Raw genomic sequence first — 72089 nt, 5'->3', positions numbered from 1 at the left:
CTACTTAGTGAGAGAACTAGAGATTATATTTATTCACCACTGATTTATTTTAAATCTAATGGTATAGAATGTTTAGTATAATACTGCTAATATACTTGATGCATATACAAGGGTAGGAATTTATTAATATAATATACTACATATTTCTACATTATTACAATTATTGTATATGTATTAATATCTTATTGTCATTTGTGTATCAATCAACAATATGCATTCCAAATATTCTGTTATTAATCAATTTTTAATTGATTTATTGTGTTCCACGTTAGTACCTTTTTTAAAAAAATTATCAGTTTTCAAAATTGTCAATCTAAAAACTTATCGATCTATTTTTTTTACTTGTCTGATTCCGAATAAACACTACGCCATAGATTGATTATAGCAACCCCAGAATAGTGTTCCTATAAAACCCAAAAAGTATTGCCATAGGCCAAAAACTGGCGAAGGCAACATCAAACCTATGTTGACTTGTAGCTAGTTAGTATAGGTATCTATAGCAAACTACCCAGCAATCTATTGCAACATAGCATCTGTAGTTACTATAGAACTATACAACAACACATTTTAGGCTATATAGTAACAAATTTATTGTGTTACAAAAACTCGAACAATTTCCAGACATTCAGATAGATGGGACACACATAAATAATTCTTAAAAATTCAAATTAAATAATTTATTTTTGTTTATTATTCCTTTAATTTTTAAAAATATAGTAATAAATAGAAAAACATTTAATTCAAATTACAAATGAAATTATTCATAAAATAATTAAAAAACAAATGTAATTAAATTAATTAATATAAACTCATGAATTATTATAGTGAGATGAATTAGTCTAAACGACATCAAAATGAATACGCCTCTACATATAATATATATGGTCACTTGGAACAACCTTTCATTTTCTATTGACATTTCCTACAAATTCCCAGATATACAAGTCGTAATATAAATCCATGGCCTTTGTCAACCTTTTTCGGCAGACAACTTCAGATTCCATATCCATAAAATTTTCTTCCAAGACAATACAGACACAAGAACTAATTCCGAGCGTCCCTTAGCTTTCACATAATCCTGCAAACATAATCTTGTAATAGCCACAACTTAACTATTTAACAACCAAAATGACATCCTAATGATATGAACACAAAAGCATTTTTTCGTTACAACGTCAAAGGTTTCTTAACCACAGAATGAAATAAAAGTATGGATCGCAACGCACACACTACATAGCACTAACAAACTCTTCATCATTTGGACTTAAAATAATTATGCAACTACAGTCAGACAGAAATATGATATATGCACATCATTAACCTGTTGTTCAGTTTGCAATAAGCAATACATTTAATAAAATCTTGTAATAATATTAGATTCATGTTCTAAATAGCCTCACACTTATATCTAATTAAATTATTTATGAATTTATATTTCAACTTAAAAATTATTATCACAAGATAGAAATTTTAATTCTTAGACAAATGAAAGTGTTATGGATAGAAAACTAAGGTGTATTAATTGCTGTATTTATTACTAGGGTTCGTGAGCTTCGAGGCACGATTTGACTGTCCTTGTGTCTCGTGACTCGATTTTCCTTAACAAGATGACTACGTACCTTGCTGATTGCCAAGGATCAAGTCAAAAAATGTAGTTCTGATTTGGTGGGGGTGAGACCCCTTATATAGGTATGGAACACTTTGAATTAGATTAGATTTAGGAGACTTGGTGGGCAAGTCTCAGAATTAGGATGGACTTTGGAGTCCTATAATATAGGAAGTTGATTCCTTATCCTATTGGATTTCTTGGAGGCCACTCTCCAAGGAATTGTGTCTTTACTTGAACTTTACTTATCAACTGATTTATCCCTAATTAATTAATTACGAAATTAATCTATATTCCGGGCTATTGGGCCTTTTTTGTTCCATCAGACCTGATCAATGTGTTAACATTCCTGAACCTGACCAATGTGTTAACCTTCTTGGTCTGAATGTCAAACATATAGCCTTCTTCTAATGGGCCTTATTCGTAATTCAAATCAAATATAATAAATGCAACATTTATGGCATATCCTAGGTTAATTTTATCCCTATCATTTTGCCCCCAACTTCTGGGAAATTGTTTTTAGATTTCGATGAAGTTAAGCTCACTTAATCCCTTACATGGTATCGTTTTTAACGTAAAGTGTGGAGCGACCTACACATTTACAATGATATTTGCCTTTTTCAAGGCTTCAGGATTTTATTGGGGCTCCCCTATTATTTTCTTACCTTATTCCTGTTGTAACACCCCCAGATCCGGGGTCGGGGATACGGGTCGTCTTGGTCTTTCTTTCCATAAATATCACTTAACTTAATTAAAAATAAATAACCTCATGCTGTGACCCCACAATAACACACACCACAACCCGTTATAGTCTCAGAGATGAAATTGAAATAAGTACAAGTCCTTGAATCCACAATTTAAAAGTTATTACAACCCAAAATGATTACTTAATAAGTTTACAGTTAATTGCCATTATCTGCCACAAGTTATAATTATACATAATTGATTCCCAAAAGTAGAATGCCTGATCTACAAATAGATCTACCTCTGCAGCTATAACAACTATGATATCAACGGGAAGACGCATTGATTAAAAAGAAATGCAGTTACGAGATACTTCATTAAGTCCCGATATATATATACCTATAGACATCGCTCATACATTCCCTGAAAACCTCTGCCATGAAAAGTATAAACAGAGTTATCATATTCAATGAATTTGGAAAGAAGATAATTTTGGCATATACCTGATATCTTGCTGATCAGGAAAAGATACCAATAAGTAACCTTTTCTACTAGTAGATGGATGAATCCCCCACCGGTCATCTCCCTGGCCGCATTAGGACCTTGTGTTGGACCGCCACCCGGCCTCTTATGCGTTGATGGACTGCCACCCAGCCACTTACAGTTTGATAGACCGTACCCCGGCCCGTCGCTTATGCCGACTCAATTAGATGGACTTACTTCCCGAACGTTGGGAAAGTAATCAAGTTCTTTTATCAAAATAGTAACCTCGTTGCGAACATAAAATACACCACAGAGCCGGATCCCTCATATTTATTTTTAAGCGAGTATTTAAACCCCCTTCGAAATGAAGATCTTAAATTTGGAAATGAGTTTTGGGATCCGCTCTAACTTTTAATATCATTTTGAAGACTCAGAAACGTTTTAAAGAATGTTTAAAGTAATGATGATATAATAAAATAAATCAATCCCGATATATTAGGAAATATATGAATATTATTATTTAAATAATATTCCCATAAGGATAATCTTTATAAAAATATTTGAAGTAGAAGTTTTAAAACTCATACTTGAAATGAATAATAAATAACAAAAGATATACTTATACGAAAGTATAATCTTTATTTGAATAATCGAAAATAAGATTGATTATTATTCAAAACTATCAAATATACCTTATCCGATTAGTAGTTATAGAAAACTATATATATATATATTATACTCGGGAACATCGACTCCCGGTTTAGAAAAATATTCACCTTTGGGTCCCCTATACTAAGGGTATACGCAACTACTGCTTATCTCTAGCATATATATTATGCAGTTTATAAGCATTTGAATTGATAATAGAATATCAAGATTACGAAACAAGCATGCATATATATCATATCAACATGCTCCAATATATCACAAGATTTGCTAATAACAGTCATGCACTTATCTCAAGATAATGCATCAATATATTTACATCACAACAACAGTATAACGGGTAGAAAACATGCCTGAGCGACTGGGGGTGATAAAAGGCCTGGGGCGAGTCTGGTAACCTATAAAAAACATATAATTTGGAATTAAACCACGGTCGCTTAAGAAACTAGTCTTTAACCAATTAGACGATAACGTTCACTTTTGCGCTTAACGATTCACATAAGTCGCTCGAGTACCCTCGGGTCCACCATTTTTAATAAATTAACCGTTGGGAATTTTAAGGCGACTCTTTTTTGAATACTCTACCAACTGACCTATTAACCTTACATAATTGTTTCTTACTCCAAATAGTCATTTAAGGACCTTAACCAAGGTTTCAAAGTAAGACGAGGGAAATGGTTCGTTCGCGAAACACTGTTACTTAAAACGGTCGTTTCTCCTAAACCGTAAATCGGATTCAAGTGAACCACATATCAAAACAAAGCTTACGAAATAATCTAGCTAAAAATGTAAAAGTCACAGATTCAATAGTTAGATCTCTGTATCGAACACTAAGAACAAGCAGTTGTATGAAATTGGTCATTACGACGGCTATGTTTACTTTTAAACCACTCCAAACAACCACAATTCCACTCACAACCAACAATACAACCAACCCTCATCCAAAACTTACTACATCAGTCCCCAAACCTCAAGATTTTCCAATTCATTCAACTTCAAACATGAACTACTAACAATACTTAAGTTTTATTAACTATAAACAAGGTTCCATCATCCAAATCACAACAAATCCAATCCAAACTCTAAACACACAAGCATCATGCTTCTCATTCACTATAACAATCAAAACCATTCCTAATACTTAAAGTAAATTTAGGGTTTGGAGGTGTTATACCTTCCTTGGAGTGATTAGAGTAGCTAGGAAGCCTTAGGAAGCCTTGAGATAGCCTAGGAATGCTTGGATCTTAAAGGAAAAAAAGAAAAGAAAACAAAGTTAGTAACTTAAAAACACTATTCATCATCTTCTTTGATGAATTGTTTAAGCTATCTAGGAATGGAGATTGATGCTTAAACTCATATCTAGTCTTAATCTTGATATATGGAAGATTTAAAAACAAACCTTGATGGAAATGGTGGAGTGTAGCCTAGGTTTTTCTTTTTTCTTCTTCCTTATTCAAGCTTGGATCGAGAGCAACATGCTTGGGAGGGGTATAGTGTTTTTCTCTTGATAATTGTGTATGTAGTGGAAAATGGGAGTTGGGTGAGATATTTGGGTAGTTAATTAGTTGATTAAAGTGAGTGGAGTGTGACTAAGTATGACATCACCTTGGTGACTTCATCATTTGCCGCTTGTCATCACTTGGTGGTGGAAGCATCTTTTATGTTAATCCTTGCTTAATTGCATAATTATCATCCTTAATCCTTGCATTAATCTCTCTTGCATTGCTTGTCGTTTAATTGTTGTACGACTCGTTTATCGTTCGTTCTTGCTAATCGTTTGAGGGATCATATCCGGGATCTTATTACTTGGGTTCCCTTAAACCTTTCTCAATATTTTATATTCCTTTTATGATCCTCTCTTATAATCCTCGAATTTAAATCCTTTTAATCATGTTACCTTCTACCCAATTCTTTCGGTATCTGGTGGATTTTCGGGAAAAATCAAAGTGTTTGAATTTGGATTCCGACGATTTTTACATACACTTATATACCATATTGAGTACTAATAAGATCTCAGAATATCAATAAAAGAACTCTTACATAGTGTGGCATGAAAAGTTTTCTTAATCAGCATAATCAGCAAAATCACTATTCATAAGGGTTACAAAAAGTCCAAAATTTTTGGGTTTATTACAGTCTCCCCTCCTTAAAAGGATTCCGTCCCAGAATCAGATAGAAAACAAATGGGGGTACTTTTTTAGCATTGCGCTCTCTAGTTCCCAAGTTGACTCCCCCACATTATGATTCTGCCATAGCACTCTGACTAGCTTGATCACTTTGTTCCGAAGCACCTGCTCTTTTTTATCCATAATCTTCACTGGTTTCTCAACGTAAGTCAGGTCTTGTTGCATGTCCCCCTGTTCGTATTCCACTATGTGCCTAGCATCCCGATGATACTTCCTTAGCATTGACACATGGAACACATTATGAACTTGTTGTAGGTTCGGGGGTAGGGCTAGCTCGTAAGCTAACTTCCCAATTCGTCTTAGTATCTCAAAAGGTCCAATGTATCTTGGGCTTAGTTTCCCTTTCTTTCCTAACCTCATTAATCCCTTCCAAGGAGATACCTTTAGCAGTACTAAGTCCCCTACTTCATATTCTTTGTCCTTTCAGGCTAAGTCTACATACTTCTTCTTTCGGTCTTGGGCTGCTACAAGCCGTCCTCTGATGAGATCCACTATGTCTTCGGTCCTTTGGACCACTTCGGGTCCGAGCTCTTTCGCTTTCCCACTTCATCCCAGTATAAGGGAGATCAACACCTTCTTCCGTACAGGGCCTCGTAAGGCGGCATTCCAATGCTGGCATGAAAGCTATTATTATAAGAAAACTCGATCAACGGCAAGTGATCATCCCAACTTCCTTTAAAGTCTATTGCACAGACTCTCAACATATCCTCTAGTGTCTGGATGGTCCTTTCACTTTGCCCATCTGTTTGGGGATGGTAAGCGGTACTCATGTTTAATTTGGTTCCCGCACATTCTTAAAAGCTCCTCCAAAATCTGGAGTTGAATCTGGGGTATCGGTCTGAGATAATGGACGCTGGGACTCCATGTCGCATCACGATTTCCTTAAGGTAAATGTCCACCAATCTATCGACTGTGTATCACTCATTGATTGGAATGAAGTGTGCTGACTTTGTCAGTCGATCTATAATTACCCATATGGCATCGTGATTGGCTTTCGTCCTTGGTAAGCCTACAACAAAATCCATAGCTATATGTTCCCATTTCCATTCGGGAATCTCCAGGGGTCGTAAAAGTCCACTGGGTCTCCGGTGCTCCGCCTTTACTCTTTGGCAATTCAAACACTTGCTAACCCATTCTACTACGTCCCTCTTTATGTTGGGCCACCATTAATATTCCTTTAAATCCCTATACATCTTGGTGCTCCTCAGGTGAATGGAATACCTTAAACTATGGCTTTCATCCAAAATCTCGTCTTTAAGCTCTTGAACATTCGGAACCCAAATCTTGTAGGAATACCTCATTATCCTCTTATCAAATCTCTCAGTATGGATCTCTTCTCCAGTCATTGACTCTCTGCCTTCATTCATTACTTTTTCTTGGCACAATCTAATCTTTTCCAATAACTTTGGCTGCATCGAGATCTCAAACAGCTTTTCAGTTCCGGCTCCGGTTATCTTTACTTCTATTTCCATTTTCTCGAAATCCCTTATCAGTTCCTCTGAAGTCATTATCATTTTGAGTCTTTCCTTCTTACTAAGGGCGTCAGCCACCACATTGGCTTTCCCTGGATGATAGAGAATCTCACAATCATAGTCCTTGATTAGCTCTAACCATCTCCTCTAGCGCATATTGAGCTCCTTCTGCGTGAATATGTATTTGAGGCTCTTATGGTCTATGAAAATCTCGCACTTCTCTCCATACAAGTAGTGCCTCCAAATCTTTAAGGCAAAAACTATTGCCGCGAGCTCAAGGTCATGAGTAGGATATCTAATTTCGTATTCCTTCAGTTGTCTCGACGCATACGCAATCACTTTACCGTGTTGCATAAGCATGCACCCTAATCCTTCGTGCGACGCGTCACTATATATCACAAAATCTCCTTTTCCCTGTGGCATTGCCAACACAGGGCCCATCACCAATCTTCTCTTCAATTCTTGAAAACTGTTCTCGCATTTCTCTGTCCATTCAAACTTCTCTGTCTTATGAGTAAGTCGTGTCAAAGGGGCTGCGATTTTTGCAAAATCATGTACAAATCTACGATAGTAGCCGACCAATCCTATAAAACTCCTTACTTCTGTGGGTTTGGTTGGCCTTTCCCAGTTTGAGACCGCCTCTATCTTAGAGGGGTTGACCAATACTCCTTTCTTATTGATCACATGTCCTAAAAACTGTACTTAATTCCGCCAGAATTCACACTTCGAGAATTTGGCAAACAACTGTTCTTCTCTGAGTATTCCTAGAGCTATCCTCAAATGCTCTGCATGTTCTGCCTCGGTCCTTGAGTAGATTAAAATATCATCGATAAAAACTATCACACACTTGTCCAAGTACTTCTTGAATACTCTGTTCATTAAATCCATGAAAGCCGCTGGAGCATTAGTTAATTCAAAGGACATTACCAAGAACTCATAGTTCCCATACCTAGTTCGGAACGCAATCTTTGGAATATCTTCGGGTTTAATCTTTAGTTGGTGATATCCAGTTCTCAGGTCAATCTTGGAAAAGTAGACATCATCCTTTAGCTGGTCGAACAGATCGTCTATTCTAGGTAACGGGTACCTGTTCTTTATGGTTAGCTTGTTCAACTCTCGGTAGTCGATGCACAGCCTCATGCTCCCATCTTTCTTCTTAACAAATAATACTGGTGCTCCCCATGGAGACACACTGGGTCTTATCATACCCTTATCCAAAAGTTCTTGTAATTGGGTAGCCAGTTCCTTCATTTCTAATGGGGCTAACCGGTATGGTGCCTTTGAAACTGGCGCCGTCCCTGGGGCCAACTCAATAGCAAATTCAATCACTCTATCAGGTGGTAGTCCCGGAAGGTCTTGTGGGAATACATCTTCAAATTCGTTGACTACCTGAATGTCTTGCAAGTTGGGAACCTCCTTCTGTGTGTCCACCACATAGGTTAGGAAAGCCTCATTTCCTTTTCATAGCATCTTATTGGCCTGGGCCATGGTCAAAAATTTATGCGTCTGCCTCTTCCCTCTAAATATGACTCCTTTCTTCCCTGGGATATTCAACTTAACTTTCTTCCCCTTATAGTCTATCTGAGCACCATTGCTAGATAGCCAGTACATTCCCAAAATTACATCGAATTCCCCTAATTTAAAAGGAATTAGATCAACACTAAAAGATTGCTCCCCTATGCCTAACTCACAGGCAGGGTGAATCTGGTTAACAGGGATAATTTCATAGTTGGCTATTTCCACTTGTAAGGTTATAATAAGGGTTCAACCTTAAGTCTTAATTTAAGCGCAAAGTCCTTCGATATAAAAGATTTAGTTGCTCCCGAATCAAATAAAACATTTGCACTGACTGAATTTAGAGAAAGGGTACCAGCTATCACATCTGAGTCTTTCATAGCATCTTGAATTGTCATGTTGAAAGTCCTCGCAATAGGTGGCTTATTGGAGGCAGCCCTGCTTGCTCCTGAAGCCGCTGGTTTGTTCATTGGGCATTCCCGCTTCCAATGACCCGGGCGTGCACACTGATGACAAGTGGGGGTTGGGCGGGTAATGGGGGTTGGCGAAGTGCACTTGTCCGAATAGTTACCTTCTCGACCACACTTGAAGCATATTACCGGTTGTCCTTTACACTCCCCAGAATGCATCCTTCCACAAGTGTTACAGGCTGGTAATGGGGGTCGAGACTGGTTAGAATAAGACATTCCTGACTTCTGGCCGCTATGGCTCACATTCACACTCACAGGCCGCTTAAACCCAGTACTCCTTCCCGGTAGGGACACTGCTCCTCGATTAAATCTAGTTGGGAAGCTCCCTCCTGCGGAACCTCCGCCCATGCTCATACTTTTCCTCTCACACCTAACAATACAACCAACCCTCATCCAAACCTTACTACATCAGTCCCCAAACCTCAAGATTTTCCAATTCATTCAACTCCAAACATGAACTACTAACTATACTTAAGTTTTATTAACTATAAACAAGGTTCCATCATCCAAATCACAACAAATCCAATCCAAACTCTAAACACACAAGCATCATGCTTCTCATTTACTATAACAATCAAAACCATTCCTAATACTCAAACTAAAGTTAGGGTTTGGAGGTGTTATACCTTCCTTGGAGTGATTAGAGTAGCTAGGAAGCCTTAAAAAGCCTTGAGATAGCCTAGGAATGCTTGGATCTTAAAGGAAAAACAAAGAAAACAATGTTAGTAACTTGAAAACACTATTCATCATCTTCTTTGATGAAATGTTTAAGCTATCTAGGAATGGAGATTGATGCTTAAACTCATAGCTAGTCTTAATCTTGATATATGGAAGATTTAGAAACAAACCTTGATGGAAATGGTGGAGTGTAGCCTAGGTTTTTCTTTTTTCTTCTTCCTTGTTCAAGCTTGGGCCGAGAGCAACATGCTTGGGAGGGGGAGAGTGTTTTTCTCTTGCTAATTGTGTTTGTGGTGGAAAATGGGAGTTGGGTGAGATATTTGGGTAGTTAATTAGTTGATTAAAGTGAGTGGAGTGTGACTAAACATGACATCACTTCATCATTTGCCACTTGTCATCAGTTGGTGGTGGAAGCATCTTTTATGATAATCCTTACTTAATTGCTTTATTATCATCCTTAATCCTTGAACTACTCTCTCTTGCATTACTTGTCATGTAATTGTTGTACGACTCGTTTATCGTTCGTTCTTGCTAATCGTTTGTGAGATCATATCTGGGATCTTATTGCTTGGGTTCCCCTAAACCTTTCTCAATATTTTATATTTCTTTTATGATCCTCTCTTATAATCCTTGAATTTAAATCCTTTGAATCATGTTACTTTCTACTCAATTCTTTCGGTATCTGGTGGATTTTCGGGAAAAATCAAAGTGTTTGAATTTGGATTCTGACGATCTTTACATACACTTATATACCATATCGAGTACTAATAAGATCTCAGAATATCAATAAAAAAACTCCTACATAGTGTGGCATGAAAAGTTTTCTTAATCAGCATAATCAGCAAAATCACTATTCATAAGGGTTACAAAAAGTCCAAATTTTTTGGGGTTATTACACCTGTTTCTAGGAATTTTTAGTACTTTTACTTAATTTAGAGGAATTTTTCCTTAATTTCTGGTTTTTATCCTTAATTTATAGGAATTCTCCCTTAATTTCTGGGATTTATCCTTAATTTACAGGAATTTTCCCTTAAAATTTCTGTGATTTATCCTTAATTTCTGGGATTTATCCTTAATTTACAGGACTTTCCCTATATTTCTAGAAAATATTCATAATTTCCAGGAATTTTAAGGAATTTCCTTAATTTTCACAAATTATTTATAATTTTTCTGATATTTTCTTGAATTTTTAAGGAAATTATCAAAAAATCTTTATTTTTCTGAATATCCTGAATTTTTCTCTCTTTTTTTCTTCTTTTTTTTTTATATATATTTTCGACCAGGAATCCGTTCGATCAGGATCCTGGTCGAATAACGCTCCCTTTGGCTCTGGTCGAAGCTCATTTCGAGCAATAGCAGGAGACCAGAATCCTGACCGAAATTCGGTTAGGATTATTTCTGTTTTGATCGAATAACGCTCCCATTTATTCCTGGTCGTGCGTGATTTCGACCAGAGTTGTTCGACCAGAATCCTGACCGAAATTCGGTCACGATTTATTTGCTAAATTAGTTTTTGACCGAATTATGACCCAAAATTTTCTGCTCGTGGAATTTTCGTTCAGAAACCTTCGATCAGAATTCTTGATCGAATTTTCGGTCAAAACATGATGTTTGTCCCTTTTTCTGACCGAATTAAGGGCCATTATTTTCTGATCGAATGTATTTTCGAGCAGATGCTGTCGACCAGGAATTATATCAAAATCTTGACCAAATTTAGGTCAGGTTGTAGTTCTTGACTTTTAATTGGTCCAAACTTCAATTCTTGGGCCTTTTATTGGGGTTTTTTTTATCATGGGCCTTTTCCAATATTTACAGGCTTCTTTTCTGGGCCCAATTTTTATGGGCTTTCTTGTTGGGACTTTGATTTTTGGGGCACAATTCTGTGAGCTTGGCTTAACTGCCTTGGGCCTTCTTTCATGGGCTTCTACACCCAAAATCCTGAATGTTCTGGAGTCTTGTAGTAACTATTTATATAAATCAAATTTTTTTTATTTTCCCAAAAATTCTCTAGATCCTTCTAGAATTGTGTAGATTTGGGCCAAATGGGCTTTTTACCGGCTATAACCGGTTAAAATTCCTGTTTCACCGGCCCATTTACCGGATAATAGTAGCTATAAGGGGGAGTGAAGTGAGAATTCACATTTCTCATTTCTCACTTCTAAAACTTTCCTCCTCCCTCTCAACCTCAAGATTTTTATGGCAGAGAAAATCCTTTCCGGTCACCTTTCTCCTCCTTCCAAAGCTTCTCTTTTTCATCTACCCGCACTAATGGCGGATAAGAGTTCTGAGAGGGCATCTAAGATCGCTTCCGCTTCCAAATGAGGTAATGATATCGAAATCCGCTCTTCTTATATGTCATTAATAGACATGATTAACACTAGGGGGATGAGTACCCATCTAATGCTCATTTAGATTCATTTGATTATTGTAACAAATGGTATAATGTAGATGATATCAATAAGATTAACACACTCTATAACGTTCGTCCCCCTCTTAAGATAGTTCCTGCTGAAGGCAGCGATCATATATGCCACTGAAAGCCCGATACTTTGTTCATTTATGCAGATCCCCTCACTGCGGGGCTAAGGTTTCCTTTTCATGAGTTTATCCCTACTTTGTTAGTAGACTTACAAATTAACCCTTGTCAGCTTCCCCCTAATGCCTGGAGAAATATTTTATGTTTCATGGTTTTGTGTCTTAGAAGCGGTTTCCCTCTATCAGTATTGTGTTTAGGAAAAAAATTTAGTGTTACAATAGTTCTCAAAACTCCTGTGGCTGGGTTTATATTAGACAAAGGCCCAAATGTAAACAAATTTTAACAGTGCTTCGATTCCTGATAATAACCAACAATGGAGGGATAACTTTATTAGGCTTAAGTGGGAGAATGGAGACTGGGGCACCCTCTTTAGATCCTCCTTCGACAAGGTTAGTGATGGTAGCCTCAAATCCATTCACCTAACTCCTGAAGAGACTATCATATATAATGAGCTCATAAAGTATAACGGCGTAACTCCCAGCTGGACTTTGCTAGAGGAGTTTTCCCAGATCCATGTGGGGATTTCCTCAGTTTTTATACATGGTATTTTTCTTTTCTTCTTATTTTTACTTCCTTTCATGCATTATTGATGCCACTTATTTTTGTTTTCCTTTGTTTTTGCAGCCGCTAAGGAAATCAACGAGGATAACTTGCCTATCGTTGAGTAAACAGCGAGAATAAAAAAGGCTAGGCTTGCTGGGTTGGATCCACGGGGCAAGGCACTGGAGCCCAATTTTCTGAGAAAGCACAAGGAGCCTATGGTGGAGGCTTCTTTAGGGGGACTGAAATCCCAAGTGCTCCTACTGCTCCTGCTTCTGTTGCTACCGGCACTTTTCAACCTCATTGGGGCTTTCGCCGAGGGGATACCGTGGTTGGATCCACGAAGCATGCACGAGATTGGTCCTACCACTCTGTGACCCGTACAGACTTCACTGATATCATGGCAGGTCCATATTTGGAGAGGATAAAGCTTATAGGTGCTCAGTCTTTGGCCTCGGTATGGTCTTTCCTCTTAAAACTCCTTTTTTCGTTATATATACTCATAGCATTCTCTTGCCTTACGCTCCTTGTTTATCGTCTTGTTTCAGTCTAATGCTCATTTCCAAGCGGCCGTGAGGCAAGCCAATTCGTGGAAGAAGGCCTCATATAATGCTGATAATGCCCTCAGGAGGCAACATAAGAAGTATGTTGTGCTGGAGAAGAGGATGAAGCGTAAGGAGGAGGAACTAGGAGAGGCAAACGCCGAGCTGGTCACTCTGAGGGCTGAGAAGGATAGAGCGATGATGCTTATCTGGACATGAAGGAGTTTACTCAGTCCATGAGGATTAGGGACAACATAGTGTTCCCTGGATTTTTTAGGACTGGCTGGGACACGGCCCTTGGGACCGTGAACGAGGCTTGTCCCGATATTAACCCGACAGATTATGTGTGCCCGGATGATGAGACTCTACTACAGAGGTTTTGCACCCGTGTAGTTGTCTCGGATGATATCCATCAAGACCCGCTTCTCCCTTCTCTCGAGTTGTCTTCTAGGCCTATAGTAGCTGATCTCAGCTCTTCTTCCTCTAAGACCGGCACTGCTGAGATAGCTAGTGAGAGCGGAGGGGATGATGACATGGATGCTGAGGGAACTTCTACTCCCTAGAGTTTTTATTAGCCCTGTGTGGCTTTGTTATTTATTTTTCAGAACTTATATCAGCCTCTTTTATTTATTGAAATTTATGATTTTTATTTGAATCCATGCACTTAGTTCTTTTACCATAACTTTGTGTGCTGTAGGAACTTAATATCATATTTTGGAAATTTTATAAATTTCATAAACTGTTGGGATTCATCCATTACACAAGTCTGGGTAAACTAAAACTTGAAAATAATATTTTTATAAAACATAAAATCCTAAGCAAGCAAAGCTTCCAGGTGCTTTTAAACCTATTTGTCATCTTGATAAATGAACATCTTTTATATCGGACTTATACATAATAGACTTTCAGGTTTTGAGTGTGCCAAGTTCTTAGGACTTCAAAGCCATCCATAGTCTCTAGCTTGTAGGATCCTCTTCCTTGAACACTTTTGATCTTGTATGGCCCTTCCCAATTTGGGGCAAGCTTTCCCTTCTGTCCAACACCAGAAGCTTCCACCTTTCTCAGGACCAAGTCACCTTGCTTGAAGAACCTTTCTCGTACTTAATAGTAGAATGAAGCCTTTTTTTAATATTCCACTATCTTGGCATGCGCCTCATCTCGTACTTCATCAATTAGGTCCAAGGGTAGCCTTTGCCCTTCCTCATTTTCTTCAGCATTGTATGCTTGGATTCTGGGAGACGAGTGCAATATTTCCACAGGAACAACCGCCTCTGCTCTATATGCCAACATAAAGGGCGTTGCTCTGGTTGTGACTCTACACGTAGTCCAATAAGCCCAAAGTATTGGGAGTACTTCATCCACCCAATTATTCCTGGATTTCTCGATCCTTTTCTTCAGCCCATCTAGAATTATACGATTTGCCACTTCAGCTTGCCCATTGGCTTGCGGATGAGCTACGAAGGTGAACCGCAACTCGATCTCATTCTCCTCACAATAATTCTGGGACTCTTCATTATTGAACTGTGTTCCATTATCGGTGACCAGTATTCGGGGAATTCCATATCTACACATGATATTTTCCCACAGGAATTGTGTAACCTGTTTGGTTGTGATCTTGGCTAATGGTTTAGCCTTAATCCACTTAGTAAAATAATCTATAGCTACGATCAGGAACTTCCTTTATAAAGTGGCCATGGGAAAAAAGGCCCAAGTATATCCATTCCCCACATAGCAAAAAGGATGGGAGAATTGATGGAAGTCAGCTTCTCAGGAGGTTGTCGAATAATTGGTGCATGTTTCTGACAATGTTCACACTTCTTCACATTGTCATCGGCATCGGCCATCATTTGTGGCTAATAAAATCCTAAACGGGTTATCTTATATGCTAGTGCTCTGCCCCCCAAGTGTTGCCCACAAATACCTTTGTGTACTTATTCAAGAGCAAAACATGCCTCATCAGGTCTGAGACATCTTAAATAAGGAACTACATAAGATCTTTTGTACAGAATCCCATCGATCAAGGAATATCTCAATGCTCGAACAACCAATTTTCGTGCTTCAGTCACATCATTTGGCAGCCAACTAGTTTGAATATGGGCCTTAATGGGATCTATCCATGATGTCCCCAGCCCTATAGGGACTACAAGCTTAACATTAATGCTCCGTGTTTTCAAAAAGCGAAAGTACACACTTCCTGAACTCTTCTCTATCTCTGATGAAGCAACTTAGACAACGCATCTACCATAGCATTTTCCTCCCTTGGAATGTGCTCAACATGGCATTTATCGAACTGAGTCATCACAGCCCTTACTAAGCGGACATACCTAGCCATTGTTTCATCTCTTGCCTCAAACTCTCCCTTGACCTGGGATATGACTAGCTTCGAATCCCCACAGACTTTCAAGTTCTTGACCCTCAATGTTCCTGCTAGGCCGAGGCCAGCTATCAGAGCTTCATACTCAGCTTCATTATTTGTCGTTGGGAAGTCTAACTTCATGGCATATCCAATCAAGAACCCATCTGGGATTTATAAAACAAGCCCTGCTCCACTCAAATTTGTTTTCAATGCTCCATCAAAATAGAGAACCCAGTATTCCTTCTCTTTAACGCCCTCTTCTTTGTCTCCTTTACTACCTTCTGTGTCTTGAGGTATAGTATCTTCCTGGCCCCGACTTCTTGGTTGGGTATGGTACACTCCACCATGAAGTCAGCCAATGCCTGGGCTTTGATTATCGTTCGCGGCTTGTACTTGATGTCAAGTTCTCCCAATTTTATTTCCCATTTAATCAGCCCCCCACTAGCTTTAGGGCTGTGAATGATGTTTCTCAAGGGCTGATTCGTTAGCACTTTAATTTTATGAGCTTGAAAGGACACAACTTCCTTGAAGCCATTACTAGGGCTAAAGCAAATTTTCAATAGTTGAATAATTCAACTCAACTTTGTGCAGGATCTTACTGACATAATATATAGGTTTCTGGACTTTTAGTCCCTCCTTAACCAATACAGCGCTCAAGGAATTTTCTGAAACAGTCAAATATAAGTATATATCCTCATTCAGAGCTGGTTTGGCCAACAATGGGGCTTGAGCCATATACTTCTTTAATCCTTCAAACGCTTCCTGACTTTCCTTAGTCAATATAAAATCTTCCACCTTCTTCAAGGATTTGAAGAATGACAAACACTTGTCTCCAGATTTAGAAATGAATCGTCCTAGAGCCGCAACTCTTCCAATGAGTTTCTGAACATCTTTTATGGAACATGGTGGTTCCATATCCAGGGTAGCTTTTATTTTGTCGGGATTGGCCTCGATTCCTCTCTTGGAAACCATCAATCCCAAAACCTTTTCAGATCCCATTCTGAAAATGCACTTTGAAGGATTTAGCATCATTTTATGATATCTCAACACCTCAAAAGCTTCCCTCAAATGGGTTCTCTGATCAGTCTTCACTAGATTTTTGACTAATATGTCATCGACATACACTTCTATAGTTTTACCAATAAGATCCTTGAAAATCTTATTTACCATCCTTTGATAGGTAATGTTGGGTTTGTGGAGTCTATTAATTAAGCCCATAAAAATACACTATTCAGATTCAGATTAGTTTATGGATTAGTCTACTTTTTCAGATTTGGACTATAATTTTGATTTAGGCCTAGTTTCTTCTCTTATAAATACTCATGTAATTGTAAAATCATAACACAACAAATTGTGAGAAATCAATACAAAATTAGTGCGGCTTGTGGAGGAGGAATTTCTGAACCACGTAAATCTTTGTCTTGTGTGATTGTCGTTTATTTTCTTGTTCTTGTTTATTTGCTTTGGGTTTTGCTTTTGTTGTTGAATACTCAACAACTGGTATCAGAGCCTAGGTTTTCAGGAGAGTGGGAGCGACGGTAGAAGACGGGAAGGTAAAGATCAAAAAAATTGATGGCAAAGATTATGGGTTTTGGAAGATGAAAATAGAGGATTATTTGTATCAGAAAAAACTACATGAACCGCTGGAAGAGAAGAAACCAACTGCAATGAAGGATGAAGACTGGAAGCTTTTGGACATGCAGGCTCTGAAGGTTGTCAGGTTGACTTTGGCGAATAATGCTGCTTACAATATCGTCAAGGAAACGACAACTTATGGTTTGATCAAGGCTTTGTCAAATATGTATGAGAAGCCGTCTACTTCAAATAAGGTGTATTTGATTCGCTTGTTAGTTGCCACTAGATTGAATGAAGGAGATTGTGTTGCTGATCATGTGAACGAATTTAATTCTATCATAGCAAGATTGGCATCAGTGGATATTAAATTCGATGATGAAGTACAAGCCTTGTTGTTGGCATCCTCATTACCAGACAATTGGTCGGGATTTGTCACCGCTATGAGTAATTCAGCTGGGAGTGGTAAGATGACTTTTGATGGAGTTCGAGATTCGATTCTTGGAGAAGATGTTTGTAGGAGAAACTCCAGAGAGTCGTCAGGTTCCTTGTTGAGTGCTGAGAGTAGAGGAAGAAAGTTCGAAAAGGGGCAGAATAAGGGGCATAGCAGATCAAAGTCACAGAAGAGAGGACAATCAAAGATCGCAAAGATATTATTTGTTGGAATTATCAGAAGAAGGGTCACTTCAGGATTCAATGCATGGCTCCCACGACTCCTAAAGGAAAGAGTAAAGAGGATAATTCAGCTAACGTAGTTGAAGAAGTGGTGGATGATGATACTTTGATTTGTTGTGTTGAATGTTCGGTTGAATCATGGGTTATGGATTCTGGTGCATCATTCCATGCTACCCCTTGCACGGATTTAATGTTAAATTTCAGAGTTGGAAATTTTGGTAAAGTTCGTCTTGCTGATGATGAGATTTCGGATATTACGGGCATGGGAGATATTAATCTCAGAACCTCTTTGGGAACTAGCTAGACATTGAAAGATGTAAGGTACATTCCTGGACTGAAGAAGATGTTGTTATCTGTGGGTCAGTTAGATAAGGAAGGTTATCGAGTTACTTTTAGAGACGAACAATGGAAGGTTATAAAGGGGAATCTAGCTATTGCTCGTGGAGAGAAAAAAAGGACTTTATACATTGTTGAACAATCTAGCTATGAAGCAAATGCAGTTGCTGATGAGATTGAGTCTTCAACTTTGTGGCACCAAAGGCTTGGTCATATAAGTGAAAAAGGTATGAAGCTGTTAACTTCAAAGGGGAAGATTCCGGAGTTGAAGAATATGGAAGTTGGATTCTGTGAGCCATGTGTTCTTAGAAAAAAGAAACATGTTACTTTTGCAAAATCAGGGAGGACCCCCAAGGCTAAGAAGTTAGAGTTAGTTCATACAGATATATATGGTCCAACAATAGTTGCGTCGTTGGGTGGATCTCGCTACTATGTCACTTTTGTTGATGATTCCACTAGAAAGGTATGGGTTTATTTTTTGAAGAATAAATCAGATGTGTTTTCTACTTTCAAGAAGTGGAAGACTGAAGTTAAAAATCAGACCGGTTTAAAAGTGAAGAGTTTGATGTCAGATAATGGAGGTGAATACAGTACTGATGAGTTTAAAAGTTATTACGCGAAATTTGGGATTAGGAAGATTAAAACTATTCCAGAGACACCACAGTAGAATGGTGTTGCATAGCGCATGAATAGAACCTTGAATGAGAGGGCCAAGAGTATGAGATTACATGCAGGGTTGCCAAAGATGTTTTGGGCAGATGCAGTCAGCACAACAACGTATCTCATAAATAGAGGACCTTCAAGTCCTTTGGGGTTCAATATTCCCGAAGATGAGTGGCATGAAAAAGAGGTAAATCTTTTACAGTTGTGAGTTTTTGATTGTGTTTCTTATGTGCGTGTTAAAGATTCCGACAGGGACAAGCTTGATTTAAAAGTAAAGAAGTGTATCTTCATTGGTTATGGCTCAGATGATATGGGTTACCATTTCCAGGATGAATTGACTAAGAAGGTCGTTAGAAGTAGAGATGTTAATTTTAATGAGAATACAGTATATAAGGATAAGCTTGTAGTCAATTCTGATTTTACAAAGGAACAACCTGAGAAAGAGGAAGCAGTGCTTGAATATATTATAGAAACAGAACTTGCAGGAAATAGTGGGAGTTCGGAGAATGTTGATGACAGGGTTCCAGTAACTCCACGGAATGAGGTAAGAAAATATAGCAGAAGTGTGAGACCACCACAAAGATATTCTCCTTCAGCATATTATATGTTATTGACCGAGGATGAGGAGCCTCAGTGTTATTCATAGGCAGTACAAGTGGATGATTCAGTTCAGTGGAAATTAGCCATGGATGAGGAGATGAGTTCTCTTGAGAAGAATGAGACTTGCTCTTTAACAAAGTTACCAAGAGGAAAGAAGGCTTTACAAAATAAGTGGGTGTTCAGGATCAAAGAAGAACATGATGGCAGCAAGAGATACAAGGCAAGATTAGTAGTCAAGGGTTATCAACAGTAAAAGGGTATTGACTATACCGATATAATTTCTCCCGATATTAAGATGACTACAGTTAGAATTGTGCTAAGTATTGTGGATGCATAGGAGTTACATCTAGAGCAACTAGATGTTAAAACCGCGTTCTTATATGGTGATATTGAGGAAGACATCTACATGGTTCAGCCAGAGGGATTTTAGGTAGCTGAGAAAGAAAACCTTATTTGCAAGCTTATAAAAAGCTTGTATGGTTTAAAGCAAGCACAGAGACAATGGTACTTGAAGTTTGACAGCTTTATGATGAAGAATGGATACACGAGGAGTGCTATGGATCATTGTTGTTACTTTAAATAATTTGATTCATCTTATATCATATTGTTGTTGTATGTTGATGACATGTTGATAGCAGGATCAAACATGAGGGAAATCAACAGGTTAAAGAGACAGATGTCTGAGGAGTATGAGATGAAGGATATGGGTGCAGCAAAACAAATACATGGTATGAGCATCATAAGGGATAGAGCTGAAGGTATCTAAAATTATCTCAAGAGAAGTATGTTGAGAAATTGTTGCAGAAATTCAGTGTCAGGATATGAAGACCAGAAGTACACCGTTGGGGAGTCACTTTAATCTCACAAAGAAGCAATCACCTAAAACGGATGAAGGCAAAAAATATATGGCTAAAGTTCCTTATGCATCTGTAGTTGGAAACTTAATGTATGCTATGGTGTGTACAAGGCCAGACATTGCTCATGCAGTGGGAGTTGTTAGCAGATTTATGTCTAATCCGGGAAGAGAGCATTGGAAAGCAGTCAAGTGGTTGTTACGCTACTTGAAAGGCACATCCAAGGTTGCACTATATTTCAGTAAGAAAGATGTTATCTTGGAAGGGTTCTCTGATGCAGATTTGGGTGGATGTTTGGATACAAGAAAAAGTACAACGGGGTATATTTTCACTTTGGGTGGCACCGCAGTTAGTTGGATGTCTCGGATTCAAAAGAGTGTTGCTCTTTCAACCACATAAGCAAAATATATGGCTATTTCTGAAGCTAACAAGGAGATGATTTGGTTGAAGAATTTTCTTGAGGAGTTGGGCATGAAACAGGCGGACGGTGGTTTGTATAGAGATAGTCAGAGTGCTATTCATCTTGCGAAGAATCCTGTGTTTCATGCTAGGACGAAGCATATTCAGGTGAGATATCACTTTACAAGAGAGTTGATAAGAAATGGTACTTTATCCTTGAAGAAAATCCTTGGCTCAAAGAATCCTGTAGATATGTTGACTAAGGTGGTTACGAATGAAAAGTTGAAGCTTTCTGTAGCTTCAACTGGCCTGCAGAATTGATTGATGAGATGGCACTGCACTAGTTAGAGTTATTGATTGAAGAATTGATTTTACTATACTTACAAGAGTGAAGTGAAGATTGTCCAGACTTGTTATGGATAAAAAACTAAGGTTATTATTTGCTGTATTTATTACTAAGATTCGGGAGCTCAAGGCCTTTAATGGCTGCTCTCGTGTTTCGTGGCTCGATCTGCCTTTACGAGATGCCTACGTATCTCTGTGAATTAGAGAATCAAGCCAAAAAACATAGTTCTGATTTGTGGGGTGAGGCCCCTTATATAGATGTTGGGAGTCCTTGAATTGGACTTGGTATAGGAGACTTGGTGGGCAAGTCTCATAATTAGAATGGACTTTGGAGTCCTAGATAGTAGGAAACTGATTCCTTATCCTTTTAGGTCCCCTTGAGACTAATCTCTAAGGATTTATATCCTTATCGGGACTCTTCTCAACATCTGATTTTTCCCTTATTAATTAATTATGAAATTAATTAATAATCAGGGCTTTTGGGCATTTTTTATTCCATCAGGCCTGATCTGGTCCATCAGGCTTAACCTTTCTAGTCTGAGTATCATATATCTTTTTATTGGGCCTAGCAGTCCACAGCTTGTACAAATAATGCAGTATTTAATCATACAATCATAATTTATTTATCCCTATCATTTGCCCCCCAACTTTTGGGAAACATTGATTAGGTTTCGCAGAAGTTAAGTCTATTCGTTCCCTTACAGGGTTTCGTTTTTTCGTAAAGTGTAGAGCGACCTACACATTTACAATGAATTTTCCTTTTATTCAGGAATTTATCTTAATTTCCATGAATTTTTTCCCTTATTACCGGGATTTTTCCCTAATTTTCTGGGATTTTTCCTAATTTTCTGGGATTTTCCCTAATTTTCTGGGATTTTCCCTAATTTTCTGGGATTTTTCCCTAATTTTCTGGGATTTTCCCTAATTTTCTGGGATTTTTCAGATTTCCAGCCCTTTTTCGACCAGGATCCTAGTCGAAATTTCGACCTGGATTCTAGTCGAAAATAGGGGTCAGCCTTGTCATCCTGGTCGAAGGATTTCGACTAGGATTCACGACCTGGATTTCGACCAGGATCCTAGTCGAAATTTCGACCTGGATCTAGGTCGTCAATTCCCCACTTTTAGCTTCTGATCTTGAGCCCATCGACTAGGATTTCGACCAGGATCCTAGTCGAAATTTCGACCTGAATCCTAGTCGAAAATTCTTTGGTTTTCTTGATTCCTGGTCGAAGGATTTCGACTAGGATCCACGACCTGGATTTCGACCAGGATCCTAGTCAAAATTCGACCTGGGTTTTTAATCTTTATTCCTGAAAGATGCTTGGCTAATTCGACCTCATTCCTGGTCGAAATTTCGACTTCAATTTAATCCTATTTTTTCCGTTGTTTTCGTGAGCCTAGTCGAAAAATTTCGGGCAGGGATCACGACCTGGATTTCGACCTGAATCCTGGTCTTTTTTGCCCGTTATTTTCGGGTGCCTGCTCGAAAGTTTTCGAGTAGAATTCACGATCTGGATTTCGACCTGAATTCTGGTCTTTATTACCCGTTATTTTCGGGAGTCTGCACGAAAGATTTCGGGCAGGATTCACGACCTGGATCTCGACCTGGATTCTGGTCTTTTTCTAGCCTTCTCCATTGGTCCTTACATCTTTTAGGGCTAAAATTGAATTTTCCAAATCCTAATTGGATTTGGGCCTGGCTTTTTCTATTGGGCTTTTCAAATATTACCGGGCCTCTTTATTGGGCTTTTCAAATATTACTGGGCCTCATTATTGGGCTTTACCAAATATTACTGGGCTTCTTTATTGGGCTTTACCAAATATTACTGGGCTTAATACACCCTGTTTAGAATGCTCTAGAATTCCTAGGAATATTGTGGAATATTCCTTTTTCTGGGCCTTTTCTTATGGGCCTTTGTTCTCAATGGGCTTTTCATCCCTTCAGCTTCCTTTTCCTCTTATATAAAGGAATGAGGAAAGGCTATTACTCCTCACTTTCTCATTTCTTAGTTTTCTTCTTTCTCTTCCTGCTAAGATTCTCAGAGCAATAACAGCAAGTCGGAGCTCAAAGCCTTTTTCAGGAGCGCTTCTTCAGGTAAGATTCCTCTATTTGCTTTTCATGTCTATTTTTCCATTATGTGCCATTTTAAGATAGCCTATTTACATGCCCCTTACTTTTTTCAGATGGCTGACAAAAGAATGACTCGCTTGGCCAAGATGAACGTGGCTAGAAAGTCCAACGATTTTCCTATTCGATCGAGGTATACTTCCTTAATCGACATGATCAACACTCGAGGGGACGAGTACCCATCTGATGCGCATCTGGACGCACACGATCATATCAGCGCCTTACGGGATCCCAAGGAGCTGGAAAAGTTGATCAGCTGCTTCAGAATCAAGGAACCTTTTAAGCTGGTTCTTGCAGGTCCGGCCGACAGGGCCTGTCAGTGGAAGAAGGACGCGCTATGCGTCTATAGGGATACTCTAAGGGCAGGTATTAGACTCCCTTTTCATCCATTCATTCCTTTGCTACTGGCTGATGTGGGCATCAGCCCTTGCCAACTTCCCCCTAATTCCTGGAGGTTGATTCTGTGCTATCTGTCGCAATGCGCCAAGCACAACATCCCCACATCTGTTGCTGTCTTCAGGAAGATTTTTCAGTTCAAAAACAACCCTGATAGAAGTCCGGGTTGGGTTTCTATCAACCAGCGCCCCACTATCCCCCATATCATGAATGGGAAGTCCATCCCTGACAACAACTTGGGGTGGAAGAAAGATTTTTTGTTTGTTATTTGGGAAGGTGGAGATTGGGGCTCCCTGTTTCGATCATCCTTTGGGCTGGCCGTGGACGGGAGCCCAAATGACATAACTTTGTCTGAGAAGGAGGCTAAAGGTTTCAACCTCCTTACGCAAGACAACGGTACTTCCCATTCTTGGGACCTTATCCGGGATACCATCCTGGTAGAACGCGGCCTTTCGCCCGTTCATAAGAAAAGTAAGTTCCCTTTCTTACCTCCTTTATTGCCTGCACTTTTATTTCATTGGTTTTCAACTGACTTTGTTTGTTGCAGTGGCTGAGAAGATTGAGGAGGCTACCAAGCCGAAGGACCTGGAGACAACCAGGATGAAGAGGGCCGGGAAGATCTTTAAAGACCCTCGACTGGGTGACCGCTTCCCCGAGTTCCTTCTTCAGGCAACGGAGCCAGATGAGGAAGGGCCCAGCCAAGTTCTGCGCACCAAGCAGAGGCCAGGGGCCTATTTTCAACCTGCTTGGGGGATCCGGGGCAAGGACTCAATTGTGGGCAGCACGGCGCTGTCCAAGGAATGGTCTAAGCATTCCATCTCCTCGGTGGATTATCAAGATTTTGTCCTTCAACAGGACTTAGAGGGGAATGAGCTATTTGGAGCCCAGGCTCTGGCGATGGTACGTCCTTAACTTATGCCCTTCGTACTTATCTTTCCATGTTTCCTTTCTAAACTTTCGCTGTTTCTCTTGCAGGCTAACGCCCATTTCCAAGGGGCAATTCACCAAGCTAAGGCTTGGAAGGTTGGCCTGGAAGATGCCAATAAGAAGTTGGAGGAGGCCAACCAAAAAATAGAGGCCCTTGAAGCTCAACTGGCCTCTTCCACTTCTGACCTGGAGAAGGCCCGGGCCGAAAATGTCATTCTGAAGGCGCAGAAGGACAAAGCCTTTGATGGCTGGATGGACACCCAATAATTCAAGGACTTGATGGTGGAGCATGATGCCCTTCTTCACCCAGTTAGCTATAAAAAGGGCTGGGATGCTGTTGTGGAGGCCATCCAGGATGAGTTTCCAGAGGTCCTTGAGCAGTCCCCCTTTCCTTGCCCTGTGCGGGTTCCAGAGCTTGGAGGTGTTACTGAGAAGCTTGCTGTTATGATCAAGGACGGAGAGGAGGAAGATTCTTCCGAAGAGGAGTTTGAGCCTGTCGCTAAGAAGGCCAGGGTGGAAGAGCCTCCAAAAGCAGCGCCTCAACAGCCAGCATCTCCTGCAGAGGGAACTTGTACAGGGACTTCGGAGGGGACAACCGAGACGTCCGAAGGAACGACTGAGACTTCCGAAGAGACTTCGGATAGTGGTTCTGAGGAATCTCATCCTTCCAAGGCCTAACTTTTTGTATATCTTCTTTTTGAACTTTATTCATATCTAAACTTGTTACCCTTCGGGGTTATATTTCATAAGTTACTTTTCTTGCCTCTTTCTGTTTTAACTTTACAATCTTAATACGCATTTGAACTTTAAACATCCTTAGATAAAAATAATTTCAAACTCTTTAATATGAAGTCTGGTTTTCCAAAACCTTACACAGCATGGGTTCGACCCTAATCAACAATAACCAGACAATGTAAATTCTACTGGAATATAAAAATCCTACGCAAGCAAAGCTTCAAGGTGCTTTTAAACCTACTTGTCACAATGACAAGTGAGAATCGTACTTCGCCTATCTTACACGTAGTAAACCTTCAGGTTTTGTGCGTGCCAGGTCCTCGGGACTTCAAAACCTTCCATAGTTTCCAGCTTGTAGGTTCCTCTACCCTGAACGCTCTTGACTCTGTACGGCCCTTCCCAATTCGGGGCAAGCTTTCCTTTCTGTCCGACACCAGAAGCCTCTATTTTTCTCAAGACTAGATCTCCTTGTTTGAAAAATCTCTCTTTAACCCTTAGGTTGTAATAGAATGAAGCCTTTTTCTGATATTCTACTATCTTTGCATGTGCCTCATCTCGTACTTCATCAATTAGATCCAGGGCTAACCTCTGCCCTTCCTCATTTTCTACAGCATTGAAAGCCTGAATCCTTGGAGAGGAATGTGATATCTCCACGGGAACTACTGCTTCTGCCCCATATGCCAACATGAAAGGAGTTGCTCCTGTCGTGACTCTATAGGTAGTCCTATAGGCCCATAATATGGGAAGTATCTCATCCACCCAATTATTCCTTGACTTCTCGATCCTCTTCTTTAGTCCATCCAGGATTATCCGATTTGCTACCTCTGCTTGCCCATTGGCTTGTGGGTGAGCCACAGAGGTGAATCGTAACTCAATTTCATTTTCTTCACAATACTTCTTGAATTCCTCATTGTTGAATTGTGTTCCATTGTCAGTGACGAGGATACGGGGAATTCCATATCGGCACATAATGTTTTTCCACAGGAATTGTGCAACCTGCTTAGTTGTGATTTTGGCCAAGGGTTTGGCTTCGATCCACTTGGTGAAATAATCAATGGCTACGATCAGAAATTTCCTTTGTGCTGTGGCCATAGGAAAAGGTCCTAGAATATCCATCCCCCACATAGCAAAGGGAATAGACGAGTTGATAGAGGTCAGCATCTCGGGGGGTTGTCTAACAACTGGTGCATGCTTCTGACAGCGATCACACTTCTTTACATATTCTTTGGCATCAGTCATCATTTCTGGCCAATAGAAGCCTAAACGGGTTATCTTATGAGCCAAGGCCCTGCCCCCCAAGTGTTGCCCACAAATACCTTCATGCACTTCCTCAAGAGCCAAGCGTGCCTCGTCGGGCCTGAGACACCTCAAGTAAGGAACCACGAAAGATCTCTTATACAGAATTCCATCTATCAAGGAGTACCTTAGCGCTCGAATAGTTAACTTCCGTACCTCAGTTGCATCGCTTGACAACCAACCGGTCTGAATGTGAGCCATGATGGGATCAATCCATGACGTCCCCAAGCCTATGGGAGCCACAAGCTTAACATCTATGCTTCGTGTCTTCAAAACACGGAAGTACACACCTCCTGAACTTTCTTCAATCTCAGATGAAGCAAACTTTGATAGCGCATCTGCTTTAGCATTTTCTTCCCTTGGAATGTGTTCAACATGGCATTCATTAAATTGGGTCATCACAGCCCTTACTAGGCGAACATACTTAGCCATCGTATCATCCCTTGCCTCAAATTCTCCCTTTACCTGGGATATGATCAGCTTCGAGTCTCCACGAACCTTTAAGTTTTTGACTCTAAGTGTCCCAGCTAGACAAGGCCAGCAATCAGGGCTTCATACTCTGCCTCATTGTTTGTGGTTGGGAAGTCTAGCTTCATAGCATACTCAATTAAGAATCCATCAGGGCTTTGCAAAACCAACCCTGCTCCACTGGAATTTGTTTTTGATGCTCCATCAAAATAGAGAACCCAATATTCTTTCGCCTTGTCCCCATTGTCGACTCCCTTATCTTGAGGTATGGTATCTTCCTGCCCCCCGACTTCTTGGTTGGGTATGGTACATTCCACCACGAAGTCAGCTAGTGTCTGGGCTTTTATGGCCGTACGTGGCTTATACTTGAGATCGAACTCTCCCAACTCTATTGCCCACTTAATCAGTCTCCCACTTGCCTTGGGACTGTGAATGATATTCCTCAGTGGCTGATTTGTTAGTACTTCAATCTGGTGAGCTTGAAAATAAGGACGCAGCTTTCTTGAAGCCATTACCAAGGCTAAAGCGAATTTCTCAATAGTTGAATAATTCAACTCAGCACCATACAAAATTTTGCTGACATAGTATACGGGTTTCTGGACTTTCAGTTCCTCCTTAACCAACACCGCGCTCAAGGCGCTCTCTGAAACAGCCAAGTACAAGAATAAAATTTCACTCAGAACTGGCTTAACCAATAATGGGGCCTGGGCCATATACTTCTTTAACTCTTCAAATGCCTTCTGGTTTTCCTCACTCCATACAAAGTCTTTGATGCTCTTTAGCAATTTGAAGAATGACAAACACTTGTCCCCCGACTTGGAGATGAATCGTCCTAGCGCAGCAACCCTTCCTGTAAGCTTCTGAACATCCTTAACAGTTTTTGGTGGTTCCATGTCCAGGATCGCCTTTATTTTATCTGGGTTAGCCTCAATTCCCCTCTTTGAGACCATCAGTCCCAAGAATTTTCCAGATCCTACCCCGAAAGCACACTTCGTAGGATTCAACATCATCTTGAGGTACCTCAGGACCTCAAAAGCTTCCCTTAAATGGGCTATATGATCAGTTTTTACTAGACTCTTGATTAACATGTCATCAACATAGACTTCCATAGTCTTACCAATAAGATCCTTAAAAATTCTATTCACCAACCTTTGATAGGTGGCTCCTGCATTCTTGAGACCAAACGCCATAACAAGATAACAATAAACACCAAAGTCAGTGATAAATGATACCTTTAGAATGTCATCCTTATGCATTTTAATCTGGTTGTATCCGCTAAATCCATCCATGAAACTCAGCATCTCATGTCCAGCAGTGGCATCAATCAAAGTATCAATTCTAGGCAGCGGAAAACAGTCTTTGGGGCATGCATCATTCAGATCAGTGAAGTCTATACACATCCTCCACTTTCCATTATCCTTCTTCACCATTACAGGGTTTGCTAACCACTCCGGAAATTGAATCTCCTCAATGAAACCAGCCTCTAAGAGCTTTTCTACTTCCTGTTTTATAGCCTCTTGTCTTTCCGGGGCAAAATTTCTTTTCTTTTATTTCACTATCTTCCGGCTTGGATCCACATTTAGTTTGTGAGTAATTAACTCCGGGTCTATGCCTGGCATATCAGCTGCTGACCATGCAAACATATCACTATTTTCTTGCAAAAATTTCACTAACTTCCCTCTAAGGGGCTCCTCTAATGTGGCTCCAATGAAAGTCATCCTCTCAGGATTCTCGGGGTCTAAAGGAACCGAAACCAATTCTTCTGCTGGCCTTCCTCTATTCTCATCATTTTCTCGAACATCCACATCTTCAATAGGAAGAACCTGCCCCCCGACTCCATCTGCCCTCAAAGAGGCCACATAACAGCTTTTAGCCATTTTTTGATCTCCTCTCTCTTCTCCAATCCTGTTTCGGGTGGGAAACTTCATGACTAAATGGTAGGAAGAGGGGACTGCCTTGAAGGCATGTATCCCTGTTATCCCCATGATAGCATTATAAGTTCAACTAGCCTTTACCACCACGAAATCCAGCATCTGCGTTGCTTGTCTTGGCTCCGTACCTATGGTGGTTGGCAATTTGATTATCCCTTCCACAGGACATTCTACTCCAGCAAATCCATATTTCGGCATGTCGGTTGGTGTCAACTGGGAGTCGTTATACCCCATCCTTAGAAAGGTGTCGTGGAGCAAGATATCCACAGAAGCACCATTATCCACAAGGACCCTCTTAACCGGGCTATTTTCTATTATCGGTGTTATGACGAGCGGGTCGTCATGGGGAAACTTCACGCCCTCTAGGTCGGAATCATCAAAAGCCAATGTTACTTCTGTCCTGGCCCTCTTCGGGGCTTCGCCAACAATATGCATAACCTCCCTGGTGTATGCCTTTCTGGAATTTTTGGACAATCCAGCGGCAGTTGGACCTCCAAAGATCGTGTTTATCACAGGTCCTCAAGGGTGTCGTGGTCCTCCAAAAATTGCATTTATAACCGGCCCTCTAGGTTGGGGATTCCGCCCCTGATCATCTTGGTCCCTCCTACGATCTTCAAAGTTCTTCCTTCCATTATTGTTTCTGTCCACTCCATCTCCTGTATACTTGTTCAACCTTCCTTTTCAAATCAAAAACTCAATTTCATCTTTCAATTGCCTACACTCATCGGTGTCATGGCCAACATCCTTGTGAAACCTGCAATACTTGCTCTTATCTAGCTTGGCGGGATCAGCCTTCAAGGGCTTAGGCCAGCGAATATCTCTATCTTTCTCAATCTCCATCAAAATCTGACTTCTAGGAGCACTCAACTTAGCATATTCAGTGAACTTTTGCCCAGGTCCTCCCTTCTTGGGGGTTGAATCAGGGTTTTGTTCGGTTCTAGGATATTTTTCCTTAGCGATGTACTCCAGATCAGTTTTTCGCTTCTTGCCTCCAGTGGGCTCATTACTTACTACGGTCTTCCTCATGCTTTCTTCAACCTTGATATACTTCCCCGCCCTCTCTTGGAGTTGCAACATGTTTTCAGGGGGACGTTTGGCCAAGGACATCTTGAAAAACTCATCCCTGGTTCCTTGTTACAGTGCTATCATGGCTACCTTATCATCAAGGTCTGGGACTTTTAAAGCCTCCTTTGTAAAACGATTCAGGTAATCTCTCAAGGATTCCTTAGCTCCCTGCACAAGACTCATAAGAGATGCTGAACTTTTCTCATGGACTCTTCCACTGATGAATTGCTTAATAAAAGCCTGACTTAATTCTCTGAACAATCCAATAGAATTTGGGGGCAGGCGACTGTACCATCTTTGAGCCATACCCGACAGGGTTTGAGGGAAGGCCCGACACTTTATAGCATCATTCACGGGTTGCAGCAGCAGTGCATTAGAGAATGTCCTAACATGATTAGCGGGGTCTCCCGTGCCATCATAGGCTTTGATAGTGGGCATCTTGAATTTCCTTGAGATATGGGCATTCATTATCTCTTCTGTGAAGGGTGGAGTTGGATCATCAGGATCTCCAAGGGGAAGGAGATTGCTTGGATCAGTTCTTAGGACAGCAGCCCTTCTTCTTACCGGACCATCCAGGTCTATGACAGGAGGAGGATTTCTCCCCCTAGGAGGTATCTAGGGTCTGGTGGCCTGGTGAGCCTCCAAATCACGCCTCAGCCTTTGGATTTCAGCCTCATGAGCCCTGATCCTTTCCTGCACTTCTTGGGGATTCGCCCCTAGGGTGCTTTGGGGGCGTTGCCTTCCATCGGCCATTGGCTCTTTTCCAGGACGCCTCCTTCTCGGGGCCACTTCATCATCCGAAGATTCGGAGTCTCTCTCAGTGTAAGGACCAGAAAATTCCCGATCCTGAGGGATAGGACCCAAACCTCGTATATAGGGGGCGACTTCCCTCGTGCTTCGCTTCGCCCAACATATCCGCTTCCTCCAACCTCAGGGTGAAGGGGCATCCCATAAGGGGGGTTAGTAGTAACAATAGTTGAATATTCATACCCGACGGGTCGAGAATTCACAGGTATATGTACTTGTTGAACTTGAGGATTCATACCTTGAATAGTCGGGGGAGTTGTCCCTTGTTGCTGAGGTTGAGTTGCCCCTGTCTGGGCTTCCCCCTGAGTAGATGCATAAGTTGAATGGGGAGGAACCTCCATGGTTGATGAAATCACCTGGGTTGTCTCTGATGGTGTTCCTTCCTCTAGGGCTCCAATTGTTCTCCGTGTTCTCGCCATGGTTGTTGTTGCGGTTCCCACAGACGGCGTCAAATGTTATGGATAAAAAACTAAGGTTATTATTTGATGTATTTATTACTAAGATTCGGGAGCTCAAGGCCTTTAATGGTTGCTCTCGTGTTTCGTGGCTCGATCTGCCTTTACGAGATGCCTACGTATCTCTGTGAATTAGAGAATCAAGCCAAAAAATGTAGTTCTGATTTTTGGGGTGAGGCCCCTTATATAGATGTTGGGAGTCCTTGAATTAGACTTGGTATAGGAGACTTGGTGGACAAGTCTCATAATTAGAATGGACTTTGGAGTCCTAGATAGTAGGAAACTGATTCCTTATCCTTTTAGGTCCCCTTGAGACTAATCTCTAAGGATTTATATCCTTATCGGGACTCTTCTCAACATCTGATTTTTCCCTTATTAATTAATTACGAAATTAATTAATAATCAGGGCTTTTGGGCCTTTTTTATTCCATCAGGCCTGATCTGGTCCATCAGGCTTAACCTTTCTGGTCTGAGTATCATATATCTTTTTATTGGGCCTAGCAGTCCACAGCTTGTACAATTAATGCAGTATTTAATCGTACAATCATAATTTATTTATCCCTATCAAGACTCCAAGTGGGAGATTGTTGGGTTTGTGGAGTCTATTAATTAAGCCCATGAAAATAGACTATTTAGATTTATATTACTTTTCAGATTTGGACCATAATTTTGATTTAGGCCTAGTTTCTTCTCTAGAGAGATTATATAATTGTAAAATCATAACACAACAAATTATGAGAGATCAATACAAAATTAGTGCGGCTTGTGGAGTAGGAATTTCTGAACCACGTAAATCTTTATCTTGTGTGATTGCCGTTTGTTATGGATAAAAAACTAAGGTTATTATTTGCTGTATTTAGTACTAAGATTCGGGAGCTCAAGGCCTTTAATGGCTGCTCTCGTGTTTCGTGGCTCGATCTGCCTTTACGAGATGCCTACGTATCTCTGTGAATTAGAGAATCAAGCCAAAAAACGTAGTTCTGATCTGTGGGGTGAGGCCCCTTATATAGATGTTGGGAGTCCTTGAATTGGATTTGGTATAGGAGACTTGATGGGCAAGTCTCATAATTAGAATGGACTTTGGAGTCCTAGATAGTAGGAAACTGATTCCTAATCCTTTTAGGTCCCCTTGAGGCTAATCTATAAGGATTTATATCCTTATCGGGACTCTTCTCAATAGCTGATTTTTCCCTTATTAATTAACTATGAAATTAATTAATAATCAGGGCTTTTGGGCCTTCTTTATTCCATCAGGCCTGATCTGGTCCATCAGGCTTAACCTTTCCGGTCTGAGTATCATATATCTTTTTATTGGTCCTAGCAGCCCATACCTTGCAGTATTTAATTATACCATCATAATTTATTTATCCCTATCATTTGCCCCCCAACTTTTGGGAAACATTGATTAGGTTTCGCAGAAGTTAAATCTATTCGTTCCCTTACAGGGTTTCGTTTTTGCGTAAAGTGTGGAGCGACCTACACATTTACAATGAATCTTCCTTAATTTTCAGGAATTTTTCCCTAATTTTCTGGGATTTTCCCTAATTTTCTGGATTTTTCCCTAATTTTCTGGATTTTTCCCTAATTTTCTGGGATTTATCCTTAATTTCTGGATTTTTCCCTAATTTCCTGGGATTTATCCTTAATTTCTGGATTTTTCCCTAATTTCCTGGGATTTATCCTTAATTTCTGGATTTTTCCCTAATTTTCTGAAAATATTAGTATTTTTCAGAAATTATTTAAGGAATTTCCTTATTTTTCTGTAATTTTCCAGGAATTTTTTCCTCCCTTTTTCTTCTTTTTTCTTCCTTTTCTCTTTTCTTTTTTTTTATGCAAATTTCGACCAGGAATTAACCTCCATATTGCCCTGGTCGACAGGATTTCGGGTAGGATGGTTTCGATCAGGAATCTTGGTCGAATTTCGGCCAGGATTTTTTCCTCCTTTTTTTTATATATATATTTCGAGCAGAATTTTTCGACCAGGAATCCATTCCGGTCAGGATTTCATGCTTTTTGACCGAATTAGCCATCTTTCTTGCCTTGGTCGAAGCAATTTCGAGCAGGATCCATTCGACCAGGATCTTGCCTTGCTTTCTGGTCGACAGTTTTTCTGGTTTATTTGTTCTCGATCAGAATTCTGACCCTTTCGGTCAGGAACTAATATTTTGACCGATTTAAGCATCATTTCGTGCCTTGATCGAAGCAATTTCGACCTCCAGTATTTCGATCAGGATTTCCTCATGATTCCTGGTCGAATGGGGTCATATTCCTGATCTTTTTATCCACTTTTCCCTGGGCTTTATTTTTGGGCCACCTTCACTTAGCTGGGCCTTTATTCTTTTGGCTCGTTATGACTGAATTTTGGCTTATGGGCTTTTAACCTCAAATATCTGGGCCCTTTTCTGGGCTTTTGTTTTTATTGGGCCCATATTTATTCAACTGGGCTTTTATTTTAAGCCCAAGCTCCAAATTCTTCTGGATTTTTCTGGATTCTTCCAGATTCTTCAAAAAAAAACTCAAGTTTTCTTCTGATTTTTGCTAGAATTCTCTTGAATTTTCCAGGAATTTCCTGGATAATTCCAGAACCTTCCAACTTTTGGGCCCAAATGGGCTTTTTAAGGCCCATTATCCACTTATTCTTCCTATATATAGGTGGGGGGAGTGTGCATTCTCTTCACACTCTTCACTCTTCACTCTTCCCTCTTATCTCAAAATTTCTAACCTTCGCCTCTCTCAAATCCCCTCCTTTAGCTTTCCAGGCCTTTTCTAGCTTTACTAAATGGCTGATAAGAGTTCCGAGAGGGCGGCCAAGATAGCCTCGGCTTCAAAACGAGGTAAGGATATCGAGATCCGTTCTTCGTATATGTCTTTAATAGATATGATTAACACTAGGGGGGATGAATATCCCTCCACTGCACATCTCGATTCTTTTAATCATTGTAATACTTGGCACAACATAGATTTCAATAAACTAAATGCTCGTTATAACGTCCTTCCTCCTTTTAGATTAGTTCCAGTCTCTGGTGGTGACCGTACTTGCCACTGGAGACCCGACACTCTCTTCATTTACACAGATGCCCTTAATGCTGGGCTTAGGTTTCCTTTTCACCCTTTTATTCCTCATCTTTTGGCTGATTTACAAATCAACCCGTGTCAGCTTCCTCCAAAGGCCTGGAGGAACATTCTATGTTTTATGGTTTGCTGTCTTAGGGAAGGCTTTCCTCTTTCTGTAGCTGTTTTTAGGAAGGTCTTTCAGTGTTATAATAGTTCTTCCAGTATCTGTGGCTGGGTTTATGTCAAGCAAAGGCCAAAAAGCAAATATATCTTTAACAGCGCCTCTATTCCTGATAATAATCAAAATTGGAGGAATAGTTTCGTTGGGTTATGTTGGGAGAATGGTGACTGGGGCACACTTTTTCGATCTTCCTTCGGGAAGGTCAGTGATGGTAGCCTCAAATCCATTCACTTAACTCCTGAAGAAACTATTATTTATAATGGGCTTACTCAGGATGATGGCACCACCACCAGCTGGACTCTCTTAGAGGAGTTTTCCCTGATTCATGTGGGACTATCCTCTGTTTCTCAACAGGGTATTTTTCTTCCCTTCTCAATTTTACTTCATTTCATGCATTATTAACATCACTTATTTTGTCCTTTGCTTTGTTTCAGCTGCTAAGGAGATTAACGAGGACAATGTTCCTTTGGTTGAGGAGACAGCTAGGATGAAGAAAGCTCGGCTCGCAGGCCTAGACACCCGGGGAAAGGCCACGGAGCCTAGCTTTTTGAAGAAGCACAAAGAGCCTATAGGGGAGGCTTCAACTGAAGGAGCTGGGGGCCATAGTGCTCCTATCACTGCTGCTGCCCCTACTGCTGCTGCCACAGGCGCCTTTCAGCCTCTCTGGGGATTCCGCCGAGGGGACACCGTAGTTGGTTCCACGAAACATGCTTGGGATTGGTCCTACCATAGCGTGACTCCCAAGGACTTTACTGATGTGGTGGCCACCCCTGATCTTGAGAGGATTAAGCTCATGGGAGCTCAGTCTCTGGCTTCGGTATGCCTTCTCTTTTTTGAACTTATCTTTCGTTCTTGTAGCATTTTCTTGCCTTATACTTTGTTAATTGCTTTGTTTCAGTCTAACGCCTACTTTCAAGGCGCTGTGAGGCAAGCCGAATCATGGAAGCGGGCTTCTGATAAGGCCGATAATGCCCTCAGGAGGCAACAGAAGAAGTATGCTACCCTGGAGAAGAAGCTCAAGCGCAAGGAGGAAGAACTCGGAGAGTCTAACGCCGAGCTGGTGGTACTTCGGGTGGAGAAGGATAAAGCTATAGACAACTATCTGGACTCGGAGGAGTTTGCCCAATCCATGAGGATTAGGGATGATTCAGTCTTTCCCGGGTTTTTTAGGACTGGTTGGGACACGACCCTTGGGACCGTGAACGAGGCTTGTCCTGATATTAACCCGGCGGACTATATCTGCCCTGATGACGAGGCTTTGCTACAGAGGTTTCGTACTCGAGTAGTTGTCTCGGACCATGTTCCTCAGGATCCACTCCTTCCTCCTCCCGAGTCTTCTTCCAGACCTGCTGAGGACGACAGCTCTTTCTCCTCCTCCGAGACGACAGAGACATCCAGCGAGAGTGGAGAGGACGATGATATGGATGCCGAGGGCACCTCAGCTCCTTAGAGCTTTTTCAGTCCTGCGTGGCTTGTCTTATTTTCGAGACTTTATTTATCAAATTTCTTGTAATATTTATCTGATCTTATTTTATCACCTTTTATGCTTGCATCCATGCATTTGGTTTTTATTCGTTAGGCCACAAACATACTTTGAAGAATTCATGAATTTCATAAAATTGTCTGGGATTCGTCCCTTACACAAGTCTTAATAAACTTGGTAATAAAACTAAAACATATAAATCCTAAGCAAGCAAAGTTTCAAGGTGCTTTTCAACCTACTCGCCATCCTGACGAGTGAGAATCGTATCCGGCTGCCCTATACATGGTAAACCTTCAGGTTTTGTGCATGCCAAGTTCTCGGGACTTCAAAACCATCCATAGTCTCTAGCTTGTAGGTTCCTCTACCTTGAACACTCTTGACTCTGTACGGTCCTTCCCAATTCGGGGCAAGCTTCCCTTTTTGTCCTACACCAGATGCTTCTATCTTCCTCAAGACTAGATCGCCTTGTTTAAAAAACCTTTCTTTGACCCTTAGGTTATAGTAGAATGAAGCATTTTTCTGATATTCTACTATCTTTGCATGTGCCCTATCTCGCACTTCATCGATCAGATCCAGGGCTAACCTCTGCCCTTCCTCATTTTCTTCTGCATTGAAATCCTGAATCCTTGGAGAGGAATGTGATATCTCTACTGGAACTACTGCTTCTGCCCCATATGCCAACATGAAGGGAGTTGCTCCTGTCGTGACTCTACAGGTAGTCCTATAGGCCCATAATATGGGAAGTATCTCGTCCACCCAATTATTTCTTGACTTCTCGATCCTCTTCTTTAATCCATCCAGGATTATTCGATTTGCAACTTCTGCTTGCCCATTAGCTTGTGGGTGAGCCACAGAGGTGAACCGTAACTCAATTTCATTTTTTTCACAATACTTCTTCAATTCCTCGTTGTTGAATTGTGTTCCATTGTCAGTGACGAGGATACGGGGAATTTCATATCGGTACATAATGTTTTCCCACAGGAATTGTGCAACCTGCTTAGTTGTGATTTTGGCCAAAGGTTTGGCTTCGATCCACTTGGTGAAATAATCAATGGTTACAATCAGAAACTTCCTTTGTGCCGTGGCCATAGGAAAAGGCCCTAGAATATCCATCCCCCACATAGCAAAGGGAATAGGTGAGTTGATAGAGGTCAGCATCTCGGGGGTTGTCTAACAACTGGTGCATTTTTCTGACAGCGATCACACTTCTTTACATATTGTTTGGCATCAGCCATCATTTCTGGCCAATAAAAGCCTAAACGGGTTATCTTATGAGCTAAGGCCCTGCCCCCCAAGTGTTGTCCACAAATACCTTCATGCACTTCCTCAAGAGCCAAGTTTGCCTCATCGGGCCTGAGACACCTTAAGTAAGGAACCACGAAAGATCTTTTATACAGAATCCCATATATCAAAGTGTACCTTAGTGCTCGAACAGTTAACTTTCGTGCTTCAGTTGCATCGCTTGGCAACCATCCGGTTTGAATGTGAGCCTTAATGGGATCGATCCATGACGTCCCCAGGCCTATGGGAGCCACAAGCTTAACATCTATGCTTCGCGTCTTTAAAACACGGAAGTATACACTTCCTGAACTTTCTTCTATCTCAGATGAAGCAAACTTTGATAGCGCATCTGCCTTAACATTTTCTTCCCTTGGAATGTGTTCAACATGGCATTCATTAAATTGGGTCATCACAGCCCTTACTAGGTGGACATACTTAGCCATCGTATCATCCATTGCTTCAAATTCTCCCTTTACCTGGGATATGATCAGCTTCGAGTCTCCACGGACCTTTAAGTTTTTGACTCTAAGTGTCCCAGCTAGACCAAGGCCAGCTATCAGGGCTTCATATTCTGCCTCATTATTTGTGGTTGGGAAGTCTAGCTTCATAGCATACTCAATCAATAACCCATCAGGGCTTTGCAAAACCAACCCTGCTCCACTGGAGTTTGTTTTTGATGCTCCATCAAAATAGAGAACCTAATATTATTTCTTATCCTTCTCTTTGCCCCCATTATCGACTCCCTTGTCTTGAGGTATGGCATCTTCCTGCCCCCCGACTTTTGGTTGGGTATAGTACACTCCACCACGAAGTCAGCTAGTGCCTGGGCTTTTATTGCCGTACGTGGCTTATACTTGAGATCGAACTCTCCTAGCTCTATTGCCCACTTAATCAGTCTCCCACTTGCCTTGGGACTGTGAATGATATTTCTCAAGGGCTGATTTGTTAGTACCTCAATCTGGTGAGCCTGAAAATAAGGACGCAACTTTCTTGAAGCCATTACCAAAGCTAAAGCGAATTTCTCAATAGTTGAATAATTCAACTCAGCACCATGCAAAATTTTGCTGACATAGTATACGGGTTTCTGGACTTTCAGTTCCTCCTTAACCAACACCGCGCTCAAGGCGCTCTCTGAAACAGCCAAGTACAAGAATAAAACTTCATTCAGAACTGGCTTGGCCAACAACGGGGCCTGGCCCATATACTTCTTTAACTCTTCAAATGCCTTCTGATTTTCCTCACTCCATACAAAGTCTTTGATGTTCTTTAGTGACTTGAAGAATGACAAGCACTTGTCTCCTGACTTGGAAATGAATCGTCCTAGCGCAGCAACCCTTCCTGTGAGTTCTGAACATCCTTGACAGTTTTTGGGGGTTCCATGTCCAGGATTGCCTTTATTTTATCGGGGTTAGCCTCAATTCCCCTCTTTGAGACCATCAATCCCAAGAATTTTCCAGATCCTACTCCGAAAGCACACTTCGTAGGATTCAACATCATCTTGTGGTATCTCAGGACCTCAAAAGCTTCCCTCAAATGGGTTATGTGATCAGTCTTTACTAGACTCTTGACTAACATGTCATCAACATAGACTTCCATAGTCTTACCAATAAGATCCTTAAAAATTTTGTTTACCAACCTTTGATAGGTGGCTCCTGCATTCTTGAGACCAAACGCCATAACAAGATAACAATAAACACCAAAGTCAGTGATAATGATACCTTTGGAATGTCATCCTTATGCATTTTGATCTGGTTGTATCCGCTAAATCCATCCATGAAACTCAGCATCTCATCTCCAGCAGTGGCATCAATCAAAGTATCAATTCTCGGCAGCGGAAAATAGTCTTTGGGGCATGCATCATTCAGGTCAGTGAAGTCTATACACATCCTCCACTTTCCATTAGCCTTCTTCACCATTACAGGGTTGGCTAACCACTCCGGAAATTGGATCTCCTCAACGAAACCAGCTTCTAAGAGCTTTTCTACTTCCTATTTTATAGCCTCTTGTCTTTCCGGGGCAAAATTTGTTTTCTTTTGTTTCACTGTCTTCCGGCTTGGATCCACGTTTAGCTTGTGAGTAATTAACTCCGGGTCTATGCCTGGCATATCAGCTGCTGACCATGCAAACTTCCCTCTAAGGGGTTCCTCTAACGTGGCTCCAATGAAAGTCATCCTCTCAGACTTCTCGGCGTCTAAAGGAATAGAAACCAAGTCTTCTGCTGGCTTTCCTCTCTTCTCATCATTTTCTCGGACATCCATATCTTCAATAGGAAGAACCTGCCCCCCGACTCCATCCGCCCTCAAAGAGGCCACATAACAGCTTCTAGCCATTTTTTGATCTCCTCTCTCTTCTCCAATCCCGTTTCGGATGGGAAACTTCATGACTGAATGGTAGGAAGAGGGGACTGCCTTGAAAGCATGTATCCCTGTTCTACCCATGATAGCATTATAAGTTGAACTAGCCTTTACTACTACGAAATCCAGCATCTGCGTTGCTTGCCTTGGTTCCGTACCTATGGTGGTTGGCAACTTGATTATCCCTTCTACAGGACACTCTACTCCAGCAAATCCATATATCGGCATGTCGGTAGGTGGTAACTGGGAATCGTTATACCCCATCCTTAGAAAGGCGTCATGGAGCAAGATATCCACAGAAGCACCATTATCAACAAGAACCCTCTTGACCGGGCTGTTTCCTATTATAGGTGTTATGACCAGCGGGTCGTCATGAGGAAACTTGACTCCCTCTAGGTCAGAATCATCAAAAGCCAATGTTACTTCTGTCCTGGCCCTTTTCGGGGCTTCTCCTACAATATGCATAACCTCTCTAGTATATGCCTTTCTGGAATTTTTGGACAATCCAGCAGCAGTTGGACCTCCAAAGATCGTGTTTATCATATGCCCTCGAGGTCTCGGCCCTCCATAAATGGTGTTTATAACTGGTCCTCTAGGCTGGGGATTTCACCCCTGATCATCTTGGTCCCTCCTACGATCTTCAAAGTTCTTCCTTCCACTATTATTCCTGTCCCCTCCTTCTCCAGTGTATTTGTTCAATCTTCCTTTTCGAATGAGGAACTCAATTTCATCCTTCAATTGCCTACACTCATCGGTGTCATGGCCAACATCTTTGTGAAACCTGCAGTACTTGCTTTTATCTAGCTTGGCGGGATCAGCCTTCAAGGGCTTAGGCCAGCGAATATCTCTGTCTTTCTCAATCTCCATCAAAATCTGACTTATAGGAGCATTCAACTTAGCGTATTCAGTGAACTTCTACCCAGGTCCTCCCTTCTTGGGGGTTGAATCAGGATTTTGTTCGGTTCTAGGATACTTGTCCTTAGCGATATACTCCAGATCAGTTTTTCGTTTCTTGCCTCCAGTGGGCTCATTACTTACTACGGTCTTCCTCATGCTTTCTTCAACCTTGACATACTTCCCTGCCCTCTCTTGGAGTTGCAACATGTTTTCAGGGGGACGTTTGGCCAAGGACATCTTGAAAAACTCATCCCTAGTTCCTTGTTGCAATGCTATCATGGCTACCTTATCATCAAGGTCCGGGACTTTTAAAGCCTCCTTTGTGAAACGATTCAGGTAATCTCTCAAGGATTCCTTAGCTCCCTGCACAAGACTCATAAGAGATGCTGAACTTTTCTCATGGACTCTTCCACTGATGAATTGCTTAATAAAAGCCTGACTTAATTCTCTGAACGATCCAATAGAATTTGGGGGCAGGCGACTGTACCATCTTTGAGCCATACCCGACAGGGTTTGAGGGAAGGCCCGACACTTTATAGCATCATTCACGGGTTGTAGCAGTAGTGCATTAGAGAATGTCCTAACATGATTAGCGGGGTCTCCCGTGCCATCATAGGCTTTGATAGTGGGCATCTTGAATTTCCTTGAGATATGGGCATTCATTATCTCTCCTGTGAAGGGTGGAGTTGGATCATCAGGATCTCCAAGGGGAAGGAGATTGCTTGGATCAGTTCTTGGGACAGCAGCCCTTCTTCGTACCGGACCATCCAGGTCTATGACAGGAGGAGGATTTCTCCCCCTAGGAGGTATTTGGGGTCTGGTGGCCTGGTGAGCCTCCAAATCACGCCTCAGCCTTTGGATTTCAGCCTCATGAGCCCTGATCCTTTCCTGCACTTCTTGGGGATTCGCCCCTGGGGTGCTTTGTGGGCGTCGCCTTCCATTGGCCATTGGCTCTTTTCCAGGAGGCCTCCTTCTCGGGGCCACTTCATCATCCGAAGATTCGGAGTCTCTCTTAGTGTAAGGACCAGAAAATTCCCGATCCTCAGGGATAGGACCCAAACCTCGTATATAGGGGGCGGCTGCCCTCGTGCTTCGCTTCGCCCAGCATATCCGCTTCCTCCAACCTCAGGGTGAAGGGGCATCCCATAAGGGGGGTTAGTAGTAACAATAGTTGAATATTCATACCCGACGGGTCGAGAATTCACAGGTATATGTACTTGTTGAACTTGAGGATTCGTACCTTGAATAGTCGGGGGAGTTGTCCCTTGTAGCTGAGGTTGAGTTGCCCCTGTCTGGGCTTCCCCCTGAGTAGATGCATAAGTTGAATGGGGAGGAACCTCCACGGTTGATGAAATCACCTGGGTTGTCTCTGATGGTGTTCCTTCCTCTAGAGCTCCAATTGTTCTCCGTGTTCTCGCCATGGTTGTTGTTGTGCTTTCCCACAGACGGCGCCAAATGTTATGGATAAAAAACTAAGGTTATTATTTGTTGTATTTAGTACTAAGATTCGGGAGCTCAAGGCCTTTAATGGCTGCTCTCGTGTTTCGTGGCTCGATCTGCCTTTACGAGATGCCTACGTATCTCTGTGAATTAGAGAATCAAGCCAAAAAACGTAGTTCTGATCTGTGGGGTGAGGCCCCTTATATAGATGTTGGGAGTCCTTGAATTGGACTTGGTATAGGAGACTTGATGGGCAAGTCTCATAATTAGAATGGACTTTGGAATCCTAGATAGTAGGAAACTGATTCCTTATCCTTTTAGGTCCCCTTGAGGCTAATCTATAAGGATTTATATCCTTATCGGGACTCTTCTCAATAGCTGATTTTTCCCTTATTAAATAACTATGAAATTAATTAATAATCAGGGCTTTTGGGCCTTCTTTATTCCATCAGGCCTGATCTGGTCCATCAGGCTTAACCTTTCCGGTCTGAGTATCATATATCTTTTTATTGGGCCTAGCAGCCCATACCTTGCAGTATTTAATTATACTATCATAATTTATTTATCCCTATCACCGTTAATGTAATAACCCCAATTTTTGGAAATTTTTTGAAACCCTTAGGAATAGTGTTTTTGCTGAATGAGAAAACTTTTCATGCCACACTAGGTAGGGGTTCTTTTATGGATATTCTGAGATTTTATTGGCACTCTATATGGTATATAAGTGTATGTAAAGATCGTCAGAATCCAATTCCGAACACTTTGATTTTTCCCGGAAATCCACTAGATGCGGAAAGAATTGAATATAAGGTAACATGATAAAAAGGATTTAAATTAAAGGATTATAAGAGAGGATCATAAAAGGAATACAATATATTGAGAAAGGTTAAGAGAACCTAAGTAATAAGATCCCGGGTATGATCCCTCAAACGATAAACGAAAACGAAAGTTAAGCGAACTGTATAATAGATCAGCGGTCATTAGGCAAACAATTAGAAGCTAATCAAAGAGATTAGAAGGGATGATGACATAGCAATGTGACATAAGCATGACATAAGGGGAAGGAGATGTGGTTGATTTAAAACCACACAAAGTCAAGGCTAGAAAGGTAATTAACCAAAAAACAAGACAAAAAGCAACCAACCAAGCCAAAACATTTCATTTTCATCAAAAAACACAAACACCCCATTTTCTTCATGAAGCTCTCGGCTTCTTTTCTTAAAAAATGAAGATCCAAGCTCCACCACTTACTATTTAGCAAGGTAATTATCTAAGCTTCCCCATGGATAGTTACATACTTCCTATAAGTTTAAGCTTCTAATTCCAAGCCAATCTTTTTCTATAAATCATGGAAGAAGATGGTGAATAGTACTTTCTTGAAATTAATTTTTGTGTTCTTGATTTCTTTGAAAGAACAAGCTTGTAGGAGGTTAGATTAAGGCTTCCATGGGCATTTCAAGGATCTTTCATGGATTAAAAGCTCCAAGGAAGGTATAAATTCCAAACCCTAGCTTTGGTTTTGAGTAATTAGGAATGAATATGATTGATATAGTATATGTGAAGCATGGGGCTTGTTTGTTTAAAGTTTGGTTGAGTTTGTAGAGATTAGTTGGTTTTGTGGTGTTTTTGGAGTTGTAAATCTTGTTAATTAGTTAATGAACTTAAGTATAGCTTTTAGTTCATGTTTGAGGGTAGTATAAAGTTGATAATATTGAGTTGTTGGGGCTGTTGGAGTGTGTTTTGGATGGATATTGGTTGTATGATTGATTTGGGGTTGATTGGTGGTTGTTTTGGAATGGTTTAAATTTGGGAAATCGCGTAAACATAGCCGCCATAATGCCCGATTTACCGTAGATTGTTTTTGTTCTTAACATCAGAACCCTTGAACTCACTGCTAGGTTTTGACCATTGCCATGTTTAGATAGTTCATGTTACGAGCTTCGTTTTGATATGTGGTTCGTTTGATTCCGATGAACGGTTTAGGAGAAACGGCCGTTTTAAGTAACGACGTTTCGCGAACGAACCCTTACCCCTCGCCTTACTTTGAAACATAGGTTAAAGACCTTAAAGGACTAATTTAAGTATGAAACATTTATGTAAGGTGTAATAGGCAGTTGGTAAGACACTCGCGAAGGAATCGCCTTAAAACTCGTAATGGTTAAATTATTAAAAATGGTGGAGCCGAGGGTACTCGAGTGACTTAAGAGAATCAGTAAGCGCAAAACAAGCGTTAGAGTCTAAGTTAGTTAAAGTATAGATTTACAAGTGACTTTGGTTTAATTCCAACTTACTTGTTGCTTATAGGTTACCAGACTCGTCCCGAGCCATTCGTAACCCCCAGTCGCTCAGGCAAGTTTTCTATCCGTTATACTGTTGTTATGATGTATATATGTATATGCATTATCTTGCGATAGATGCATGTTGGTTAATTAGCAAATGTTGCGATATATTGAAGCATGCTGATATGGTATATATATGCATGCCTGTTTCGTATTCTTGCCAAATATATCTGTTGGTTCAGTTGATAATACCTATGCTAGAGAATAGCAGTAATTTGCATATACCCTTAGTATAGGGACCCAAAGGTGAAAACATTTTCTAAAACCGGGAGTCGAGGATCCCGAGTAGATTTTATATATATATATATTTATATATATATATGGTTATAGTTTTCAAAACTATTAATCGAATAAGGTTTATTCGATAACTTTATTTTATTATTGAATATTATTTCGAATATTCATCCGAGGACTTATGACTCCTTTATTTTATTATTGAATATTATTTCGAATATTCATCCGAGGACTTATGACTCCTTTATTTTATTAATGATTATTAATTGAATATTCATTTGAGGATGTATGACTCCGTTATTTTATTTAATGAATATTATTTATAATATTCATTCGAGGTATTATGACTCCGCTTATTATTTAATAATATTCTTTATTTTATTAAAGAATAATGTTTCGATAATCAAACTTATTTTCGATTATTCAAATAAAGATAGTACTTTCATATAAGTATATATTTGGTTATTTAATACTCATTTCAAGTATAAGTCTTACAACTTCTACTTCAATTATTTGTATAAAGATTATTCTTTATGGGAATATTATTTAAATAATAATATTCAGACATTTTCTAAATATATTGGGACTGATTTACTTCATTAAATCAGCATTACTCCAAACACTCTTTAAAGTGTTTTCGAGTCTTCAAAATGATTTTTAAAAGTTAGAGCGGATCCCAAAACTCATTTTTATATTTAAGATCTTCCTTTTAAAAAGGGGATTTAAATACTCGCTCAAAACCTGAGGGATCCGGCTCTATGGTGTATTTTATATTCGCAACAAGGTTGCAGTTTTGGTAAATGAATTGATTACTTACCCAACGTTCGGGAAGTAAGTCCATCTATCGAGTCGGCATAAGCAACATGGGCTCAGTGGGCGTCCATGATAGTGTAAGTGGCTCAGTGGGAGTCCATTAAATGCATAAGTGGCTGAGTGGCAGTCCAGCATAAGGTCCTATTGCGACCAGGGTGATGACCAGTGGGGAATTCGTCCATCTACTAGTAGAAAAGGTTACTTATTTGTATCTTTGCCTGATCAGCAAGATATCAGGTTTATGCCAAAATTCTTTCCTTTCCAAATTTATTGGATATTGCAATTCTGTTCATACTTTACATGACAGAGGTTTTCAGGAAACGTATATATATATATATATAGGTGTATATATATATCGGGACTTAATGAAGTATATCATAACTTCATTTCCTTCAAAATATTTCAAAGATTGAATCTATTCAAGTCTTATCTTGTAGGCTCATCAGTGTGATGAACTTTTGAAACTAATTATAACTTGGACGGTGGTAGTTCAAGTAGTATTTGGAAAAGATATAAGTATATTGGAGTATCTTGTAACTTCATCTTTTAAACTTATATCTAGTAAATGATTATCTTATGCATGACAAAGATTTTCAGAAAAACGTTGAGACAAGGTTAGATATATGAGATCACCTTGCAACGATATTTTTATACAGTTATACACTGGAACTCTGTGTGTATTATGCATGGAAGAGGACTTCCCATATTTTGAAAAGTATATATGTATATATATACTGAATATTTTGCGACTTCATCGCATTAAGATATCAAACTTGGTTCGTTTCTTTTGACCAAGACTTTCATGAGTACTATGAGAAGGCTCATATATTATTAATCATTATACATATTATTTTGGTGGGCTTGCTGCTCACCCTTCCTTTCTTCTTTCATCACACAACAACAGATAGAAAAGATGAACAGGACCAAGCTCCCGATTCGCAAGCGATTAGGAAACGTTCCGCAGTTTCCTATAGGCGTTGATGTCGATGTAGCTGAGGTAGGAACTACCAATAGGCTAGGCTTTCAACTTTTGATGTACCAGACTTATGTATCTTTATCAATTGTAATAATGGCAAAGAAATGTAAATCTATTCAGAAACCTTTTTAAGGTGTATTGACATATAATTGTGGAATAAAATGACTTGTGATTATTTTTGGATATTCATCTCTGAGACTATAACTTGTGGTGTGTGTGTTTATTGTGGGGTCACAGTACAGAGTAGTTGATTGTGTATTAAGATTGCGTGTTATTAAGGGAAATGGAACTCTTGACAACCCGGATCCCCGACCCCAGATTTGGGGGTGTTACAGAAGTGGTATCAGAGCTAAGCGTTATAAACCTCAGAGATGATGTGACGTTAAGATAATAAGTTCACTAAGATAATAAGAACTCTTGCCAAGTTCATAGTCGGACTACCTAATGTAGTACTGACAGTTAAAACCCTTATGGGAACCCTTATAAATATCGTGATAGTAGCGTAGTTCGTTATCGTATATGGTAGCGGGACTCCGAACCCTGAGGTTGAGAAGTGACAGCGCGATGATGTTTTATTACTAATTGGAGATCGGATTGTGGATCCGATGGAGCGTCCTAACGCAGGACCGGATGATGTTCATATTGAGGATGTAATGGTTGAGGATGTTGTCCTAGATGGGATTGTTGCTGAGGAGGATCTCGTGGAAGATCCTAACAAGAATGAATAAAGGACCATTGAGGAATTGATGACCATGGTTAGGGAAACTACCAGAGGTAGGATTGGCCGGTCACTACCGGAGGTTCGTTCAAGTTTGTAAAGATAGTAGCCCCTTTAACGCGGCTTACTCGTAAGACTGAGAAGTTTGAATTGACAGAGAAATACGAGAAAAGCTTTTAACAACTGAAGCAAAGGTTGGTGACGACCCCTATGTTGGCATTGTCGGATGGAAAAAGGAGATTTTGTGATTTGTATTGACGCTTCGCATAAGGAATTAGGGTGCTTCTTATACAGCACAACAAGGTAATCGCGTACGCGTCAAGACAATTAAGGGAATTTAAAATTCGATATCCCCACCCATGAGCTTGGGCTCATGGCAATAGTTTTTCCCTAAAGATTTGAGGCACTACTTGTATGGAGAGAAGTGCGAGATTCACAAACCATAGGAGCTCTAGTACATTTTTACGTAGAAAGAGCTCAACATACGCCCGATGAGGCGGTTAGAGCTAATCAAGAATTATGATTGGGAGATTCTGTATCATTCGGGGAAAGCCCATGTGGTGGCTGATGCCCTTAGTAAAAAGGAGAGACTCAAGATGATCATGTCTTTGAGAGAGTTTATAAGAGATTTTGAGAAAATGGAAATAGAAGTGAAGGTAACCGGAGCCGGTACCGAAAAGATGTTTGAGATTGCAATACTGTCCGAATTATCGGAAGAGAACATATTGTGCCAGAAAAAAATGATGAATGAAGGCAGAGAGCTAACAATTAGATAAAAGATTAATACCGAGAAAGATAATAAGGGAATAATGAGGTATTCCTACAGAATTTGGGTTCCAAATGTTCAAGAGCTTAAAGATGAAATCTTAGATGAAAGCTAGTTTGAGGAATAAGATTTAGAGCAAACCCTGAACGTGATAGTCAGGGAGGTTGACATCAAGATAGAAGAACCCATAACATAATGAAATGAAAACAAGGATTTTAACGTATAAGATAACCCTGATAGTGGGAGAAGGATGAAACATTTCATACTGAGAAAACAGAAGTCGAGCAAGATAGGGAGAACCGGGATGGTACTCCTATGGGGCAATTCATGGACCTGCCTAAACAAATATTATACTTTTATTCCCAAACACCACCTTGAGGAAACAATGCAGTGAGAAATTCTTTCAGGGCCTTTAAGTCGCTAAGCCCTTAGAGTTCCAAGGAACAAGCTGAACCAGTCGAGGCAAGAACCTCGCTAAAGGAAATATAGGAATCATTTGAGATTATAAATGATGGACGAATCACAAAAGACTATTTTGTCACTTACCCTCCTAAGAGAAAGGCCACCCGCTGGTGAAAGACCAAGAAAGGCACGGAGCCAGAGGTTAGAATAAACTGATTAAAGTTCAGTCAATTGTTTTCGGGAAAGTAATTCCCAAGGTTATGGAGATAGTGTAAAAGCTTTAGAGTCAGAACAAAGGCGGACGAGTATGATGAAATATGAAGCTAAGTTGTAAAAGTTGTCAAGATTCGTTCAGATGACAAGAATCCCAGAATGATGTGATGCTTGAAGTCAATGATTAGTGGGTTCATGAAATAATGATAAGAGAAAGGAAAATAAAAAGAAACTGAAGTGGAAAGGAATATAAAGGCAATAGAGTTTGAGGAATGATAAGGGAGTTGGGTATGAGGAAACCCTAAAGACTCGTAGCAATAGAAATAGAAAAGTATGTAATCGTCAGGATGAGGGTGATTCACCATGAGTTAAAATTGATGGTTGAGGGCATAAGAGATACATATATTTTATCCCCTATAAGTTGGGAAGATTCGAGGAAACCTTGAGATAATTCGAAGGATAAATAATGAGACGCGGATAGACTGAGGAGACAAGAAAGTAAGAAATTAAGAAAATTGGATGAAGGAAGTGACCTTCAAAAAGGTGAAGTGTAAGACCGGTGGCATGATACCCAGAAAGGGAGACGCCAGATATGAAAGATATCCCAACATTGAGGTGACTGTTGAGATAAACAACAAAAGTAAATAAGGAATTATTAAGAAGAAGTTCACGTTGAACATGACCAATATCTTCCAGAACATCCTTGTTATCGTTACCAAATTAGGCAAAAAAAGCGGATAACCGTTGTTATCTTTTGGAGGCCATTTTGATTAACCTCATTTTGTATACAGATGTTATTGTGAAATTAGGCATATACTATCGAGGTGGGAATGATTGAATAAGACACCCTTATCAGGGTTTATTCGCTTTGGGTTTTGCTTTCGTTGTTGTATACAGGTAGCTCCTGCATTCGTGAGTTCAAACGCCATAACAAGATAACTGAAAACAACAAAGTCAATGATGAATGATACCTTTGGGATGTCATCCTTATGCATCTTAATCTGATTATATCTACTGAATCCATCCATAAAACTCGGCATCTCGTGGCCAGTGGTCGAATCTATCAATGTACCTATCATTGGCAGCGGGAAATAATCCTTCGGGAAAGTGTCATTCAGATTAGTGAAATCCATGCACATTCTCCATTTTCTATTAGCCTTCTTTAGCATTATATGGTTTGCTAACCATTCTGGAAATTGTATCTCTTCAATAAAACCAGCCTCCAAGAGCTTTTCTACTTCTTGCTTGATCACCTCCTGTCTCTCAGGGGCAAAACTCCTCTTCTTTTGCTTCACCGTCTTTTGATTGGGATCCATGTTCAATTTTTGAGTGATCAGCTCAGGGTCTATGCCAGGAATATCGGCTGCTGACCATGCAAATACATCACTATTCTCTTGTAAGAATCTCACCAACTTCCCTCTAAGGGGCTCCTTTAGTGATGCTCCAATGAAAGTTACTTTCTCAGGATCCTAGGGAGCCAATGGGATCAGGACCAAGTCTTCTGTTGGCTTCCCTCTTTTCTCGTCATTGTCACAGATATCCAGATCTTCAATAGGTAATACCTTCCCCCCAACTCCATCAGCCCTAAGGGAGGCTTCATAACAACTCCTTGCCATCTTTTGATCTCCTCTCTCTTCTCCAATCCCGTTTCGGGTGGGAAACTTCATCACTGAATGGTAAGATGAGGGGACTGCCTTGAAAGCATGTATTCATGTTCTTTCCATGATTGCATTGTAAGTTGATCCAGCCTTTACCACTACAAAGTCCAACATCTGTGTTGTTTGTCTTGGTTCCTGCCCTATAGTTAGGGGTAACTTAATTATTCCCTCCATGGGGCACTCAACTCCAACAAAACCATATATTGGCATATCAGTTGGGGTTAATTGAGAATCATTGTAACTCATCACTATAAAAGTATCATGTAGTAAGATGGCTATCGAAGCCCCATTGTCTACAAGGAATCCCTTCACCGGGTTGTTCCCTATTATTGATGTTATAACCAGAGGATTGTCATGAGGAAATTTCACACCCTCTAAATCAGAATTATCAAACGTCATTGTTACTCATGTCCTAGCTCGCTTCGGGGCTTCTCCGACAATATGCATAACTTCTCTAGTATACGTTTTCCTTGAGTTTTTAGACGAACCAGCAGCAGCTGGTCCTCCAAAGATTGTATTTATTACTGGCCCTTGGGCCTTGGTCCTCCAAAAATTGTGTTTATTACCGGTCCCCTGGGTTTGAGATTTCGCCCCTGATCATCCTGATCCCTTTTGCGATCAGCAAAGTTCCTTCTTCCATTATTATACCTATCTCCTCCATCTCCAGTGTACTTGCTCAGCCTTCCTTTTCGAATAAGGAATTCTATTTCATCTTTCAGTTGCCTACACTCATCGGTGTCATGCCCAACATCCTTGTGATTGTTAGTGTTTGTACCCTAGAACCAACACTATGATGTTTTAGTTTAAGATATTAGGATTATTAATGTTTATCTTCTATCTATTATTCCCTTTATAGTTTATTAATTCTTAATTTATTGCGATATAAATGTTAGATTAATAAATGTCCTTGGAATATGATATGCAATTCTATATCTCTAAGTACGTGACTTAGAAATGAGATTATAAGAATAGTATCAATATTCCTAAAGGTCCCTAGTCGAGTATTATTATTAAGGGACAATAATAATGCATTAAGACTGGTGTGTTTGTTGACTGATGATCACATCTCATTGATCATAGGTATAGTGATACTAAAGTAAAAAACATAGGCAAATGTATATGTACATGGTGCTGGACAGACCCAATGTGAGATTCTACATGTCTTTTGTGTCATATGTAATTCTCACAGTGATAATGATGTAATGGTCCTTAGACCTGAAGTCATTATGTTTCTATACAAGAATTAATATACATTGATTCCATTAAAAGTTATCCTTGACCGGGTAATGATAAAAGTGGACATTGGGTATATTATGAATCATATGAGAAATATGAATGATCTAGATGGGATTTGACCCTCCTATTTTAGGAGTGATATTATTGGCCTTTTGTGTGAGCTAGACTATGAAATGCGTGGTCACGCTCAAATGTTGATTTGATATGATAGTCTACTCATTGATCAAGGAAACATGGATTAAAAATTGATGAGGGTGACACATAACATGCCTCTAGTTTAATCTATAATATATGGTTAAAGGGATTATATTACATTATACATTATTCACGAAATGTTTAATCGATCACCGGTTTAATTATTATTGCTTGGGTAACAATGATGTATTACTAGATGCCACTCATTGTTTTATAATTTAAATATGAGATATTTAAATTATTTCCAATATAATAATAACCTATATGGTTGCACAAAGAAATCATGGAGGAATATTTAATTCAAATTCGAATTTGAATTAAAAAGGAAATTTGAATTATTTATTATTTATTAAGTTGGACTTAATTAATGGCATAAATGAATTTCGAATTTGTATATTATTAAATCCGAAATTCAGTTGTTATTTAGTAATTGAGTTAAACTTGATTATTAAATAAATAGAATTTCAGATTTTAATAAACTCTAACTTGGATTAGGGTCAGGACTGTTTTTGGCCTCTCTATATAACATCCTTAAGGCTAAAATTAGGGTTACGTTCTTATTAGATAAAAACATAAAACCCTAGGAGCTAAAAGGTGGGAGAGTGAGAAAGGGGAAAACAGATCCGTTCTTGGTGCTAGTACACGCCTCCTCCGTACCAGCTTTTGTGTGGATACCTCTACGACGTAGATCGTTAAGGCGGGATACGTGGTGTTCGGTTAAAGCTAGAATCTCCTTTTCACATCCATAATCGTAAAGCTTCTTAAGGTAAACAATCTGATCTATGAATTAAATATCTATGTTTCGCATGGATCCTGCAGTGGGTTTCAAAAGTTCTGATTTTTCATGTTTTCAATTACTGCTTTCGTTGCGTTTATGTGCTCGAAACCTAACAATGGCATCAGAGCTAATTGTGAAAAGTGTTTAATTCGTTTATGTGTTTACTGGTTTATGATGATAACATGTATACAATATGGCATGACTGATTAATATGCGATTTGTATGTTATGTTTGATGTCTGGTTTATAAAAGGTGATATAAACTGTTGGCCAGATGATGTATTGACATGATCTGTTAAACGGGGAATGATTAGTATGTATATGATACATGCTTCTGAAACTACATATGATGCAGTAGTGGCAGAGACTGGTTCATATATGATCTGTAGTCCTGAAATTGAGATTTCTGTACAAGCCTGGTCTTCCGTTGATGCACAGAACTGATTATCCGTTGATGGATTTATCCGTTCAAGTATGATTTATTCGTTGATGGATTTATCCATTGAAGTATGATTTATTCGTTGATGGATTTATCCGTTGAAGTATAATGTGCATTATCCATTGAAACTTATATGCGTATGTATGTATATATTTTGCATATATGATATTCATGAGAGTTGTGTAATCATATGATGATTATATAATCTGTATATATACTGATATATATATATATTTTTTGTTTTTGTTCTTACTATGAATCGTATTTGATACGACTCTGAATCGGATGCAACAGATTTGCTGAAATCTGGGTCTAGTGTCCGATTTTGACAAACGAATACACTATTTCATATGGAATCGAGCGTCTAAACGACTGATCTGTAAGGCGTTTGACGTCATTAAGACCCTGTAATCAGTGATTTAATGTTTTCAGAATTTGATTATGATTTTTCTGATTTTTTCAATATTTGTTTTATGATTAGATCACGATAGCTATGATATGTTAAGATCAGATTATGTGTTTTAACATGTTTTATGTGTTAATTGAGCATGGTGGATGGTTATGGCTTATGATCTTAGGTTAATGGTTTTGGTTCGATCTTGTAATTATTAAATCTCGAATGTAACTCGAGTTCTTATTTTAAGTACATTAGATTAGTTTTTATTTTTCAATTCGTTTAATGTACATGAAGACATGAAGATTTGAAGATCAAGGAAGGGTAATCTCAGATGGAGGTTATCCAAGGAAGTAATACAAGAAAGAATACATGTAATAGATAGCTTGTATTTATTTTTCACCTTAGATTGACCTAGATCTTTTTCATTAGCTTGATGAAGATCACATAGGATAAAGCCGTAACCAACCATGTTTATTTATTGCACTTTACATATATACGCGCATATGATGAATGTATGTGTAGAGTAGCTTATATAGATGCATGCTTAATTAGATTAAAGATGTATGTATTAGATACGACACTGGTGCCATGCTTGCTAAACAAGATAAAATCTATAACGATTTAAGATTTTAAAATGAACAAACGATTATGAGATTGTCGTGTTTATGAAACACGGAATAAAATACAAATTTTCTTTTTTTCTAACATGGGGAGATTTCGTCAAAATCGGGTTCATTGAACTTGTAAGGTTGTGGGTTTTAAGTGAGACCGTTGTGGCTCCCTCACTACTTGGAAATCAGACCATTGGCGAATATTGATTTTGAAGTATTTTATTCAAGGAAAAATTGGGAATCTCTTTATGATGGGATCATGATCGTTTTAAAATTAACAAAACCCTAAAGTTAATATTAAGTTGGTCAGATGTCTTCCAATGAGTCCAATTCATTAACCCCTAGATCGATAAGGAGTGGGTTCACCAAAGCAAAGTACTCCCGTCTATCGTTGGAGATGTGTTAAAGTATGTTGATACTTTGAACTATTGGGTTTGACTTAACTAAGTTAGCACAATAGGATTGTAAACTTAGAGACATAGAGTTTGGTGAGATTTATTAGATAAATATGAATAAATGTTATTTCACCAAGCTATCCAAGAGTTATATAGTTGATATAATTGACAAATGTTGTCTACCTAAATAATCATGTTTTAGTAGAAAAGCCAAAACTAACCTAACGCATGGTGAAATATGGATCTTGGCTCACTAGAAAGGATATAGAAGATATTTTTTCTGAATTAATAGTTAGGGCTATTGATTTGATAAAAATAGTGTGAGATATATATTGTGTATATAAATATGAATAATCACTTGAACATAATTTAATGATCATTTGTAGATTAAGTCATTTTATGCACTTTAATATTGTAGATATAAAATGATAAATAACACAAATAACTTCTCTATGTAATAGTCCTTGAGAAGGACGAGCTAACATGAAATAATTTCCTCGATTGACATGGGAACTTGAGGATTGTCCTCGGGTTCAAGGATTCCTCGGGTTCAAGGATGTCACTCAAACCCTTCCCTTATTTCTTCTAGCTGAGAATGAAACATGTGCATAACAAAATGCTTACCAGAAGCAAATTAATTATGCAAATGATATTTCATGTCTCATAATTGTAATTATGAGTGCTAAGCTTTAGAAGCAACAAGAGCATAATGATGTTTATTATATGATTGAGCACCTTCAAAAGATGTTTGAAGGATAGGATCGTCAGAAAGATTTGACAATATAAGGAACCATACTTTTGCATTAATGGTAGAATCATATCTGATTGGACCACATGTTATAAAGGTGATAGGCATATGTACCTTGATATTTTGGGTTTCAAGAATGTTCTAGAGACTCATCTTGATTTGATCAAATGATCTTTGAACAACTTCTATTCTCAGTTTGTTAAGAACAAGAGGAATGAGATAGACAGAGCACTCACGGAGTTGTTAAACATATTTAGAACTGCTGAAAATAACACGGTAAAGGTATGAATTACGTCCATATTGATGATGTACACATGGAATGCAAATGGGAAAGGAAAGTGGACAGGCAAGGTTAAGATTTGATCTTATTCGTTGCCAAACCAAAGTCCAATCCCAAAGGGCTTTTGAAGCCTGATAGTGGTGTTATTAAAGGAGATGATTGTCATTTCTGTGGAAATAACTGGATGAATGGAAGTTAAATTGTCCAGCTTATTTAAAAGATCTAAAGAAGAAGACTAGCAATGGTCATGTTTCAGGTATAGGTTAGAATTGGAGCAAAAGTTGTTGCTCTAGTTGAAGGAACTCGATACCTAATTTTGCCCATAAGGCGAGATTGAGAACTTGATAAATTGTTATTACGTTCCTGCCTTTAGCGAATACATTAAGTCAATTTCTTGTCAGGACAGGAAATGTTTTCATTTTAAATAAATAAACAATAGTTGTTTATTCTAATTCAATGATAAGACTTATAATATTGCACAATTAGTTAACAATTTATATGTTCTAAGTTGATTCAAATCAAACATTTTCTCTGGCATTGTCGTTAAGCCATATTAATGAGAAACGTATTTCTGAGTTACATAATGATGAATACTTGGATAAGGTTGATTTTGAATCATACGGAAGATGCGAACTTTGTCTCACTGGAAAAATGACTAAAGCTTCTTTTACCTGATCAGGTGAAAGGGCCACCGAACGATTAGGACTTATACATAATTAAGTATGTGGTCGAATGCGTATGATGACAAGGGGTGGCTTATACTACTTCATAATGTTTACTGATGATTTTAGTAGATATGGATATGTATGTCTTATGAAGAACAAATCCGATCCTTTTGAAGTGTTCAAAAAATAGAAGGTCGAAGTAGAATAGCAAACAGAGGAAAGTATAAAAGTTCTACGATCAGATCGTGGAGGAGAATACTTAAGCCTTAATTTCAAGAGTTTCTTGAAGGAGTGTGATAATGTATCATAACTTACTCCTTCTAGAACACCTCAATGGAATAGGGATTCTAAGAGGAGAAATCGTACTTTGTTGGACATAGTGCGATCGATGATGAGTCAAGCGGATCTTTCACTCGGTTTCTGGGGTTATGCTCCAGAAACGGTTGCATATACAATTAACCAAGTTCTGACTAAAGCGGTTCAAAATACTCCGTATGAGATATGGACTGATAAACATCATAGCATGTCATTTATGAAAATTTCGGGATGTGAAGTGTTTGTAAAACGTTTAGCCTCTGACAAGATTGGACCGAATTAGATAGATGCTATTTTGTGGGATACCCAAGTGAGACTAGGGTACAGTTTTCATGATCATTACGAGAACAAAATGTTTGTTGCTCGGGCCACTGTATTTCTTGAGGGAGAACTACTTTCTAAGAAAATCAGTGGGAGGATAATACATCTCGATGAAGATCGAGAACCACATGATAACATTGAACTAGAGTTCGAATAAGATCAGGATGTACATCAAAATGTTGAAAGTAATCATGTTCACGAAGCACAGGTTATTCGTAGATCTAGTAGGATTCACCATGAGTCCAGGAGAAATTATGGATTTCTTTTTACTGAAGATGGTGATGTGATGCTTACGGATAATGATAAGCCTCTCACCTACCAAGATGCTATGAACAGTCCAAACTCTGAGAGATGGTTGGAGGCCAAGAAATCCGAGATGGAATCCATGTATTAAAATAAAGTATTGACTTTAGTTGATCCACTCAGAGGGGTAAAACCTATAGGGTGCAAGTGGGTTTTCAAGAACAAAACTGACATGGATGGTAAAGTACAAACCTATAAGGTATGACTAGTGGCAAAAGGTTTCAAACAAATTCATGGTATAGACCATGATGAGACTTTTTCACCAGTTGTTATGGTCAAGTCCATCAGGATTTTGTTAGCAATAGTTGCTTACTTTGACTATGAGATTTGGAATAAGGATGTGTTTGCAAGAAGGTTAGTGGGAGCCATGTGACATTTCTAGTATTATATATAGATGACCTATAACAAATATGGAATGACACACCTTCTCTACAGGCTGTTAAGACTTGGTTGATAGATAGTTTCTCGATGAAAGACTTAGGCGATGCTACCTATATATTAGGGATCAAGATCTATAGAGATAGATTGAAGAGATTAATTGACCAAGTCGAAGTACATACATTGATAAAGTATTACATCATTTTATGATGCAAGAGATAAAGAAAGGATATGTTTCGATGTCTCATGGGATAGTGATCTCAAAAGATAATTGCTTCCTAAATCATTAGATGATAAGGGCCGTTTGAAAAAGTTTCAGATGCGTCAGCAATGGGATTTATAATGTGTACAATGATATGTATTAATCCTGATATTTCGTATGCTTTGAGCATGATGATCAGATACCATTCTAATCCAGGTGACAGTCACTAGAAAGTTTTCAAGAATATTCATAAGTACTTAAAGAGGCCTAAAGAATTATTTTTGGTGTATAGAGAAGATAGGGAACTGGTTGTAAAGGGTTACATTAATACTAGTTTCTAAACCTAATTTCTGGATAGACAAGGATGACTATGTGTCCATGTCTGGTTTGTGTTTTGTCTAAATATAAGTGATGTTAGCTGGAATAGTTCACAGCAAGAACATTGATGATTCTATAATGGAAACCGAATATATGGATATTTTTGAAATAGCCAAGGAGATTGTTTAGGCATGTCCTTAAGAGATATCACCTTATTAATGAGATTAATGATCAAGGAGATATAAATATAAAGTTCTTAGTAATGATAGTGTTGCAGACCCATTGACTAAGGCTTTTCCGCAGCAGAAGCACGATGGTCATACTAGTTGCATAAGTATTAGATATATGGGTGATTGGCTCAACTGCAAGTAGTAGATTGTTATTCGTAGATCTAGTAGGATTCACCATGAGTCCAGGAGAAATTATGGATTTATTTTGACTAAAGATGGTGATGTGATGCTTACGGATAATGATAAGCCTCTCACCTACCAAGATGTTATGAACCATCCAAACTCCGAGAGATGGCTGGAGGCCAAGAAATCCAAGATGGAATCCATGTAAGAAAATAAAGTATTGACTTTAGTTGATCCACTCAGAGGGGTAAAACCTATAGGGTGCAAGTGGGTTTTCAAGAACAAAACTGACATGGATGGTAAAGTATAAACCTATAAGGTGTGACTAGTGGCAAAAGGTTTCAAAGAAATTCATGGTATAGACCAAGATGAGACTTTTTCACCAGTTGCTATAGTCAAGTCCATCAGGATTTTGTTAGCAATAGTTGCTTACTTTGACTATGAGATTTGGAATAAGGATGTATGTGGCGCCCCAAAACCCGGGGTCAGGAGTCTCGGAGGCCATGCCATCTAAACTCACACAACGCACACTACAATATATAAATACTCACGCTTCACAACCCCACACTTATCACACACACACACTTACAGGTTATTGTCTTGGAAACGAACCATCATAACTAGAGTAATTGTCAACCATCAAGTGATATTTATTACAACCCAAAAGTAATTAATCTTACCGGGGAGTGACCTTTAAGTAAGGCTAGTCCGCTGGCCAAATATACATTTCTTGTTTCTTACCTTACATAAGTCATACTTATAAATAAGCCGAACTATACACAACTGAAAACTAATCCAACTTATTCTGACTACCTGTGGTACAGCACCAAACAATCTAAGGAACAGCTGGCCATTTCCTACCCATTTCCTGGCTGTGGTTCTCATGGCAGGCATCTTGATTCACTGTTGTATTATGTCAATTTAAGAAAACAAGTGTGAGCTATAATGCCCAGCATAATAATGTACAGTATGAAAATGACTGTATGATAACATCATATGTGATAATTATGTTTTATTCGAAAATAGTTTTCCCTGGTGATACACACCTTTTTATTAAAACAATTCTTTAAGGGATTTTAATATCCTGCGAATACCTTAATAGTAATCCCAGCACCTAGGCTTGGGTTACGGTATTACATCACAATTCCAATTGGAAGAATTAGGACATTCGTTGGAGCAACCGTATACGATGATCAGTCGTAATACGATAATAGTAACCTTTTCTACTAGTAGAAGGACGATACCTTCGTATCCCGGTTATCACCCTTGCCGCATTCGGGTTACGTGTCCCATTTTCGGGTATACACATACTTCACAAGTTCCTGTGTACACTGAGTACCTTCGCTTGCGGTACCTTTGGTAGTCCATCTAGCACACATAGTACCAGAGTCTACCCCTCCCTTGTCCTTTAAAAGAATTCTATCAATCTCGAGAATCGAACAACATCGAAGTTCCCCAAGTGTTTTGCTTGTTGATAGAAATAGCTTATCTCTCTAAGATATAAATATATATATATGTATATACGTACTTCCGAGAATTTCGGAGGAAGTACTAAGGATGTGAGTTGACTGTTGTCAACAGATAATTAATAAGGGGGAAAAGTTTCTTCTTGAAACTATATTCAAAATATTAAATAAGTCGGGATAATATTCTCCGACGATCTGAAATTACTCGAATGATTTTCCAAAATCAGAAAGTATGTTTTAAATCAGGATCTATGATTTTTAAATCAATAACAAACCCTTTAATAAATAATAAATAATTAAATGATAATCGATAAATAATTAAACCTCGAATGGGTTTACTCTCTAAAAGAATATTTAAAATAATATTCCTCAACTAGTTTGTGTCTCCATAATTAATAATCTATAGTGATTAATCGGGTTTGAAATAAAAAAATCGTTCGAGTATACTATTCCCATAATAAGGAATAAGTATATAGTATTTATTATTCGAACAATAAAATATATTTTAGGGAATATGATCGTTGGGAAATCGTTTTAATAAAAGTTTGAGGTGTTTTAATGTTTCGTAAGTGGACGATGAGTCCCTTTAAAACGTACTACTATGGACTTATATCCGTCTTATAATATCGCCGGAATGATTCCTGGGTTTTATTTTAAATCCCAACCGACTCACGGTCTTATATAATATGTCACGCTTAAAGCGAAATAACATTTCACGATATATATTTTATCGTCCAACATCGCTACATTATGCGAAATTTCAACAACTACGTATCATGGCAAGCATGGTATTTATGAAATGATAGTAAAACAATCCTTTCACAACACAATAGTAAAAATGGAGTTGGGTTCGTAAACTTGTCAGGGTATCTCGAGGTGGAGGATGCTCTAGGTTCCGCTCGGAAATCTATAACCATAACACAATTCATTTCGTTAGGTCCCATTCTAATTTACGGCAACTCGCACTCATGCGCTACTTATTATGCACCCTCTCAACTTATACTACCCTTATCATTATTTTAAGTCATATTCACATACTACCCTTATCATTCTTTGAAGTCATATTCACATTATGGTCGCTTCATTTTCCTAAGTATCTTAGGTTCATTCTTATTATCGTCGTCGGCTCCGCTTATGGATTCTTACGGTTTCTACTCGCGCGGTCTCGGCTCCGACATTTTTATAAAATTGAAAAAACAGTATTTTCACTTGAAATTTTATGGTAGTTAGGAAACTCAATATGTTACTTTCTGTAAAAATTTCATGATTTATGAACACTTTTAAGTCGATCCTTTAATTTTCAAAGTTAGTGATTTGTAGCAGTTTTGTCGCGTAAATCACTTTAACTAAAACAGTCATAACTTTTGATCCGTAACTCGGAGTCAAGCGATTCAAGCACCTAAACGATCCTTATAACATTGTCTATCATAATCAAGGGTTATTTTTCAAGAAACTACAGTTTAAAACTTCGGGACGTTCTGTAGAAACTTAAAGTTACGATTCGTTGGTTTTAACGAAGTTACGTTTATGATCGGGGTTTCGTTTACGCCCTAACTCTTAACACAACCACCAACAATAATCATTCCTTAATCAACACACAAACTCCTCTCAAGAACATCATGTTCTTGAGGCAACAACAACCAACCTTAAATCTACTTAACTTAATCATCAAGATTTCATCAATAACACTCATTACACTAGGTTTACTACCACATACTAAATGGATCTTAAAAATGAATCTTAAATAAAGTTGGGCCAAAGATTTTTACCTTTCTTGAAAGCTTGAGATGTGTTCTTGAGGATGGGGGAGGCTTGGAAGTGCTTGGTATGATGTTTGGAACCTAAAACCACCATTAAAATCAATAAACCAAAGAGGGGTTACTATTCATACTATTCACTAGTGAGTTTCTTGATTTTATTTCACCCATCAAACCTTGATAAAAAGAGATGAAATAATTTTCTTACCTTAGATTAATTTCTAGGAGGTTTGAGAATTAATGGGAGAATTTACAAGAGCTAGAACTTTGAGTTTTGAATTTGAATTCTCCTTCTTTTTCATTAGGGCCGAATGGAAGCATCAAGGGGGGGTATTATACTTCTCTTGGCTGCTTAGCTTGGTTGATTTGCTAGGTAACTTCTAGGAAGATGGGGTGATATCTTTCAATTGATTTTTATACTCCTAGTATAGCATTCTAGGTTGATTCTTGGTCGCAAATCTTAGGGACAAATCTTTGTAGCTTGCTAGCTCCCAAGCTAAACTACTTGGTTAGCTTCCTTAGCACACTATTTTGCTAGCTAGCTTGATCATCCTATGGTTAGCTCACTATTTGATGAAGTAACCATGGTTACGTTACCATGGTTTAGCTAGTGCCTTACGTTTATTTAATCATTTACGCGTTCGCTCGGTTGCTTAAATGTTTTCGTAATACTTACTCGTAAATGGTTCGCGACGTAATTCCTTTCATATTCATTCCTTATATTTTTAATTATCCTACTTGAATATAAATCTGTAGGGTTTTAATCTCGTAATTATATTGTGATTCCCGTAATCCTCGATAAGTTGTAAATACGGTCGTTTTTCAAAGTTCGTTTTCTTCGAAAATAATAGCATTTACATACACTCATCTGATACGTATAGTCGTAATATCAACTCTGAAACTCATTTTCTCATGCACTACATAGTGTGGGCTCAAAAGTTTTTCCCGTCCGTCAGGGTTACTATTCATTTAAACGTTTTACAAGGTCTCAAAAATTCGAGTTATTACAATGTGTTTTCAAGAAGGTTAGTGGGAGCCATGTTACATTTCTAGTATTATATATAGATGACATATAACAAATATGGAATGACATGCCTTCTCTACAGGCTGTTAAGACCTGGTTGAGAAATAGTTTCTCGACGAAAGACTTAGGCGATGCTACCTATATATTAGGGATCAAGATCTATAGAGATAGATTGAAGAGATTAATTGACATAGTCGAAGTGCATACATTGATAAAGTATTACATCATTTTATCATGCAAGAGAAAAAGAAAGGATATGTTTCGATGTCTCATGGGATAGTGATCTCAAAATATAATTACTTCCTAAATCATTAGATGATAAGGGCCGTTTGAGAAAGTTTCAGATGCGTCAGCAATTGGATCTATAATGTGTACAATAATATGTATTAATCCTGATGTTTCGGATGCTTTGAGCATGACGATCAGATACCATTCTAATCCAGGTGACGGTCACTAGATAGGTTTCAAGAATATCCTTAAGTACTTAAAGAGGACTAAAGAATTATTTTTGGTGTATGGAGAAGATAGGAAACTGGATATAAAGGGTTACATTAATACTAGTTTCTGAACCTAATTTCTGGATAGACAAGGATGACTATGTGTCCATGTCTGGTTTGTGTTTTGTCTAAATATAAGTTATGTTAGCTGGAATAGTTCACAACAAGAACATTGATGATTCTATAATGGAAACCGAATATATGGATATTTTCGAAACAGCCATGGAGACTGTTTAGGCATGTCCTAAGAGATATCACCTTATTAATGAGATTAATGATCAAGGAGATATAAATATAAAGTTCTTAGTAATGATAGTGTTGCAGACCCATTGACTAAGGCTTTTCCGTAATAGAAGCACGATGGTCATACTAGTTGCATAAGTATTATTTACATGGGTGATTGGCTCTAGTGCAAGTAGGAGATTGTTATTCGTAGATTTATTAGGATTCACCATGAGTCCAGGAGAAATTATGGTTTTCTTTTGACTAAAGATGGTGATGTGATGCTTACGGATAATGATAAGCCTCTCACCAACCAAGATGCTATGAACAGTCAAAACTCCGAGAGATGGCTGGAGGCCAAGAAATCCAAGATGGAATCCATGTATCAAAATAAAGTATTGACTTTAGTTGATCCACTCAGAGGGGTAAAACCTATAGGGTGCAAGTGGGTTTTCAAGAACAAAACTGACATGGATGGTAAAGTACAAACCTATAAGGTGCGACTAGTGGCAAAAGGTTTCAAAAAAATTCATGGTATAGACCATGATGAGACTTTTTCACCAGTTGCTATGGTTAAGTCCATCATGATTTTGTTAACAATAGTTGTTTACTTTGACTATGAGATTTGGAATAAGGATGTGTTTTTAAGAAGGTTAGTAGGACCCATGTGACATTTCTAGTATTATATATAGATGACATATAACAAATATGGAATGACATGTCTTCTCTACAGGCTGTTAAGACTTGGTTGAGAAATAGTTTCTCGATGAAAGACTTAGGCGATGCTACCTATATATTAGGGATCAAGATCTATAGAGGTATATTGAAGAGATTAATTTACCGAGTCGAAGTACATACATTGATAAAGTATTACATCATTTTATCATGCAAGAGAAAAAGAAATGATATGTTTCGATGTCTCATGGGATAGTAATCTCAAAAGATAATTGCTTCCTAAATCATTAGATGATAAGGGCCGTTTGAGAAAGTTTCAGATGCGCCAGCAATTGGATCTATAATGTGTACAATAATATGTATTAATCCTGATGTTTCGTATGTTTTGAGCATGACGATCAGATACCATTCTAATCCAGGTGACGGTCACTAAATAGTTTTCAAGAATATTCTTAAGTACTTAAAGACGACTAAAGAATTATTTTTGGTGTATGGAGAAGATAGGGAATTGGTTATAAAGGGTTACATTAATACTAGTTTCTGAACCTAATTTCTGGATAGACAAGGATGACTATGTGTCCATGTCTGGTTTGTGTTTTGTCTAAATATAAGTTATGTTAGCTGGAATAGTTCACAACAAGAACATTGATGATTCTATAATGGAAACCGAATATATGGATATTTTCGAAACAACCATGGAGACTGTTTAGGCATGTCCTAAGAGATATCACCTTATTAATGAGATTAATGATCAAGGAGATATAAATATAAAGTTCTTAGTAATGATAGTGTTGCAGACCCATTGACTAAGGCTTTTCCGTAATAGAAGCACGATGGTCATACTAGTTGCATAAGTATTATTTACATGGGTGATTGGCTCTAGTGCAAGTAGGAGATTGTTATTCGTAGATCTAGTAAGATTCACCATGAGTCCAGGAGAAATTATGGATTTGTTTTGACTAAAGATGGTGATGTGATGCTTATGGATAATGATGAGCCTCTCACCTACCAAGATGCTATGAACAGTCCAAACTCCGAGAGATGGTTGGAGGCCAAGAAATCCAAGATGGAATCCATGTATCAGAATAAAGTATTGACTTTAGTTGATCCGCTCAGAGGGGTAAAACCTATAGGGTGCAAGTGGGTTTTCAAGAACAAAACTGACATTGATGGTAAAGTACAAACCTATAAGGTGCGACTAGTGTCAAAAGGTTTCAAACAAATTCATGGTATAGACCATGATGAGACTTTTTCACCAGTTGCCATGGTCAAGTTCATCAGGATTTGGTTAGCAATAGTTGCTTACTTTGACTATAAGATTTAGAATAAGGATGTGTTTGCAAGAAGGTTAGTGGGAGCGTTGTGACATTTCTAGTATTATATATATATGACATATAACAAATATGGAATGACATGCCTTCTCTACAGGCTGTTAAGACTTGGTTGAGAAACAGTTTCTCGACAAAAGACTTAGGCGATGTTACCTATATATTAGGGATCAATATCTATAGAGATAGATTGAAGAGATTAATTGACCTAGTCGAAGTACATACATTGATAAAGTATTACATCATTTTATGATGCAATAGACAAAGAAAGGATATGTTTCGATGTCTCATGGGATAGTGATCTCAAAAGATAATTGCTTCCTAAATCATTAGATGATAAGGGCCGTTTGAGAAAGTTTCAGATGCGTCAATAATTGGATCTATAATGTGTACAATGATATGTATTAATCCTGATGTTTTGTATGCTTTGAGCATGACTATCAGATACCAGCCTAATTCAGGTGACGGTCACTAGATAGTTTTCAAGAATATTTTTAAGTACTTAAAGAGGACTAAAGAATTATTTTTGGTATATGGAGAAGATAGGGAACTGGTTATAAAGGGTTACATAAATACTAGTTTCTGAACCTAATTTCTGGATAGACAAGGATGACTCTGTGTCCATGTCTGGTTTGTGTTTCGTATAAATATAAGTGATGTTAGCTGGAATAGTTCACAGCAAGAACATTGATGATTCTATAATAGAAACCGAATATATTGATATTTTCAAAATAGCCAAGGAGACTGTTTAGGCATGGCATTAAGAGATATCACCTTATTAATGAGATTAATGATCAAGGAGATATAAATATAAAGTTCTTAGTAATGATAGTGTTGCAGACCCATTGACTAAGGCTTTTTCGCAGCTGAAGCACGATGGTCATACTAGTTACATAAGTATTAGATACATGGGTGATTTGCTCTAGTGCAAGTAGGAGATTGTTAGTGTTTGTGCCCTAGAGACAACACTATGATGTTTTAGTTTAAGACATTAGGATTATTAATGTTTATGTTCTATCGATTATTCCCTTTATAGTTTATTAATTCTTAATTTGCTGCGATATAAATGTTAGATTAATAAATGTCCTTGGAATATGATATGCAATTCTATATCTCTTAGTACGTGACTTAGAAATGAGATTATGAGAATAGTATCAATATTCCTAAAGGTCCCTAGTCGAGTATTATTATTAAGGGGCAATAATAATGCATTAAGACTGGTATGTTTGTTGACTGATGATCACATGGCATTGATCATAGGTAAAGTGATACTGAAGTAAAAAAACAGATGCAGATGTATATGTACATGATGCTGGACAGACCCAATATGAGATTCTACATGTCTGTTGTGTCATAAGTAATTCTCACAGTGATAATGATGTAATGGTCCTTAGACCTGAAGTCATTATGTTTCTATACGAGAATTAATATACATTGATTCCATTAATATTGCATTAAGACTGATGTGTTTGTTGACTGATGATCACATCTCACTGATCATAGGTAAAGTGATACTAAAGTAAAAAACAGAGGCAGATGTATATGTACATGGTGCTGGACAGACCCAATATGAGATTCTACATGTTTGTTGTGTCATAAGTAATTCTCACAGTGATAATGATGTAATGGTCCTTAGACCTGAAGTCATTATACGAGAATTAATATACATTGATTCCATTAAAAGTTATCCTTGACCAGGTAATGATAAAAGTGGACATTGGGTATATTATGAATCGTATGAGAAATATAAATGATCTACATGAAATTTAACCTTCCTATTTTAGGAGTGAAATTATTGGCCTCTTGTGTGAGCTAGACTATGAAATGTGTGGCCACACTCAAATGTTGATTTGATATGATAGTCTACTCATTGATCAAGGAAACCTGGATTAAACATTGATGAGGATGATACATAACATGCTTCTAGTTTAATCTATTATATGGGGTTAAAGGGATTATATTACATTGTACATTATTCACGAAAGGTTTAATCGATCACCGGTTTGATTATTATTACTTGGGTAGCAATGATGTATTACTAGATGCCACTCATTATTTGTAATTTAAATATGAGATATTTAAATTATTGCCAACGTAATAATAACCTATAGATTCGCACAAAGAAAGCTCGGAGGACTATTTAATTCAAATTCGAATTTGAATTAAAAAGGAAATTTGAATTATTTATTATTAAGTAAGCTTAACTTAATTAATGGGATAAATGAATTTCAAATTTGTATATTATTAAATCTGAAATTCAGTTGTTATTTAGTAATTGAGTTAAACTTAATTATTAAATAAATAGAATTTCAGATTTTAATAAACTCTAACTTGGATTAGGGTTATGATTATTTTTGGCCTCTCTATATAAACATCCTTAAGGCTAAAATTAGGGTTACATTCTTATTAGATAAAAACATAAAACCTTAGCAGCTAAAAGGTGAGAGAGTGAGAAAGGGGAAAACAGATCCGTTCTTGGTGCTAGTACACGACCCCTCCGTACCAGCTTTCATGTTGATACCTCTACGGCGTAGATCGTTAAGGCGGGATACGTGGTGTTCGGTTAAAGCTAGGATCTTCTTTTGACATCCATAATCGTAAAGCTTCTTAAGGTAAATAATCTGATCTATGAATTAAATATATATTTTTTGCACGGATCCTACGGTGGGTTTCAAAAGTTCTGATTTTTTACATTTTTAATTACTGATTCCGTTGCGTTTATGTGCTCGAAACCTAACAGTGAAATCTACAATATGTGTTCTTATCTAGCTTAGTTGGATCAGCTTTCAGGGCTTTAGGCCAACAGACTTCCCTCTCTTTTTCAATTTTCATCAAGATCTGACTTCTAGGAGCATTCAGTTTAGCATATTCGGTGAACTTTTGTCAATTTTCCTCGAACGAACCTACACATATACTTAAATGATTTTATAATTAAAAATACGGTAAATGCCAATATTTCAAATTTATCCTAAAAATTTATATTAATTTTTGAGACATTTTTTTGTTTTGATAAGAACATGGACATATGTACCTTGTATGATTTTAACGAAATAATCATATAATTGTTAGACATAAAATTAGGTATATATCAAAGAGTATATGATGAACATATGATACAATATATTAATATTATGTAAAGATCAATCTTGACGGTCTCTTACTTTTCCTTTTTATACATACAATCTATAATTGCATATGTGAGTCAGTTTTACAATATGTATAAATTTATGAATAAGATCTATATCAACATCCCGCATGAACAAACGTAACTTAAAACTAAATATTATTTGTAAATATGTTCTGCCACAGGATATATATATATATATACAGATATATATAAATAAATAAATATATATATATATATAGGGCTGAGTTCTATGGAGTCCACCTTTTTATCGGAGTCCTCGGAGTCCATCTACGTTCTGCAAATAAAATATATTGTAAAACGTGTTATTTTGCAAAACATGTTACACAAATAGCATAACTTCAACAAAATCATGCAAATCTCATATATTTACGGTACAATATCTATGTTCTGCAATATGTTCTGCAACATGAACATTTATGTTCTGCAAACTAAACATGTTTTGTAGAATATATATTTTTGCAATGTTCTGCTTGTAAAATGTATGCAATCTACAAGATTTTTGATAGAATAATGATGTTTGTCGAAAAATAATATGTTTTGCAATATTTTAAGCTATATTTTACTTGCAGAACATATATGGACTCCGAGGACTCCAATTAAAGGTGGACTCCATTAACTTAATAAAATTATTAAGTATACACTAATAATTGATTTTAGTTATTATCTGATTAATTATTTCAATCAATCTCCAATTATCTGATTAATCCATGAATGTTGTTCATATCGACTAGCTCTTATTCCCACTTTCTAGGATATCATTTATTCTAAAAATTTTAAGTTAAAATTATAAGTGTTTTATAAATGTAGTGTGTGATTGATTAATTTATAATTGAGTATATAAAATCAGGTGTCCATGGATCGGGTTGGTCGAGTTGAAAGCGTTTTACAATCGGACATAATTGAAATAATTTGAAAATTTGCCAACCAATCAATGAAAATAAACTAATAATCCAACCCTATTAATCATTTTTTCAGTTTGTGTTGGGTTGGGTAGATTGAATGAGGTTATTAAGTTTACAAAATTTAGATATTATCGTACGCATAAAAAGTAAAAGACTTATAATTTATAATATTATTTCTCATATTTAGTTTTGGGTAATAATATAATTTTAGTAATGTATATTATATTGTAAGTAATATGTGTACGCATAATATGTACTTATAAAACTATAAATAAAAGTATAATATATTTTGTAGTGTATAGTTAGATATAATGTTAGATATATTTGAGATGTCATGTCTAATATGTTTCATGTTTAGTTTTCAGATCTTAACAAACAGGAAATATCAAGACTTACTGGAATTAGTACTTACTGGAAGTCAGAAGATAGATATCAGAACCTAAGGTCATATCAGAACTTAAGTACGGGAGGACTTACAGTTAAGGAAGGAAGCTGATTTACAGGATAGAAGATCGAGCCTAAGACAAAAGAAGATATGCATGGAAAGAGTTAGAAGATAAGAAGACTTGTATAAGATATCTGATTGATATATTTTAGGAGACAGAATTATATTCCATATCAATTAGATGTTATCTTGTAATTGTGTACTATATAAACAGAGACATAAGTTTACACTATATGTGTTATCATTATCGAGAAGATCATACATTGTAATCTAACAGCTCTTAGTGATATTTGTTCATCATTGAGAGAGAACAGTTCCATTGTAACAGAGTTTATTATATTGAATATATCTGTTTACTGTTACTTGTGTTCGAAATCGATTTGATTGTAATAAACACTGTATTCAATCCCCTTTTATAGTGTTGTGTGACCTAACAAATGGTATCAGAGCTTATATGTTAACACACATACAGTAAAGATCCAAACAATCATGTCTCAAGGAGCAGAAACTCCAACCAAGCCCACCAAAACTGAAGAAACTAAAAAAACTCAAATCCACAGTCGATATGAGATTATTAGGGTTCCCATACTGAGACCTTCTGAGTATCCCATATGGAAAGTGAAGATGGCTATGTTTCTGGAAGCTACAGATCCAGAATACCTTGACAGAATTAATAAAGGACCACATAAGTCAACCAAGCTCTCTGTTGTAGTTGCAGATCAGCCAGCAAATACCATACCAAAGGAGAAAAGTGAGTATACAGCTGGAGATATCTCATCCATTGCCAAGGATGCAAAGATAAGGCATTTGCTGCATAGTGCCATTGATAATGTCATGTGAAACAGGGTAATTCATTACAATACTGCAAAGGAGATATGGGATGCTTTGGAGACAAGATGCCAGGGAACTGATGCAATCAAGAAGAACAGGATGACTATACTCACTCAAGAGTATGAGCACTTTGACTCAAAAGGTGATGAGTCATTAACTGACTTATATGACAGGTTTGTCAAACTCTTGAATGATCTGTCACTGGTGGACAAGGAATATGATCTTGAAGATTCAAATCTAAAATTCCTTTTAGCTCTTCCTGAAAGTTGAGATTTGAAGTCTACTACTATAAGAGACAACTATGCTCTTGATGAAACTACTCTTGATAAAATTTATGGAATGCTCAAGACTTATGAACTTGAGATGGATCAAAGGAGCAAGAGGCATGAGAGAAAGTCAAGGACAGTTGCTCTTAAAGTTGGGGAGGAATCCCCCAAGGTGGCTGTCTCAAAGAAAGGCAAAGGAAAGGCTCTCATCATAAAATCTGATTCAGAATCATCAAGTTATGTTGATGTTGATTCAGAAACTGAAAGTTTACCTGAAATAGATGTTGATGAAGAGATGATAAAATTGTGTGCTCTTATGGTGAAGGGTATCACAAAGATAGCCTACATGAAATTCAGAAGGGGAAAGATGTTTTCTAAGAAATGTGGAAGTTCTGATAAGAAAGGGTTCAGAAAGTATGAAGGCAAAAGTGCAAAGTCTGACATAGGAGACAACTCAAATGTCAAATGCTATAATTGTGGTGAAAGAGGCCACATATCTCCTGACTGCAAGAAAGGAAAGAGTGACAAAGGCAAGGCACTTGTCACAAAGAAGAAAAGCTGGACAGACTCTTCAGATTCTGAAGATGAGGTGAATTATGCTTTAATGGAAAATGTTGATGGTAGCCCTGAAACTGCTGAATTGAAGGTACCTCAAACAACTTATGCTTTTCATAGTGATGATATTACTGAGTTGAGATTATATCTTAAAACCATGTTTATTAGCTACAGAGATCAAACTTTAATATGTGAAAGACTAACTTCTAAAAATCTTGCTTATAAGAAAAGGAATGACTATTTAGAAAAGGAGTTAGTTATGTTCCAACAAACTCAGAAAGAAAGAGATGATGCTTTTTATGTTAGAGATGAAGTGCTAAAATTGAATCAATCTCTAAAAACTGAGTTGGAAAAAGAAAGAGAGATTATCAGGATTTGGACTAACTCTGGCAGAACAACTCATAATTTATTAAGTAGTGGAAACTGGAAAGAGGGCTTAGGTTTTGGAGATGATAAAAGTGAAAAAGGAACTGAATAAATTGAGCCTATTGTTGTTAAACAGACTGCCAAGCCAAAGGTAAATCCTGTTAAGTTTGTAGCTAAAACTGTAAAGTCTGATTCTGAAAAGATGAAAGAGTCTATAGCAGAAGTTAAGGAAAAATCAACTTCTGACAAATTAGGACAGGATAAACCAGCTGAAGTTAACATAGGCTTAATGACTAAGAAGCAGCTTAAGCATAAGCTGAAAGAAATAAGGAATGTCAACAAGGTAAAGGCAGCTAGGAAAAATAGGAATGGAAAGGAAGGTGTGAATAAAAGCAATAAATATATGCTTGTTCCTAATGCTCCTAGAAAGAAATGTTATAATTTTGGAAATTCTAACCATCTTGCTTCTTTTTGCAGGA

The sequence above is a fragment of the Apium graveolens genome, chromosome 4, assembly GCF_009905375.1.
Source record: "Apium graveolens cultivar Ventura chromosome 4, ASM990537v1, whole genome shotgun sequence".
NCBI lineage: Eukaryota > Viridiplantae > Streptophyta > Magnoliopsida > Apiales > Apiaceae > Apium > Apium graveolens.
This window is presented reverse-complemented; position numbering follows the sequence as displayed.